The 70,814-nt window shown below is 41.5% G+C and overlaps 1 protein-coding gene across 1 annotated transcript; it reads left to right on the top strand.

The window, feature by feature from the left end:
- Nucleotides 1-3,978: 3,978 nt before the first annotated feature.
- gcdha (glutaryl-CoA dehydrogenase a) lies at nt 3,979-32,359 on the top strand. Its single transcript, XM_028822547.2, has 12 exons — nt 3,979-4,157; nt 4,618-4,731; nt 6,119-6,154; nt 7,666-7,806; nt 11,098-11,160; nt 14,768-14,938; nt 15,076-15,205; nt 16,969-17,185; nt 21,409-21,512; nt 23,760-23,885; nt 26,976-27,136; nt 31,770-32,359. The coding sequence occupies exons 2-12, from the start codon at nt 4,632-4,634 to the stop codon at nt 31,841-31,843; spliced, it is 1,323 nt and encodes a 440-aa protein (XP_028678380.1). The 5' UTR covers nt 3,979-4,157; nt 4,618-4,631; the 3' UTR covers nt 31,844-32,359.
- The last annotated feature ends 38,455 nt before the right edge of the window (nt 32,360-70,814 follow it).

Genomic DNA, 70,814 nt, shown 5'->3' on the forward strand with positions numbered 1-70,814 from the left:
GTCTGCTGGAGCCAATCCCAGCCAACACAGGGCGCAAGGCAGGAAACAAAGAACGGACAGGGCGCCAGCCCACCGCAGGGCACACACTAGGGGCAATTTAGGATCGCCAATGCACCCAACCTGCATGTCTTTGGATTGTGGGAGGAAATCCACGCAGACACGGGGAGAACATGCAAACTCCACACAGGGAGGATCCGGGAAGCGAACCCAGGTCTCCTAACTGTGAGGCAGCAGTGCTACCCACTGTGCCACCCTTATTCAAATTAAATATTCATTTAAGTTCTTTTCCCCAAATTAGATCTCCTCCCCGAAAACAATTGTACTACTTCATTTATTACATCATCTGTGAGGAATTCTTTTTCAATGCTGATTAAAGCCAGGTTGGTCAGATGCTCTTGTGACATGGAAGATCTAAAACAGGGGTGGGCAAAGTCATTCCTGGAGGCCCGCAGTGGCCACGGGTTTTTGTTCCAACCCAGTTGCTTAATTAGAAAACAATCCTTGCCAATAATTACATTTCATGGCTTATTAGTGCTTTAACTCTGCTATGTCAAGTCATTCTTATATCCTAGATTTTTTCTCCATTCTAAGGATATCATCCAAATACTTTGAAGTGTAAAACGGATGGGTAATTCTCAGTCCTTCACTTTTTTCTCTTCTCTTTCCTTCCAAGTATTTAATTAAACCAAATAGTGCACGATAAATACACACAGGTGTAAAGGGTAACAAGCAAAATGGATAACTGCTGGTTTCGTTTGTCATTTGCATCTTATTGCTAATAAGGTGCAATTAAAAATCGAGAATGCAGCTGTTTAAGACTTAAATAAGCAATAAGGGTTCAAAATCTTAATGAGATAACTAAAATGAAGTAGAAGTGCTTCTAGAGCAATAAGTGCTTCTTATTAAGCAATTGGGTTAGAACAAAAACCTGCAGCCACTGCGGCCCTTCAGGAATGACTTTTCCCACCCCTGATCTAAAAGATCAAGAACCGCGACTGAACTCCTGAACATGCAAGAATTATAACATCACCCACATTTAGAGTCTCTGGCTACACAGGCGACATATTCTTCTGACTTACCTTACTGGATTAGCTAGAAAAAGAACACGAGAGACAAAAAAAGTGAGGGAAACTCAGTCTCAGGAAAACACTTCACTGCACCACCAAGGTTGGGAAAACGACCCTCAACACATTCACCGCGTATATGGGACTGAGGGACGGGGAGGGAGCAGTGCGAGCAGTTCTAGGGCTTAGAAGTCATAGTGCTTCACTGGGAATGAGCTGTAATCATTTACATTTGTTCACATTAAATTAACATTATTTTCAAAACAGGGCTCTCCTAGAGAGCAACACTCTATGGATTGGATTGTGTTTTATTATCTATCTATCTGTTTATCTAATCCTGCCTACTATACTAAAATTAAATTCTATCTATCTATCTAGCCAACTATACTAAAATTAATATCTATCTATCTATCTATATTGCCAACTATACCAAAATTAATATCTATCTTTTTTAATAATAATAACAAGACAGACCTGAAGTGAATTGCAGTGTCCATTCCTTCAGTCACAGAGCCTCATAATCCATTGCAAAGCACACGTAGTCCTGATTCATTCGACCAGACAAGGTGTCACTTTTCTTTGCCCGCAGCTGCATGTGGTACTGGTAGTATTAGTGGTAATGATACTTGCATGGTCATGTGTACTGTTTATCTAATCCTGCCTACTATACTAAAATTAAATTCTATCTATCTATCTATCTAGCCAACTATACTAAAATTAATATCTATCTATCTATCTATCTATCTATCTATCTATCTATCTATCTATCTATCTATCTATCTATTGCCAACTATACCAAAAGTAATATCTATCTATATATACCAAAATTAACATCTATCTATCTATCCCAAAATTAATATCTATCTATCTATCTAGCCAACTATACCAAAATTAATATCTATCTATCTATCTATCTATCTATATTGCCAACTATACCAAAATTAATATCTATCTTTTTTAATAATAATAACAAGACAGACCTGAAGTGAATTGCAGTGTCCATTCCTTCAGTCACAGAGCCTCATAATTCATTGCAAAGCACACGTAGTCCTGATTCATTCGACCAGACAGGGTGTCATTTTTCTTTGCCCGCACCTGCATGTGGTACTGGTAGTATTAGTGGTAATGATACTTGCATGGTCATATGTACAGAGTGAATCTCTGAATTGATAATAAAACAAATGCATCCATTGCATGGCAGCAATACTGGGAATTAGATAGCTGGGCTCTCATGATTCAACTCTAATCAGATTATTGCGCAGTGTCTGTGTGAGTGGCTCAGCAGCAGAGCACCAAGCACAGAATACGAGCCTGTAATAATGTCCTGTACTGAAGCAAAGATAATTACTTAAGTTAACTTCCATTTTCATGTAAATTGTATTTTACTACATCCCACTGGAATCACCAAAGCATGCAATTACAGTGAAGCATATTGTTACAGAAATGGAATTTTGGCATGGAGGATAATGTGTAGGCAGATATTTAGCCGAGAACGAGCTGAGGCAAGTTACTCTGTATTACTGGCTGCTGTGGCTTCACTCTTGGAACTCTTTTAGACATGGAGACAGAGGGGGGCTTTGTTTCTGCTGTCTCGGGACAGACTATCCAGTCCCACTCATGTAGATATGGAGACACACCTGATAATGAGCGCAGCATGGGAGTTGAAGGTGGGTGAGGTGAACGCCACACAATGTGTGCGGCGTACCAGTAAAAAGCAGAAGATGACACAAACCCTCGGTGGTGCCTGCCCTATTAAACAAAATGACCACAAACTGTTATTAACATGTTCCCTGTGGGCACTGCAGTCTAACTACAGGAGTGCAGTTCATGTCTCTTATAGTACAGAATGATTTGAGTCATTTGTCCGGTGTAGTTATGCCCTGTTATACTGAGAACTCCCAACACCTCAGTACCTCATCTCATTTTTTTGGAAAGACTCAAAAGTATGCTGTACTGGACACCCCCCAGAAGGAAAACCAGATACAGTATACCAAGGAGTCAAGACAGCCCAGGAAGGTCAGAATACTGGGATAAGTCCTGCCACTTTGGATCATGAGACCTCAAGAAGCTGTAATACCTTTTAAAGCACCATTAGATTTGTGTTTTCAATACAGGTGCAAATTCATCAAAGTTCTTTCCAATCTATTTTGTGTTTATCTGGCATACACAGCATATTTATAATTCCTAAACATTATTGTACCTATGTAGTACACCTTTTACAGAAAAAGATAACACATTGTGGATTTATTTATAAGCATTCATTTACTAAAAACAGTAAACAGAGAATCTAAAAACAGCAAAAAATGTCATCGACTTTAATGAGTTAATATATAAAAGCTTTGCATAAGGCTTTGTGCATGAGACAGACAGACAGACAGACAGATAGATAGATAGATAGATAGATAGATAGATAGATAGATAGATAGATAGATAGATAGATAGATAGATAGATAGATAGATAGATAGATTTGGAAGGTCTAATAACCCCTCAGGGCCACCATAATACGATTTCCTCCACTACCAGGCACATTGGCCTTTAATGTTTTACTGCTCAAATCATATCTCAAGAAGATAAAAAAGTGTGCTGATAATAATATATGATAATAATATCAACTCCTTTTTTTGTCTTCAAGACAAAGAGCTTCATTCTCGTCTTGGGAAGAACACGCGCTCCTGGCTCTATTTTAATTTTTCAAAGGCGCGCGCAGCACCGCCTCTCTCGTACTTGATTAGCTCTCATCTAACTCCTCTCTGATCTGATTGGCTCTCTTAACATGATTGATGGGCTCGCGCTCTGCGGCGTGTCATGCGTGCTTTCCATGCCTCCCATGCTACCTCCAATGTGCTTCGGAGTAACGTCTTGACGTCGCACGCTGACATGCGCATTGGTAGTCTGCACTTTTGTTTACTTGGTAAGTACGTTAGACTTTTGATAGCGTTGCAGCGCTTAAACTTCTGTTATAGGGGTGAAGGGGCAGGGCGTGGGAACGACCAATAAAAAGAAGAAGAAGAAGGGGCAAGGCGGTCGTGTAGAAGTGCTGACACGCGCTGACAAATTGAGAAGTGAGACGGGCCGAGTGCACAGATTTACTGGTAAGTCAGAATTGGGACGGTATGCTGCCCTTGACAGGATCGTAAAAGACCAGGAGGACTTTGCAAAAGTCCGGTACAGATGACACTTTGTAGAGCTTAATTTCTATTATCTTTGTATGGAAGCATCACTCGTGTTGTGGATTTCTTCCTAATGAATATTTTTAGCACACGTAGGAAAGCTGTTGAACTGGTCAGGGTACCCCACTATGACACGATAAATTTTAGTAAGCACATGAGTGATGGTGACTGATGTTACATCATCTCAAAAATCGCGTCATGTTCCTGCAGAGATATCTTGCTGTTTTCTACTTGTCAGCCTTGCAAACAGAAGCCTCCCCTGTAGCCCTCAAACACTGTCTACTGTTTCAGATTGTAATGACCTTGATTTGTGGTACCTTTGGACTTTGTGGAAGTCATTATGAAATGAATTCATGCTTGCAATCTTTTTTTATGTGAACAGTATAATAAAGAGCCATGGCCTTAAGAAGTGTTGCTGCCCGGCTCCTGAGATGTCACCATCAAAAGGTGGCCTGTACGGCAGGGAGAAATCAAGGCACCTCTGCTGCTCAAAAAGGTAACAGATATGACAGACAAGTGTCCATGATCATATTTTGATATAGAAGTGGGAAAGTTATAAAAAAAAAAGTAATCGGTCTGAAACATTATAATCATTGCTTTATCATGATACGATGAAATTAAAATCACACTATACTGTTTCTTTTAAACTGAGTACTTGAACAGTAGATGTTGTGATTTCATATCTCTGAAGCAGCATAGGAAACGTTGAACGCTGCAAGGGTCAGTCTTGCCATATATTTAAGCTAAACCATATATCACATCCTCTTTTGTAGAAATGTAAAATACACCATGGTTGTTAGGTTTGTAGTAAGCAGAAGCAGACAAGCAAGTAAAGCTCAAAATAAAATGGTAATGTACTTGGTTACAAATAGCTCTGTCTTTGCTGCGAGTTCTGCAAAACTTTGCTAAGCTTGGTGAAATGCATTAAAGTTAATGGGGAAACAGGAACTGGACTATTTTTGAGTAGATTATAATGGTGCAGTGGTCTTTAAAATGTCCCTGGGGGTCAGGGAAGCATCTACCAATTGTACTAAAGCAAATATTATGGCCAGAAATGGGATCTGAGCTGTGAGGCAGCAGTGCTAACCACTGTGCCATAAACAACGAAAGACTCGGAAAGATTGACAACAAACAAAACATAACAAATGGCCACACAATAGTAATAATTAAAAAAAAATATATATATACATATCATTGCACTCAGAGTTCTAATCTTTAGGGCACTGATGCAGATATTTAGGAAAAAGTCTGCAAACAAGGACGTCAAACCCAGAAAATTTACTGAGAAAAGCGCTTTGGTGAATTTTGCCGATGACCCCTAGTTACGAATCAATCCTCAAGACATTGCTGTTGTTTATGAGAAATACTCCTCAGAAATAAACCAACAAAAAACTTAAAACTCTTCCTTTATATATTCATATTTAAACAGGGACGCTTATGTGGTTGAAACACTCATTTTGAGGATGTTTATAGCACTATATTAGAGTGTAAAAATATAAATTAAGTGCACATAAAATGATCTGCTTAGTGATCTGACAGATGTTCAGTTTTGCTGCCAGACCTTTAGGGAAGTCCTTTCAAATTCCTAAGTAACCCTCTGGTTGTATTTGTTTCCCAGATGTTGCCTTGTTCATGGTACCCTTTTCTGTGTGCACCATTGGACAGTTCTGTTTGAAACATTCAAATGTGTACTCTGATGATATTGCTGGTTTTAAAACCTGTTATGTAAGTCATGATATCCTCTAGCACCGCGAATAAAACATGCATATGAGACATTGACTTGACAAAAGTAAACTATTTGCTAATCATTACCTCTGACTTGATTTAATTTGATCTTTGCTTTATGTTTTAAAATGAACTTTCACCAACCTTTTATTTCCCAGAAAAAGATGCAAAGCTGGAACAGAAGACAAAGCCATGTGAGTGTAACTTGTGTTTATTGTCTTACTAGGGGGCAGAAAAGGCAAGGAGAGCATTTAATTTCATGCACACGGAAATAGTACAATGCCCATTTTCGTAGTTTACCCCTTCTCTTTTCAAATGCTTGCCTAGCAGTTCTAAATGCTGAGCCCCTCTGTGCTGAATCTGGCCTGTACATGTGAGTGGATTTATAAAATAATTTTTGTACAGAGCACAGTTAAACTTCTATCATGATTACATAAAGCAGCTGTCCTTTTGTCTCACTGCTTTGTTTCTCTTCTCCCCCAGACACCCTTAAACACTTTTCCATCTCTTTTCGCTGTTCCGTTATTTCACCGATTAATTTTTTCCGTTTGTTTGCACTAATGCCATTTTTACTGTCATTTTTTTGAGCCCTCCTCCATCTCTCATTCTCCCCGGCTCACCCATTGCTCCCGCAGCCGGCCGGAGACCCAAACAGCCACGAGCTCCTTTCGGCCGACCTCCGTCTTGGCTTCCATTAAGGACATCACTGCCAGACCGTCTGAGGTCGGCTCTCCTCCCTTCATCCTTCGCGCTCACGCAGTCGCTCTTTAGATCCCTCGGGAGGACACCTGCCTTGCTCACCCCACTCCAATAGAACATTCAGTGGGGCGAACTAGCCCCTAGAGCGCCACAACCTAACGCTCCTTGAGGGGCCCCACCTTGTGCTGTCACCTTCTTCTAGGTGGCCAAATCCTCCTGCTTAGACTACGTTTCACATCCTGTAACCTCCATTATCTTTCGCTTTTCCTCGATACATCGATTCATCTAACCATCCCTATATCTCTCCATTTCCATCTATCTCTATATCTCGATCGATCTATCTCCCTATCCATCTCTCCCCATTTATCTTCCTCTTTTCCTCTATACATCGATCCATCTAGATTTCTTGATCTATATCTATCCCCTTTCCTGGTGTCAACCCATATATATATAGCCCCCATCTCACCACTGCCACCATGGCCGCAGCACCTTAATCACACGTTGCAGGAAGCCAATGAAGCAATTGAGAACGATCGCACCCACACGTGCAGGTGCGACTTGCTCCAACTACCTCATTAACTCCCCGCGGTCGTGCAATCGCACCCACGGAGAGCGACACGGCTGTATGGATTTAGAACCTCGCCTTTTTCTTTTTTCTTTTTCTTTTTTTTTTAAAGCCGTGGGCCCGCTATACCACACTCATCACAAGATTTTTTTTTTTTTATAATAGAGAAATATGCTGTTAAGTTATAGTGACACTTGGCACATCTCAACTAGTCTCTTAGTCATTAGTTAACTTCTAAATGCATGGCACCTGCTAGGCATGAAAGTATTTTTTATTTAGTCATATCCAGAACTGTCCACTATAAAAACCAGTAAATGTTTAACTGTGGCCTTTACAAGTGAGTAAAGTGCAATAATGCATGAATAGATCTGAATCTATCCATGTAGTTAACCTTCACATCTTTTCTTAATTTGTTTTTTTTGTGTTTTGATCATCTCCTAGCTAAAGTGCAGTTTGACTGGCAGGATGCCTTATGCTTGGAAAGCCAGCTGACGGAGGAGGAAACAATGATCAGGGACACTTTCCGCACCTACTGTCAGGACAAACTAATGCCGCGCATACTCCTGGCAAACCGCAATGAAGGTATGGCTGCAATGAAAATCCAAAGTGGTGTTACCTGGTGGTATCTTTTTTTTGTATGGATAGTAGTCCTATTAATATATTTACACTTTTAACTACCGTATTTACTTGAGTATAAGCCGACCTGAATATAAGCCGAGGTACCTAATTTTACCTACAAAAACTGGAAAACTTATTGACTCGAGTATAAGCCTAGAGTGGGAAATGCAGCAGCTACTGGTAAGTTTCAATAATCAAAATAAATACCAATAAAATTACCATACATTAATTGAGGCATCAGTAGGTTAAATGTTTTTGAGTATTTATTTCAAAGAAAAACAGTAAACTAGCTCTGTAAGTGCAGAAGAGGGTCAACAAAAACAATATGGTATCTCTCTCGCTCGCGTGTGTCTCTCTCTTGTGCGGGTGTATGTGTGTGTCTCTCTCGCATGCGCGCGTGTCTGTCTCTCTCTCACTCGCTGCACAGGGAGAGACTGAACACGAGCGAAAATCATGAGCGCGCACAAACGAAAGGGAAACTGGCCTGTTTGTATACCGGGGGACAGTGGGACCTGACTCGAATATAAGCCGAGGGTGATGTTTTTCAGCACAACTCTGCTTATATTCGAATATATACGGTACTTCAAAACTTTCTGTACAAATTCATGTAGTGAAAAGTCAAGCAAAATGACACCTTTTATTGGCTAAAATTTTGCTTGACTTTTCACTACATTCATGATGGCTAACATGGTACAACACCCTAGTACTATGTACAAATTCATGAAATTGACTGCTCACTTGGATCTTTGAATTTTTGGTTACAGTTTGGTTCAAAAAGAATCATTACTTGAGTAGTTTTTATTTTGAGCAGAAAACATAAGTTTGTCCTCTCGTGGACTCACACTACAGTCTGTCGCAGTTCAGACATTTGCGCTGTGGTACCGGACCACCTGTGAATTCTCAATAACAAAGACCCTCAGAAGCAGCTCCTTCACAAGATGAGCTAATAGGAGATCTCATTACTCTGTGAAAATCTCCAAACTGGGAAGGATCCTGGAGCAACCCCACGAAAAAGGCACTTTGCTTTTTAGATTTTAAAGTAGTAAGTCAAGAAACCAAAAAATATATACAGGGCCTTCATAAAGTATTCTGAACCTTTCACTTTATACACATTTTGTTATGTTGCAGCTTCATGCTAAAATTGGTTATATTTGGTTTTCCCTCATCAAACAACACCCAATATACCAGGATAACAGGATATTTAAAAATATTTCCAAATTTATTAAAAGTTAAAAACTAAAATATCCCACTGACACAAGATTTCAGACCCTTTACTCAGTAAGAGTTGAAGAATCTTTGGCAGCCATATGGCCAGGAGTCTTCATACACGTGAAGCACCAGAGCGTATCTGGAGCGCTGATGATGTCCGTGTGACAGACGCCCAGGCACTTCCGCCTGCTCCTACTCAGGTTCAGGCTTTTCTTCTAGCATTGAATTTTAGTATTTTGCACTGGTTTATTGTCTATTTAAATCCTTTGTATATCCTGTAATTTGTCTGTTTTTAGTGTTCAATGTGGATATTATTTGTATCCAATGTTACACATACACTGCTGTTGTTTTTCTGAGACTCTGTGAAGTGCCTTGAGCATAGGAAAGTTGCTTTATAAATAAAATGTAGTATTATTATTATTATTACAAGGGGAGAGTCAAGCTAAAGTTAGAAAATGGGATTTATTAGAAAATGGAATGAACCTTAACAGAACTGGTAACGTCATTTCTCATTGTCGTCTCCATCCTTCTCAATGCACTTACACCACCTGCCTGGATTCCAGCAGAATAAAAGGCTTTGCCTTGTCCTCGCAACCCTCGTAGTTATTGTTATTGTTGTTAGTATTATTATTATTATTTTTATTACTAGGGGGCTCCTCCCCCTGCTTGCTTCACTCGCCCACCCCCGAGTTTGGTTTACCGGATATACAATTTTAAGAGATTGTTATTTTCATGGGAATTGTTACATATGCATTACTGTCACTTTTACTTTAAAACTTTTGTAAAAACAATATTTGGAATTAACTTTTCTTCAAGATCACATTGAATTTTGATTCCGTGTTTGGATTTCCATCGTGACCACACAAAGTATAACTGCCTGTGAGTGAATATCGTTTCTTTCTCTCTAATAAATAAAACGAATTTTTCGATTGTTTGTCCCTGCTCTTTCTTCTTCGCTTTGTCGTTGACGTGTCCTCTAGAACGTATACAATTATTGTCCTGATAAAATTTGTAAGAGCTGAGAGTGCAGGAAGTGTGTCTGACAAAAGCATCCACACGACTCACAGGATAGATGACCGCGGTCTTGTTTGAAAATAGTTGTAAGTAGGACGTGACTTGAAAGAATCTCATGTTGAAGTCTCCATCTCACGGGACTTCATACTGCGCCAACGTTTTTGGAATCTTTTAATTCTCGCCGGCAACACGAATTAGACGATCTACAAGTCTCCGACTTAGTTTAAATCCAAACAATATATCTGATCTCTTTTTGCTGTTCCGTTATTTCAGTGAGTAATAATTTCCATTTGTTTCTGCTAATGCGATCTTGCCTATCCTTTTTTTTGAGACTTTCGAATTTTCGTACCTCCATTATCTCTAACCTGCTCTGCATGTGTATCACGCCACCATTTTTGAATTCTTTGTGATGTTCAGCTTTGTCATTTACTCTTTGTCCTTTATTTCCGTTCCCGGGCCTGGTTAAATCTCTTTCTCGCGGGACATATATCGCTGCTCGCATTGTGAAGGGGGCTGAACGCACGCTAAGGAGATGCAGTTGGATCATCTGCTGGTTTGCTGCTGCTGGCAAGCTGCGTGTTCTGCTTGTCGCGCTACGCATCAATCATTTAAAAGCCTGTACAGCAGCTGTCCTTTCGTCTCACTGCCTTGTCTCGCGGGATATCAAAGTGACTTCCGAGAAGATAACGTCTCGTCTCCCTCCCAAGATTTTTTTTTTTAATAATAGAGAGATTACTCCTAAACAAAACTCTTATGATACGCTTTTCAGTAATTGTGACATGTTTTCATGTAACATTAATACAAAATTTAACATATTGCATATCTTTTATGGGAAAATGATCATTGCCTTATTTTCTATATTATTAATTAGTGCCTTTTCAACACTTACAAGTTATTAATCAGTCAAAGGGGGTCGAATGGCAATTTATTAAGTGTGTTCAAAATTTGCATTCCCAAGAAACAGCTGTTGTGTTGCTGAGCAGTAATGTGTGTTTGTGTGTTTTACTTTCTGTCTTTTTTTTTTTCCTTTAGTCTTTCACAGAGAAATTTTGACTGAAATGGGAGAACTCGGGGTCTTGGGACCAACTATTAAAGGTATATTTCTTTTAATTGAAAATTTATAAAGTGATTGCTGCTTATCTTGTATATCAGAATCATAAGAGAAGTTCTGGTTATGATCCACCGTGTGCTGTAATAAGATTTGAAACTGACATTTTAGCTAAACCCTTCTCATGATGGCCTGTGCTATTCACTTGCTTAATAAACTAAATGGGCATAAACACTGAAATGTTATATAAAATAACTTCACAGTCGTTTTCGTCAATGTTTAGTGGTTTGAATAAAGTATTCTGAAATATAAGATGTGAACATTTTGGAACTTGACCTTTCAAAATGACATGTTATAGTTCCTCCTGTCAAAATCTATTTGCTGTCGTTCAAAGGTTGCTTAGTAGAGCATTTAAACTAAAACACAGAGGACTGTCTAACCTTTTGCTTGCACTTCAGTTCTTCACACTCGTAGATTTAATTAGCCAAGTCTTAGTCAGCCTGTCTGCTTTAACTTATGCTTTGCCCCAAAATGCCAACCCCACACCCATATTCAGGCTCTCCACCCATGCTGGTATAGAACAGAAACACTGGAAAACAGTAGGACGTCCCAGTAAATATCATTATCTCCAGCATAGTCGTATTAGTCGAAACCTGGGTTGATATACTTATTGAGAAAAAAAGCTCCCTCACAGTCGAAAAGCAGTAATGTACTTCCCTTGTTTGTTGGAAAAATGCAAACTAATTTGGTCATTGTTCACACAAGCTGTCAACTTGAAGCTTTTTTTAGACTATTTGAATTATGTACTCTCTTTCTTGGTTGCTCATCTCTTATTATTGAGGTTTCACTGACCTGCACTCTGCCTAATTTGGCTACTCACAGTGCTTGACATGTTTGCTCATTCGTGTGCCTCCATTTTGAAAAATCTGGCTGATAATGTTGTGATGATCTGATCTCTCAGTCAGTAGATTCTAGTCACCCCAAGTGAATAAACAGTCAGTCATTATCCAACCCACTGAATCCAAACACAGGGTCACGGGGGTCTACTGGAGCCAATCCCAGCCAACACAGGGCACAAGGCAGGAACAAACCCTGGGTAGGGTGCCAGCCCACTGCAGGGCACACGCACACACTGGGGACAATTTAGAATCGCCAATACACCTAACCTGCATGTCTTTAGACTGTGGGAGGAAACCCATGCAGACACGGGGAGAACATGCAAACTCCACGCAGGGAGGACCCGGGAAGCAAACCCAGGTCTCCTTGCTGCAAGGCAGCCGTGCTACCACTGTGCCAACGTGCCACCCAGTGAATAAACAATGAGCTCAAAATTGATGTGGTTTTGGACTGGAAATGGAAATCTTTTCATTTCTGAAGGGAGTGAATGTATAGTTTGTGTGGGGTATGTGTGTTTAAACTGTATACAGTATTTCCAGTGCATCTGTACTCACTATGGTAAGCATGAAATTAACATTTATACTTTATATATTGTAATAACAAGACAGACAAGCATAAAGGGTTGGGGTTTTTAGCCCTGTATACTGCAACACAAATCAGGTCAATTGTTTCCAAAAAGACACAGAAGGATAGGTAGACGGACTGTTTATAGGATCGAACCGGAAATTAGAACGTGGCATGCTGGGTAAAATGTGGTAGTAGATGGGAGGCTGATGTCATCAATTGGGGACCAGAGGGAAGAAAGGAACCCGGAAGTGTTGCGGCTCTTTGAGTCGTCTGGGTGGTATTATGGCGGTAGTGCACTCGTGTGTATGTATATATATATATATATATATATATATATATATATATATATATATATATATGTATGTGTATATATATATAATGTGTGTGTGTATATGTATGTATATATATCCATCCATCCATCCATTTTCCAACCCGCTGAATCCGAACACAGGGTCACGGGGGTCTGCTGGAGCCAATCCCAGCCAACACAGGGCACAAGGCAGGAAACAATCCCGGGCAGGTTGCCAACCCACCGCAGGACACACACAAACACACCCACACACCAAGCACACACTAGGGCCAATTTAGAATTGCCAATCCACCTAACCTGCATGTCTTTGGACTGTGGGAGGAAACCGGAGCCCCCGGAGGAAACCCACGCAGACACGGGGAGAACATGCAGACTCCACGCAGGGAGGACCCGGGAATCGAACCCAGGTCCCCAGATCTCCCAACTGCGAGGCAGCAGCGCTACCCACTGCGCCACCGTGCCGCCCTATGTATATATATGTGTGTGTATATATGTATGTGTGTCCAACGTCTGTCTGCCTGTCCACTTTACATGAGAGAACTACTTAACGGATTTAACGTGCCAACCTCAGAGCGTATCTTACCTCCACTTAGCTAGCAAACGAGAGAATTTTTTTCTAGAATTTGCTTGAACATTCCGGTTGATTTTGCGACTTCTCTCATCGCACTAAGAGTCATAGTTCGCTTGCAGGAGTGATTTATTCGTGCTAATCCGAGACAGTCTGCAGGCCGAGGGGAGGGGGAAGTGTGACATCAGGAGTGCGGAGCCGGGCAGGACCTCCTCACTCACCCGCCAGCCTCCATTTGAGTCGGTCTACCTCTCACGACATGTCGGTGTGTACTTTGCCTCCGCTTAATGAACGAGAGAACTACTTAACGGATTTCGATCAGGTTTTTTTCTATAATTTGCTTGAACATTCTGGTTGATATTGCAACTTCTGTTGTCACGCTAAGTCTCATAGCTTGCTTGCAGTACTGATTTATTTGCTTGAATCCAAGACAGAGGCTGCAGGCCGAGGGGAGGGGGAAGCATGATGTCAGGAGTGCGGAGCTGGGCGGGGACTTCCTCCTCACTCACGCACCAGCCTCCGTTCAAGTCCATCTACCTCTTGTTGCCACGTGTTGGAGTGCACCTTGCCTTTGCTTAGCTAGCGATACCTGTTTGTTTATTGATTTTTAAAGTTTGTCCTGTTTCATTACTACACGGGCAGAGCCGCGGGTACAGCTAGTATAATATGTTTTGAGGGAGAGAAGAATTGTCTAGAGGTGAGGCACTGGAGGCCAAGGCCTTAATGGATAGCAGAATCCTGAGGGCATCTTGCTGATGTGGCTGGTAGGTGTAGTGAGCAGCAGCAGAACTAGTGGCCATTGTTCACCTAGTATCCATACTCCAACAATCTGGAAAGCGTGTTGAGATACATGGGATGATGGAACAGGTTGGAGGTGTTGTCCTTTCCCATACATTAAGGCAGTGGGTTTTGTGTGTCATTAAGCAGAAACTTTGGTAACCACCCCACTTGCAGCTGGAAGCCAGAGATGGAGCTAATGAGCTGACCACCATTTTCCCATTAGGCAGCAGCTTTTCATGAACTTGGCTGCTGCTGAAAAGGCTCAAACATTTGGTGCTTTGAGCTACCCAGAAGTCTTCTTGATAATTTCTCAGAATTCGATTGTTAACCATTATTGGACAGCCAGTGAGGTGTGATATCCATCCATCCATCCATTTTCCAACCCGCAGAATCCGAACACAGGGTCACGGGGGTCTGCTGGAGCCGAGGTGTGATATACTATGGTTAATGTAAAGTTGCCATGATGTGTAGAACATACGTTGGGCAGATGTTAGTCACAAGCTTGTGACTGTCTTTTTCTTCTTTGTTTCAGGATATGGATGTGCTGGAACGTCCTATGTAGCATATGGTCTGATTGCAAGAGAGGTGGAGAAGGTAGACAGCGCTTATCGGTCTGTGATGAGCGTCCAGTCTTCCCTTGTAATGCACCCTATATATGCTTATGGGTCAGAAGAGCAGAAACAGAAGTATTTGCCAAAGCTCGGTAAACCTGCCTTTCCTGATTTGATATATTGAGAGCTCACTGAGAGCTAAGTTTGTTTATCCTGTGCTTATTTCACATAGTGATATTTTTTAATGTGATATTATTCTGTCCTTTTCTTCTCTTGACTCGCATATCAGCTACCGGGGAGTTGCTGGGTTGTTTTGGATTGACAGAACCAAATCATGGCAGTGACCCGGGTGGCATGGAAACTCGGGCCCGATACAATCCCTCCAGTCGCACGTTTACTCTGAATGGTTCCAAAACCTGGTGAGAATATCAAGAGTCCATTTTTGTAGAAAATAAAAACTTGTAGCATAGCGCATGCTATCCATTGCTTGTTTAATCCCTTTAATTATAGTAAATTCATGAAAACTAAATGTGTCCTTTTATTGCGCAGAATGAGCTCCATTAAGAGAGAGATGATCAATGCCCCCCAATCCGCCAATTTTGTGAACTGACTGTCTTCTCAGCCAAAAGAAATTTCAGCCTCTTTAGGTTGATAAACGTTCTCAACATAAAATTTTCAGTTTGAAGAAGACCTTCGTCTAACAGTGATGGTCAGATCTCGCAGCTCTAGTTAGTTAGGAACATTAACACTGCCGTGTTTTTGTCTGCTTTCTAAAAGTAAAAAGCTTGAGAACCCATCTGTACTATTTATGTCTTTTCATTGTGGCATCTTGTTCTCAAAATTCAAGAATATGCTCTGTGTTACCCAAGCATAAAAGACTCAAAAGAGGAAATGAAGTAATTATTGTCTTAACCTCCTTAGCATTGCACCCAAACTTGTGAAAACCGTCTTGAAAGCATTAGTCTTGGGTGTCATTCGGGCAACTGTATTGACACGTCTCGTGTAAGCATCAGACCCGACGGTTACTAGGGCTGTAAAAGTGCTAACAGCATCTAGTCTCTGGCACTGGTATGAGCACGTCTTATGTAAGTGTCAGGCCCATCTTCTCCTAGCCTCATAATGGCGTCTTGTAAGAAACGTTTTCCAGCAGCCCAGGTGTTGCATGATCTTGACAGTGATACGGGCAGCGATGCTGAGGAGCCTCTCATCTGCAGTGATGATAAAGAGAATCTGACTTCAGGCAGCGAAACCGAAAGTGACGTTCACGTTTGTTGACCCTGCTTCAAATAAACCAGCGCTGCCTCGTTTGGATTTTGTGGGACAGCCAGGAACAAAAGTGAACGTTCATACCCAGGATCCACTTATGTACTTGAAGTTATTTGACAATGACCTGATCAACAGAATTGTTGTTGAGAACAAACTGTTATGCTGAACACCTAAGCAATTTTCCTGTTCAAAGATATATTTTGACAGTCAGTCATTCTCCAACCCGCTATATCCTAACACAGGGTCACGGGGGTCACAGGGCGCAAGGCAGGAACAAACCCCCGGGCAGGGCACACACACCAAGCACACACTAGGGACAATTTAGGATCGCCAGTGCACCTAACCGGCATGTCTTTGGACTGTGGGAGGAAACCCCATGCAGACAGGGGGAGAACATGCAAACTCCATGCAGGGTGGACCAGGGAAGCGAACCCCAGATCTCCTTACTGCGAGGCCCTATTTTGATAGTATATACAGTATTAATATCTTCATTATTGTTATTATTACTTTCATAGTATTATCATTATTATACTTTTTACACTTCTGACTTTGTACTTTTAGTATTTTGCATGTTTTACAGCAGAAAGATTGCATTTAATAAAAATGTAATTTCTCAAGCCAAAAAATGCAACGCTTTTTACATATTTTTGCTTTTTATTATTAAAGTGCTTTTGAGACTTTAGGGGGGCTGATCTGTGGTTATTTTCACCCAAAGGGCACACATTATTTCTGCAATTAATGCCAGCAGAAGAATACTGCATCCCCTTTAGGTTTTCTGAAGTCTACAGTTGGCTCTTTTGCCTTGCTGCATTTGAAGACTGTTGTTTAATTCACCGTGTATTATAAAGTTTAATTTCTACCCCACAGGCTCTTTTGTCTTAGTAACCGGTTCCTTTATTGCTGTTCCTAACTGTAGGATTACCAACTCGCCAATGGCAGATGTGTGTGTTGTTTGGGCAAAGTGTGAAGATGGAAAAGTGCGTGGATTTATTCTGGAGAGAGGCCTGAAGGGTCTTTCCACCCCCAAGATTGAGGGCAAGTTCTCCTTGAGGGCTTCCACAACAGGAATGATCATCATGGAGGATGTGGAGGTGCCAGAAGACTGCCTTCTGCCACATGCTTCGGGTTTAGCGGTAAGAAGCCACAATTTTGGTTGGCTTGTGTCTAGAGCTTATTGAGTCAGGTACATCACTGTCTCCACTCTTACTTTTAACCTTTCTGCTGTTTGGTGTGACATTGGCAGAGCTGGGACTTTTCTATTCAGATTTATAATGACACTTTGCCAGCTTCTACTTCTGTGTGCCAGTTCTTGCCTTACAGAAGGTTAATGGAGAAATATCATGCGACATAGCAAGCACCAAGTTGCAGTGAAGTTTATCTGGGTTTATTTAATGTCTTGAAGCTTTTACATTTGTTTTGTTGTCATTTTCGGATATTTGCTTGTTCAAATGCAGAATAAAAACTTTTATTTCTTTGTAATAATAGGTTGTACGTCACCAGCAGTAATGTAAGACTGGCATTCTGCAAGCCATTTAGTTTTTCCTGTGTAATGGATGACACCGTTATCTTGATATTACATAGTAGCAGAAAAGAATTATAGAATGCTAATGAAGCACATATGAACTGTAGTAAGAATTATAAACTCTCAGCCAGAAAATTGTGCAGGAGCAAATGAAATGTGAAATAATAAAGAACAATGCAGGACAGAGAGGGAGAGACAGAAATGTTTGGATTTCTAAAAGGGCAGTGGTGAAGAAATCAGTTTAAAATACTGATGACTACAGTGGAAAGCAAAAGATGTTGCTATGCTTTCAAACAATGACATAATCGAGAATAAATGCATATCTTAATACATAAAAATGGATAGAAGTAAAGACTAGTATGAATATCTTACTTTTTTAAATAACTATATACAGTATATATATATATATATATACTGTGTATATATATATGTATGTATGTGTGTATATATGTATATATATATAAATATAGCAAAGTTTTACTGTCAAATAATGCAAAGATTACGCGACACGTGTTTCACCCTAATTCTGGGCTCATCAGGCGTACACACTCACTGCACCCCCTCTAGGGCGAAACGTGGCACAACGTAAGAGGCTTCGCCTCTAACGCTGATGTCCGAGGTTCGATTCCCCGAGAGGGGGTGCAGTGAGTGTGTACGCCTGATGAGCCCAGAATTAGGGTGAAACACGTGTCGCGTAATCTTTGCATTATTTGACAGAATGGTTGAAAATAGTTTTACTATGATCTGCTTCTCTCAACTGAAAGAGGGCACCGTGGTGGATGTTTGCCAGCTTGCAGACCAACCACAAGCGTTACCTGGTAGGTAACCACCCATACAATCAGATTGTGATTCAGACTATGAATGCCATGAATATATATATATATATATATATATATATATATATATATATATATATATATATATATATATATATATATACATATATACATATATATAAAATCCTAAGCCTAAAAGTGCAATGATTTTATGCAACTAATTTATGTGATGTTTTTATGTGACTTTTTCTGTCACGCTTTAAATCGGGCTTATTTTAAAACCTATATATATATATATATATATATATATATATATATATATATATAAATAATATATGTTTGGTATCATTCTTTTCAGATTTTATCGAACTTCACTGTGATATTGTTAGATTTTCAGATTTTTATTCTGTTTTTAAATTCTAAACTAAAAAATATCAAGAACTCATGTCCCGCGAGACAAGACTTAACCAAGCATGCCAAGAGATTTAACCACGTCTGGGGCTGGAAATAAAAGACAAAGCTTATGACAGCTGCTGTACAGGCTTTTATACATTCGAAGTGACGCACAAGATGCAGATCACACGGCACGGTAGCAGCAGCAGCAGCAGCAAGAGGAGGTTAAAAAAAAAAAAAACTATTTCCCATTGTATCACCGTTTAAGATGGGGTTTTGGAGGAGCGACCGCATCTCCTTGCGGTGCGTTCAGCCCCCCTCTTCACAACAGGAGCAGCAGAGACGCGAAGTGGCTGGTGCGTAGTGCAGGCCAGGGGGGTTGGCGAGCGAAGCAAGCAGGGGGGAACCCCCTAGTGTGTGTGTGTGTGTGTGTGTGTGTGTATATATATATAATATAATATCTTTTAGATAGATATATATAGGTATATTTTATATATATATATATATATATATATATATATATATATATATATATATATATATATATATATATATATAATATCTTATAGATAGATATATATAGGTATATTATAGATAGATATATATAATATAGATAGATATATATAGGTATATTATAGATATATATAGATAGACAGATAGATATATCTCTATTTTTCTTTTATTACAGTGAACCCTCGTTTATCACGGTTAATCCATTCCAGACTCAACCGTGATAAACGAATTTTCGCTAAGTAGGATTCTTTATTTATAAATCAAATATTTTCACAGTTAGAGTATAGAAAACCTGTTTACGACCTTCTAAATACGTTTTTTAACATTATTAGAGCCCTCTAGACATGAAATAACACCCTTTAATAATAATAATAATTCATTACATTTATATAGCGCTTTTCTCAGTACTCAAAGCACTATCCACACAGGGAGGAACCAGGAAGCAAACCCACAATCTTCCACAGTCTCCTTACTGCAAAGCAGCAGCAATTTAGTCACCATTACACTTGAATTACCCAATATATTAGACAAAATAAGACATATTAGACGTTACAAATGTCATATTATTATTATTGTACTATACATTTAATTACACACACACACAGTTCTTACACACAACCACTAACCTATGAAGGCACGACCTCAGTAGGAGAGTCATCCGGTGGTGCAGTATCTTCAGCAGGTGCGTCGTTGTCTTCTTCCGCTGAAGTAGTACTAGGAGTAGGCAGTGGGTGTCCGGGTGCGCGGCTGAAGAACATCTTGATAGGCAATTGCTGGCGCTGTCTTTTCATATGCGTGAGGAGGCTTTTGTAAGGTATTGCCATCTTTGATCATATCCAAGAGTTTCACCTTCTCCTGGATGGTAAGCATCTTCCTCCAGCGCTTAGTTTCATTGTCGGAAGACTTAGAAAAATCAGCATGTTTAGGAGCCATCGTGGGGCTTAGATAAAAGTTCTCAGAAAGCGCATGCGTAGTGACGCAAGTGTGTATGAGAAAAAATCGCGATAGAGTGAAGCCGCAAAAGTCAAAGCGTGATATAGCGAGGGATCACTGTACTGAATTACATAAATAACAGCTGAAGACTTTAGGACCATTGGTGAGTCATTCCCAAATGTAGATGATGACTAGAATGACTAAAGAGTAGTGAAAAGAAGATAAATAAAACTGGGGAATGGCTGAGGGTATTAAACCTATTAAGCTCTCTGGCCTTCCTACAAACACATGTGCACACACAGGAGATCTGACCGTTCATGGAGTGGCTGGTCCACTCTCCCACTCCCCCCTTGCTCTGTTCACCGTATAGTTTTACCCTTCTCTCTCTCTCTCTCTCTCTTTCTCTCTCTCTCCCTCTCTCTTTCATACATCCCAGGTCAATGCTGCCAGTGCACTGAATGAAAGAGGCTTTAATCCTGGGTCTCCTAACACTTTCAGGTAACCTTTCACAAATACATCAAGGTGACCCAGCCACTATTCAGAGACCTGTTGGTGCCCTTGCCCCTCCGCACCAAGATTGTTGAGAATGGTCTAGCTTCAGACTATAGGAGCTTTGCGATTCAGGAGCTCTCAGATTGCATGTTTATGCCACATGACACACTGCAAAAAACTCGGAGAAGGGTCTGGCTGTGGCCTGCAGACCTACACTACACTCCCACTACATGATATGCTTACTAAAAGACATGCCTGCTCGATAGTCATTACTCCTGAATAACATCACTCTCACTCAGCCGTAACCTCAATAATAGCTTAAGGATATTTTATGAGAAGAATACATGAGGTACACCTTTAAATGGGCATGTTGAGAAAGATGCAAATGCCTGGGGTGCTTTGTAACGTTATTGAATGTGTGCAGTTTGATTGGCTCATCAATGGAGCAAAGCCATAGAGATCTGCAACTCCACACTACTAGGAAACTCGGCGAGCTCTCCATACTATAGAGTACGACTGAGGAATGGCAAATTGGGTGTTCTCCCCTTGTACTCTTTTGAGTCCCACCAACAGGGAAACCATTTTGGGTTCTGTCAGAACCAATCAAAAATGTGGAGGAGATAAAACTGTCTAAAATGTTGTCTGAACCAAGCTATTCTGTGTTGAATTTTTTTTTTCTGTGCTGTTTCCCTATAAATGTTAATTTTTTTTTAAATGTGTTCTACAGGGACCGTTTGGATGTTTGAACAATGCTCGATATGGTATCTCCTGGGGGGCTCTAGGGGCTGCAGAATTCTGTTTTCATACTGCACGCCAGTACACCTTGGACAGGTAAGGAAATTCAAAGCAGAAAATCATTAAGTATGAAAAGAAGGTTTTTACATTTCATATTGTCACCCGCGTAAATCTGTTGTGTTATCTGTTCATCTCTTTATATATAATATACACTAGGGGGCTTAGCTGCCTGCTCACTTCGCTCGCCAACCCATATATATATATATACATATTAATATATATATACATATTAATGTATATATATATTGTAGCAGATATTGCGTTTGTCCACCTCTCGAACCCTCAGGTACCACTCTTGACACGAGGTAAAAGTACAACTACTATTTTTTTTATTATTGTACAGTGCACCAAGCACTCTTTCCACCACACTACTCCTATAACAATTCTTCTCTCAAACCAATCCTCCACTCCCAGACACTTCGCCCTCCTACCTCCCAGCTCAGCTCGGTGTTCTGGGCTTTCCTTAGTCCTTTTATAGCTCCTGACCCGGAAGTGGTTCTAAGCACAACCCACAAGTCTATTTCCTTCCGGGTCAGGGCAAACAGTCCTCTTCTTCATCCCGGGAGCACGTCGCTTCCTCCAGTCACGTGACTGACACGCACTCCCGGGTTATAGGGCATGCAAGAGCCCACTAGCCCCCCTACAGCGACTCCTGGCGGCCCCCAAGGTATCCAGCAGGACTGTGTCACTACACTACAAAGTCCATGAGGCCCTGCTGGAACTCGGGGCACGAATATGCTGTCCGGAGGGCTCCTCCTAGCGGCCTGGGGGTGGCAACCGGAGTCCATAGCCGGTCGTCCATCACAGTATATATATTAATATAGTAGCTGTGTAAGCCATGTTGTAAAAAGCCTGGGCTCCTAGAAACCATGGATTCTGCCATTTTAATCAATCGCATCGGTTGTACATTAGCGGCTAAGCGAGGTTCTCTTTCCTCGGCGGTTTTGTTTTGCCGATGTGCTCTCCTCGCTTGTGTATTAGTGGCTAAGCAAGTTTGTCTTTTCTCTGTGGCTTCACTTTCTTTGAGCTTCATGCTGTACCCTCGCACTTCCGGGCCGGACACACACACACACTTCCACATGTATTTCTCCGAGTTTGGTCATACAGTCACACTTGAGGCACACTAAACACGTAAGCATGTTAAACACAGTCAGAAAACTCTGTGCCATCTCCTAATTGCAGCAAATCTCATAGTCGGTGCTGGCAGTAAGACTATTTCCTAACTGGCTTAATGAACACTCTGTTGTACAGATATAGCTAAGAAAGTTCTATATCATGTCGGCCTATATTGGGTAAAAGGCTCTGCAGTACCATATTCTAGGTAGTTACAAGGAACTGATACTCTTTTATTGAAATTAAGTGAACATATGAATTTAACATCAAAGATTAGCTTTCTAAGATTGGGTCTTAGACCTCTAATTGATCTAATTAGCTGTGTTTTTGTTTTTTCTTCTCTTATTCTGCATTCATTAAACTGTGTGATTGATTGATTTGATTTTTTTTTTACATTTTTGACACTTAGACATATTTGTTTTTGCTATAGCTTTAAATGCTTAACTCTACTTTGTTTTGCATTTTTTCTATGTTACATTTTTCCCCTCATTTATATCCTAATAATAGTTAACAAGCAGAGTAGACACCCAGGCATATGCCACTGAATGTTAAAAGGCTACAACTACTTCATCATCAGACCCCCAATAAATGATGAATTAAATAACCAGAAGAGCAGAATGAAAATCACGATAATGATGAAAATCTTTAAAAGTGTCTCCCCATGTCACATACATAAATACTTGGTACATTCTAAGATAGGTTTTACAGAACGTCAGTATTAACCCCAAAACATAGAAACTAGGAACTAACAGCTTGGGTAATGAGGCCAGGAATTGTTTGAAAGACAAACCTGTAGCCACATTGGGTCCCTGGGACTGAGTTTGAGAAGCACTGATGTTAATCGGCCTTACTGGGGTGTCTTGTCTGTTCACTCTCTTCTACTTTAAAATAACGAGCGTTGGAGTTGTCTGTGGCCGTTCGGACTGACATCACAAAGTCATCTATCTGACTGGCAGCTTTGTTACGTAGCTTGCTGCTATCACTGCGTATTTGTATATTGCCCGCCTTTTTTATATACACATCCTGTTGTGTGCAGTCTGTAATGAGATAATTGACTTCCATGTACTGTATATTCTGCAGATGCAGCCCGTCTGTATCCCCTAAAGTTAACTAAAGACTGTTTTTCTTGATGACTCTGTCATACTCTCTATTGTGATGCTTCTCTACTAGAATCCAGTTTGGAGTTCCTCTGGCCAGGAACCAACTCATTCAGAAGAAGATGGCGGACATGTTAACTGAAATCACCATCGGTCTTCAGGCGTGTCTCCAGTTGGGACGGCTGATGGACCAGAAGAAGTAGGTCACATGTTCTTCTTTTTTTTTTTTTTTAGCTAATGAATCTGCAGGAATAAAATCTGATACAGTATGGCCTGAAGTGACACCAGGTATCTGTGATTGGTCCCCGACTTAATTCTTACCCCAGTGACTTGTATTAAGCAGTGGGCACAAGATCCTGAACATTGTATGTTGCTTTTTTAAATTGTGAGCCATCACACGTAGAAATGATTACAATCATTCATCTTGACTTTTAATTCTGCTTTAACTTTTCACACACACGCAGCTGTAGGAAGGTATCACCCTCCTCATCGCCACAAAAGTCTCTGATACAAAAGGAGCCATCGACCTGTTGCTTGTCTGTTGCAGAGTTTTCGGCTGTTCAGCCAAGCCCAGGGACGGCAAAGCAGCAGGGTGTGGTGGCTGCTCTTATTTTTAATAATCTTATTCAAATATTGTGTGCAACAATTCATTAGATAAACGATACAGCTATCTTTGATTTCCTTTATTCCCTTTCTATAAACAGACTAATGTGGCAGGTTCTTGGATATAGAAATAGATTTTGTCCGTCGCCATCCACTATATCCTGTCTCTGAATGCTAACCTTCAATAAGGAATTTCTGAGAGCTGATTTTGTAACATGAGTTAAAATGCTTTTATATGAGGGACGTTCAAAAAGTTTCCACACTTTTTTTTAAACTCTATTAAGAATTTCAAAAACATTTTCTACATGGTCACCTTCCTTTGTGGTGCTATATTTTCCCCGCATCGTACCAACGTTTTAATGCCATCAGCAAAAAATGTTTTTGATTGAGCGCATAGCCACTTGATGCACCGCTGCTTTCACATCATCATCATCATCACATGAAATTCTTCTTCCCTTCAGGAACTCTCTCTGCACCTGTCACATTAGTACGGCCATTTTCAAACATTTCAATCCACTCCTAGACGACTCAACGAGAGAGAACTTGATCCCCATACTGAACACACAAATGCGGAGATTAATTTTTGCTCCTGGCACACCTGCTCACAAAAAGGCGTATGACAAAAGGCTGTTACCCTTTGGTACAATTTATATGTTTGGCAGCCATCTTGACCACAGGGTGATGACTCTTATAGTCAACTGCAAGGGCAGCTAGCTTGCCAGACAGAACTAGTCACATGACACTTTCCGACATGACCAATCACAACTCCTCCCACCCTCCTCCACCATTGCCAATGAAAATATAAAAGGGCCGTGTCACAAGAATTGACAACGAGTCCAAAAAGGTTTGGGGCAGCCACTTGTGCAAAATCGGAATAAATGGTGTACAGACCAGAGTCCAAAACAGAGCTGATTGGATAGAGGGAAAATGGCTGCTTAATAAGCTAGTACAGGAAGTGACGTCATCCAAAGGGCCAGAACCGGAAGGGTCCTCATCCATAGGCTCAGACCCGGAATTTTCCTGTGAACTGTCTGCAGGAAAGTGAGAAAAAGAGTTGGCACAGTCCGCCACCCCCTGGTCTGGCACAGGATTACTCTCGTGCAGGCCTGTTAGCTACCTCCCATGCGCACGAGTGTGACAGGGCGGAAACTTTTTGAACATCCCTCGTATGTGTGTATCACAGCAAAATTAAATCCATATTGTGGTCATTGGGGGCCATCATGAGTTGACCTCGATACCAGAACAAAATCCAAGGAGACCAAAGTACCCAAAGGGTTTGAGAGACTCCAAATAACCCTGTTTAACCCCTAACGCTTACTGAACCCCTGTGCCAATCACAATAACTGAATCATACACTCCCTGCTCACCTCCCGTACCTTTCAGGCACACACTGTGCCTTCTGTCTGTTTTGAGTACAAATCCATGAGATGTATTCCTTATTCTTTACATTGACCTTGTCTTCAGTATTGTGTGCAATGTCGACCTCCATGTGACAAAGATGTTTCAACAATGCTACAGCGAGTCCAGAGACGTGCAGCTTGGCTGATTTCAGACTCAACAGCAGGATGTGCTGACAGTAGCAACAGGGCCGACTCCACGGCTGCTAATTCTAAGCTAAGAGAAAGCATTGAAGAAGCTGTGACTTTTTTTAGTTTAAGCAAGCAGAGGTTTAGAGAAGACGTAATGAAGGGGACTAGTAGTCACATTTGCAAGTTTGAGTTGACGGCGTTCACCGTGCTCTGAGATCAAAGCCAACAACCCACCATGAAAATTTCAGAAGAAAAGTCATGTCAAGTCAAGTTGGGGAGCATGCACCGGTACAGGGTGTTGCCGCACACATCGAAACAACTCGGGATCCCGGTTGTCAACCACCCAGGCAGACACATGATCCAGTCCCAAAGAGAATCTTACGAGCCGGATCACCCTTGGGGGTTGGGGAAACGCGCCACATGGCCGTAGTGCTGTAACTGACGCTCCCTCACAATGCAGGTCATGCGCTTCATTTGGGACTCCATGAGCAACACAAAATCAAACCAACAGTACCCAAGGATTTTCCGGAGAGACACAGTACCAAAGGTGTTAACTTTCTCGAGATAACTGAATAATTTTATCGCGATCTCGAGAAAACGAAACTTAACCGTTGCTCCTGGCATCAGGCTCGCTTAGATTGCGACGCCTATACAGCTGAAGCCTTGCTAACCGTCTTCTTAAATGACGGACACTAACATTATTATTTTCTAAACTAAGGCATAAACACATTTCAGCCTGAGTCAGCCCTTGACTGAACAAAAGTGTGACGCGCTGATCAATACACTTCTGCTCGTCCATTTCAAACAGGACGTGGCTTCAATAAGCTAAACATTAAACGTTAGGTACAATTATTTCATCATTTTTGAGAAAACAAGATCTTTTGTTTTATTGAGATCTCGATAAAATGAGTCCATTATCTGGAGAAAACAAAGTCTGTCTTCTCGAGATCTCGATAAAATTAGTTTGTTATCTCGAGGAAACAATTAAATAAAAATAACGATATTGCACATCTTCTCTCGGCTTCCGTACAAATGTGAACTTTTATTTCATCTTAATACACTGAACGGGTATAAAGACAAGTGGATGAATGTGACTTTTTTCAGGTGGCCTGTTTTCAAACCGCAGCTGCTAACTAACTGGATTTGTCTGTGAACAGGTCGGCCCCAGAGATGGTGTCCATGTTGAAGCGCAACTCCTGTGGGAAAGCTTTGGATATTGCACGACAGTGCCGGGACATGCTGGGGGGCAACGGCATTGCAGATGAATACCATGTCATACGCCACGTGATGAATCTAGAAGCTGTCAATACTTACGAAGGTGAGACGCCTGACCGGCGACCTGCACTTTTACGAGAAGTGAGAAGGGCAGTTTGGAAAGCTTTACGGGTTTCGGGATCTTGAGACCTGGCTAGATGTGTGATGAAGACTGTGGGCGCAGTGCTGTTTATGTTGTGTGTTGGCCAGATGCTGCATTCAACGTTCTGCTTACAGCACATCACATGAATACAAACGTAAAGACGCAAGTCTGGAATACATGAGGTGTGGACATTGTGTCATATTGGAGGTTGGAGTGTTTTATTCTTTCTTAGCACTGCAGTAAACCAAATAAGCACTCACCATTATATGGATCTGCCATTGTACTTTTCCAAGTTTAAATTATCTAATAGAGCAGGGGTGCCCAACTCCAGTCCTGGTGGGCCGCAGTGGCTACAGGTTTTCATTCTAACCCTTTTCCTAATCAGTTTTCACAGCTAATTAACTCCTTTTCCCTAATTTTAACAGCCCTGTTTTTAAGGATTCAGTTCTCGGAATTGATTTGTTTCTTCTTTAAATGGCAGCCAAACAAGAATGAGATGTGAAATGAGCCGACAGATGAGCAGCTAAACTGGGGCTTCAAACTCCAACCCATTTCACGCCAACCAGTTTCTTAATGAGAAGTCGTTACTGAATATCGGGACTTGTTGCTGCTCTTGTTCTGCCACAGCAGACTGTTGATTTTCTGGGTTTTTTTTCTAAGACCACCGTCAAGATGTTTTAGTGACCTGAGCAGACCATCCTGACTGAGACCTTCGCCTTTCTTTATTTTCAGGTGAGCTGCTCATGTGGCGGCTTGTTTTTGTGTCTCATTATTGTTTGGCTGCTCATTAAGGAAATAAACAACTAAGGTGGTCTGAGTCACGTCAATTAAAAAGAAGGCAAAACAAGTGAATCAGCAGCAAAGATGGCACTCGCTAATTAAGAAGATGGTTAGAATGAAAACCTACGGCCCACCAGGACCGGAGTTGGGGACCCCTGATGTAAATGAACTTGCACTCCCCCAGCAGTCCCATTTTTAACTTTCTGCTTTGAGTTGTAGTTTGTGTCGTTGTACTTCATATTATTATATTTTCCTTGAGTGTGACTTGCCCAGGGGCTGCCTTAGGGAGGGGGTCCTCAATCACGTCCTGGAGGGCCGCAGTGGCTGCAGGTTTTTGCTCCAACCCAACTGCTTAATAAGAAGCCCTTATTGCTCAAGTGACACTTCTGCTTCACTTTAGTGGTCTCGCTCGTTAACATTTTGAACCCTTATTTCTTATTTTAGTCTTAAACAGCTGGATTCTCGGTTTTTAATGGCTCCTAATTAACAATAACATGCAAATGACCAAAGAGAGCAGCAGTTCTCCTTTTACACCCCTGTGCGTATTTATCATGCACTATTGGGTTTAATTAAATACTTGGAAGGAAAGTGAAGAGAAAAAGGTGAAGGACTGAGAGTTACTCCTCCATTTTAGTCTTCAAATCATTTGGATGACATCCTTAGAAAGGCGGAGGAAATCGAGGAGAATGAGAACGAGCTGACATGGCAGACTTAAAGCACCAACAAGCCACGAAATGAAATTATTGGCAAGAATTGCTTTCTAATTAAGCAACCAGGTGAGAACAAAAACCTGCAGCCACTGCGGCCCTCCAGGACTGGGACTGAGGACTCCTGGCCCTAGGTGTTCTTCACAATTGTAAGATTTTTCTTTTTGTTTTGTTTTTGTTCTTTTATGGACAAACATTTGAAACATCTCAATTTTCTTTAAAGAGTAGATGAGGCATTCAGATGACTGATTCTGCGAATTGATCAAACAAGATAAGCAGCAGCGTTCGTTTGCTCGCTTTGTGCGCTTCAACTGATAATCTGCTTTATTATTGTTGCAATGAGTCAGCGTGTGGCTTTTGTGGCAGAAAAACTTGAAACGATAAAACTGCAGGAAGAAAATGGATTTTTTTCAGATAATGAGAACGTGCAACAGTCGTGCCGTGCGCAGTTAAAGGAAAGCTGAAATCGGGAACTGTCCATCTCGACTCTATAAGGCGTCTTAAAACTGTCAGCACTGCGATTGTGAAGGAAACACATGGCGTGCTGAGAATGTTCTTGACTAGCCTCATTTAAAAAACTTACAGAGGTGATTAGTCTTAATGTGGATCACCACCTGTAGAAAATAAATGAAGCTGGTTAAAAGTCGAACTTGTCAGATTCTATTCAAACCCTTAGAGCCAGCGTTCGTTCACCCATTGGCTTGGCCTAAAAACATTAAAGGTGCCATTAATCTCAATCTCTCTCTCTCTCTCTGTGTGTATGTGTCTATATATTATATCCTCTTTAATAAAACCCCTGTGTGCGTCCAGTGTCCGTGTGTGTATGTGTCTTTGGTGAAGTGCACATGCGTGGGGGCACGGTGCGATGCTTCAAAGGCCGCCTGACGCGTCACACAAGACAAGAGAGGGCGGGACCTATAAAATATCGTGTGGCAGATCCAATCGGATTTCGGTAAATGAGGTAAGACCTAAAAAAGAAAACACAGAACATCCAATCGGGTTCTGAGATGCGGAGACCAGCTTCCCCATTGTTGTGCGAGTGTTCACTCTGAGGATGTCAGATTTGCGATTACGAAGCTTGGCCCGGTAAAGTGTAAAGTAAAAGTAGATTTATTTTTCGCGCACATCAGTTGCTGGGGAGAATCTGCTGATTGCCCACTGTTGTGACAGAAAATTAAACGCATATTACGGACAGCAAAGCCAGTATTACTGTCGGAGAAAATTACAGGCATTTTACGGAAAAAATTTATTGAGGTAAAAGGTCCCTTGCCATTTAACTCCTGTTCCTACTAATGTTTATGGACTACTGTTCTAGCGCCTGTTATTGTAACGGGCTTAATGTCTAGTGTATATATATATATATATATATATATATATATATATATATATATATATATAGCATTTGTAGTCTGACACACGATCCGATTGTATGGGTGGTTACCTACCAGGTAACGCATGTGGTTGGTCAGCAAACGTCCGCCATGCCCTCTCAGTTGCGAGAAGCAGTTCATAGAAGGTTATATAGTTTTTACTGTCAAATAACCACCCATACAATCAGATCGTGTTTCAGACTACGAATGCTATGAATGTAATTACTCCGATCTCCAGGCTGTCAAATAAATGAACCACACGCCATGGCATACTGTATATGTGTATATGTATATATGTGTGTGTGTGTATATATATTTATGTATATATATTTATATTTCCAACATCTGTCCACTTTTTACTTCACGGATTTAGATCATGGTTTGTTTTTTTTTTATATCATTTGCTTGAACATTCCCATTGACTTTGTGACTTCTCTCACCGCCCTCAGTATCAGAGTTCACTTGTGTTACCGATTTATTTGCGCAACTCCAAGAGAGACGCTGCGGAGAGGGGAGCGGGGCCCTCCTCACTCACACGCCAGCCTCGGGGTGTAACCTTAACTCAGCTTAGTTAACAAACTAGAGAACGACTTCACAGATTTAGATCGGGCATTTTTTTTTTCTCTATAATTTGCTTGAACATTCTGGTTGATCTTGCGAGGTCTCTCAGCACACTAAGTATCATAGTTCACTTGTGGTAGCAATTTATTAGCGCAAATCCGAGATAGAGGCTGCAGGATAAGGGGAAGGGGAAGCGTGACGTCATTTTATTATATAGTACTTACTAGCTGTGTAAGCCTGTGCTGTAAAATGTCCAGGGTCCTAGAAACTATTGAAATCGTCAGGAAAAAAACTGAAATGTAGAGACGTCAGATAATTGAAAGGAACGACTCTGGGGGCACTCTCCTAGGAGGATTCATTTTGCTGACGTGCTCACCTCGCTTGCGTATTAGCGGCGGGAGGAAAAGTTAAAGGGATACCGTTGTGCCGATGTTAGAGGCTAAGCGACTTTGTCTTTCTTCTGAGGTTTCGTTTTGCTGACATGCTGGCCTCGTTTGTGTTATTAGCGGCTAAGTGAGTTTCTGTATCTTCAGAGGTGGAGCCCTCACCCCAACTCTGCCTCTCACCATCCTGGGCCAGACAGACAGACAGACATACACACACTTTCATGTTTAGACGTTTTTATATAAGATAGGGTGTTGTGCCATGTTAGCCATTATGAATGTACTGTAGTGAGAAGTCAAACAGAATGATTACATCTTGCCTGAAAAGGAGTTGCCTTGAAAGCTTGCAAATTGTAATCTTTTTAAAAGGTGTCATTTTACTTGACTTTTCACTATATATATTTCTATTTAGATTGTTATATATATATATATATATATATATATATATATATATATACACACACATTGATACGTTCATTGATATTTAGATATATATAAATAATAAGTGACAAGTAAGGTCTATTGTGAGCGCATATGTGAGTAGCCCCTCTGGTAAACTGACAGACCCCCCCCCAGATTTGGTTCTTGTCTGGTGCTGCTGGGATAGGCTTGTGTGTGATCCTGGATCGAGTTAAGCAGATTTTATTAGCAGTCCCCCTTTTATAGTTCATGTTTCTAGATATTGGTCATTGGAGTGTAACGATAGCAGTTGACCACTAGATGGCAGCCCCGTCTTTGTATGCTGCGATGGCTCCAAAGTTGAATGTTGTTTTCTGTTCTTTTTCTTTTTCAGGGACTCATGACATTCATGCGTTGATCCTCGGCAGAGCGATTACTGGACTGCAGTCTTTCACCGTTGGAAAGTAACACTTTTTCAAAGATGGGGAAATTCATAAAGACACTTAACAGGGGAATGGATTCCAGCTTCACTTTTACCAATGAAATGTTGAATTAATCGCTGCACACGCATCCTAATTGCCTTCGGACAACATAAATGGTACATTCGTAAAACACGAGTGAGGCGCTGTACATGAAATTGAGTTTTTAATAAACTGTTATAGCACCCCTCCAGATTTCTGGAACAGATGAAATATTCCATGTAATTTTTCCTTTTTCTAATGGTTAATTGCAGATCTTTTCATTTTTCTTTCCCAATTATGTTTTAGTAGCTTTAAAGAGTAAGCAGCAAACTGAATATCTACTGCTGTGGACCGGCGCCCCGTGTAGGGGTGGTTCCCACCTTGCGCCCCTACTTCAGGCCCCTCTCATGTGACGTTGAGGTGGATTGTGTGTTTTTGAGAGTGTAGTGCTTCGCGGACACTTTTGGGTTTTTTAAAATGAGTACGTTTTACATTTTCAACAGAGTGAACATTTATAAATTTATGTTTTTGTGTCTGTTTGCTTCAAGATGAAACTTTTTTGAGTGGTCGAGGTCTGTGAAGGTTTGCATACAACTTCAAAGTTTGGTATTTTTCAAATCCAAGCTATTTCTCCACAGTCGCTGTATGTCTTCATTTGCCACATCAAATTGTGTTTTAAAGTGACGCCGGTCATTCAGTCAGTCATTTCGTAACCTGAAACGGGCACAAGGCAGGGAGCAAACCCTGGACACGGGGCGCCAGTCCTTTAAAAGTACCTTGTGTGTTCTTGCAGCTTCCGATGCGGCTGAAGGGAACGTGGATCTATAGGTGAATGAAGAAGTTTTAAAATGTACCAAGTACGTCTGCTTTAAAGTAACAAAGGATTTGATTTAAGAAATGAGGCCTTCTGCGTTTATTCTGGTATCCTTATGATTATGAAAGGAAACTAGAAATCATTTATCAAATCATTTATCACCAGATTCTTGAACCTATTTCTCTGGAGGTAAGAATACATTTCCTGATCAGTAGTTTGCTCCCGGCCGCCATCGTAGTTGGGCTGCAGTGCGCGTCCTCACATCACACGATCATTTCTTCTAAAGAGCTCTCACTCTTCACCTGTTTTTACGTGGCCTACTGACGGAGATTCATGCCAAGTGGCGGAGTGCTGAGCAGATGCCCTTAAACGCTTCACTCTACTTTGTACAAATAACAATAGGTCTGAACTGAACTGCAGACCCAGCACTGAGGGCATTTCAGACGCATTTCCCGGCTGCTCGAGTCCATCAGCCCTGCTGCATAGCCAAGTCATGGAAAGAGTGGCATATGGGTTGCCCCTGAACCCAGGTGAGCAGAGCGAGGTGGAGCCGGGTGGCACGCATGAGCGGGCAAAAGGACAGACAGAGTAACTGGGAGCGAGTGTCACCACTGAAGATTTAGCAGAAGGTCCTTTTTAGGGGCCACCTTGCTGGCAGTCGGGTTGTGGCCAGTAGGGAGCACCACTGAGCCCAAAACCTCGCACTCAGTCCTGGGTTCAAATCAAGAGTGCTTTATTACAAACAGTTCCTTTTACAGTAAGACAACCACAATGGTGTCTGTCCATCAGTCGGTTTGCCCTTCACTCCTCCAGTAAGTGTTGTCCTCTTCCATCCATCCGTCCATTATCCAACCCGCTAAATCCTAACTGCCAATCCCAGCCAACACAGGGCACAAGGCAGAAAACAAACCCCGGGCAGGGCACCAGCACACACACACAGGACAATTTAGGATTTCCAATGCACCTAACCTGCATGTATTTGGACCGTAGACAGGAGGAAACCGGAGTACCCGGAGGAAACTCCACGCAGGGATGACTCGGGAAGCGAACCTGGGTCTCCTAACTGCGAGGCAGCAGCGCTACCCGCTGCGCCACCGTGCTGCTCGAGACAAGGTATCTTCATTTAAATTTGACCCAGAGTTACTTACTGTACTTTCCCATGAGATTCCAACTGGGAAGCACGTCTGGGCCAAGATGAAGCTCCACAGAACATTAAAGTTTTTTTTTTTTTTTTTGGCAGCGCCACCTGGTGGCCTCCAAAGAAACCAACAGGCCATGTTTGTGAGCGACATGTCTCATTCCATCCCCATTGGTGTCTATACTGAGGGCACCCCAGAAGAACACTGCCACCTAATGTTGTGAGGGTCTTGCTGTTCTTTTTATGGGGTCCCATAAAGTTTGTGCAAGATGGCTACCCGAACGGCTTACCGATCTGCACAAGCCAACATCGGCAGGTGAACTTGAGCAGCTTTCACTCCCTCTGCCCAAAGACATCTCACTACTATGGTGCATTGTTTTGACAATGGTGCCATTACACAGCGGAGCGTCTGTGTTCATTTGACCTTGGCTTTACCATGACTAATGGCAGAGTACTGCACTGTGTGTCTTCCAACTTCCCATAAGCCATCACAAACACAAAACCACATTATCATACCAAAATGGTTCAGCGACTGGTAATAAATTGGGCATATTCTTTAGGTCCAAACTCCTGTTTGTTAGCCACTTTTGATGCCAATGCAGATTTTTCAATTTCTTCTCTAGCATACATTTGCTTGCGAGATGTCATTATAGGTGCAAAAAGAGTTAATGCGGGCCGATCATCCCTGACCCACTTTACTGTCTGCCTGGCAGTAAATAGTTGTGCCGTGGCATCCATCAAGACAGCTTTTAATTTGAGCAGATTTGGGGTGTTACATTAAAATGACTGAAGCAGCAGGAAGCTCTGACACCGCTGGGAAGTCATCATCTTTGAAAAGAAATTCCCCAGTGCAGCCTAAAAGTATCTGAAGAACAAGAAGGGGGAATGAAATCAGCCGGCATCTACTCAGGGACGTGATTCAGTGGCTTAGTCTGTCCAGAAACAGATTGTCGCCCAGGAGGATGCCAGTTTAGCCCTAACTCTCATTCATTAGTGTAACCTAGATTCAATTTGTCACCTTGTCTGCCTGTAGTTAAGGTATTTTAAAAATAACAATCCACCAATAATTAAGCTATTACAATGCTGCTTCCAGATAACTTGCTGGTTCACTTCCCTCTTTGGATTTGCTGTGCTCCACTATAATGAAAATCTGCTATATAATGAAATACTAAGGTTTGTGTGCCCAGTCCCTCAGAGCAATCTGATTGGACAGTTTGACTTTGGCTATGCAATCAAAGGAGGAAGTGCAGTGCAGCGCCATCTAGTGAGCCGGAGCGTGTAGCAAAGACTCGGGAGGTGCACCTTAACAAAAGTAAGAAAAAGTCAAATCCTGTTGGGATGTCTTTTTATTTGTAAGAAACTGAAAAAGGCGGAGTTGTAACCTGAGCTTATGTTCGTACCACGTGTCTTCTGGTTGGTTGGCATCTTCTGGGCCGAGGTGTGCAAGAAGGAGATCCAATGGTTATGCTGCTCTGTTATTTGTAAATCACTCTGTGTAAGAGACAAATCTCTTGAATGTGTTAGAATCTACTCTATAATAAAACGCTAAGGGTCTGTGTGTGTGCTGGGTTCCTTCAAACAATCTGAGTGGTCAGTTTGGAGTTGGTGATGCAATTGAAAGAAGAAGCGCAAGTGCAAGGCACATGAGGAGGAGGAGGAGTAAAGGCATAGGAGGAATGCCGAGAGTCCCCTTCAAGAAAGACAAATATAAAAGTGCACAGGAGGCAAGCAAGGCACCTTGAAAAGCAGGACTTATGGAAAGGTGATCAAGTGAAGGAGCGTCGGTTAAGTGGGATTCAGACACACAAGGATACCAAGGAAAGGCACTGAAGGTACACATATATATTGTTAAATATACTCCATTGCCCGTCTTTGACTGGTGACATGCCTAATATGTAGATATGTAATGTGGGTGCAAACATTTCCTGCAGTTCAGTCCAGCACTTGCATATTATCTATGAAGACATTGCAGAGTGGTGGCTCTGAGGCTAGGGATCTGCACTGGCAATCGGAAGGTTGCCGGTTCGAATCCCGTAAATGCCAATAGGGACTCGGCTCTGTTGGGCCCTTGAGCAAGGCCCTTAACCTGCAATTGCTGAGCACTTTGAGTAGTGAGAAAAGCGCTATATAAATGCAAAGAATTATTATTATTATTGCAAGTTCTCTCCAGGTCTCAGTGGGTCTTTCAGTCATAAATTATGTGTATTTTGTTATGGCTGGCGATTCTAAAATGGCCTGCGGTGCTTTTGTCAAGGGTTCCTGCCTTGCATCCAGTGCTGCAAGGAATGGTTGAAGCCTCATTGAACCTAAATTAAAATCAAGCAAGTTTAAGAATGTTGTTATATTAATTTTAGCTTATGATGGTGTTCACTATGAAAAGGCACTACATGAAATCATAACTTGGCTAGTTCAGCCCTGAGATTACACTGAGTGACAGTGTCACTTTATCTTCCTGCACCCCAGGTGTAAAAAATATAAAGTATGTACACAAATGCACCATAGCTTACTTTCTGCCAGTACCTTAAAAGTTTGCTCTCTATTGAAAAGATTAAGTTATTCCAAATTATTGCTTTATTACAACATGTAGTAGTTGCAGTAATGCAGACTAAAACAATGTCTGGTCTCCCTGGATGCACTTTTAGACTGGCGCCATCTCTACCTTCCTCCTTTGAAATGCCTTGGCAGGTGAGAGCCCAGTGTTTTGAAGCTCCTTATTGACTTTAGCTCTGTGTTTAGCACCATTGCTTCCTCTAAGCGTGTCTGGGCCTCTGCCACTGGAACCTGAGCTCAAATTAATGACCATCTCCTGAGAGGCTGTTTGGAGACAAAGGGACAATGATGATGATGATGGTGGTGGTGATGGTGTTTTTTCAGTTTTAGGCCCTTGTCATTAAATTTTTCCAAAATGATTTGGAATGAACCTTACTGAAAATAAACCAAATAATGAGAAAAGTTGTATAGTGGTGCATGTCCAAATAAAAATGAGAGCACAAACACACACTTGCAGTCACTTAACTGTATTTAGAGCAAAAGCAAGCAGCTCTCAGGAGGAGGAAAGATTTTTTTCCAACAAACATAATAAACCATCCTAGATTCCACCATTAAATTCTGATACAGCCTGAGGGAGCAACTAAGCAATGCAGATGTGTGCACACACACATAGCATATGATTTAAATTTTACTTTTGTTTCTCATTTATATTTGTAACTGAACAATCAGGATTAATTAACAATTCCAGTAAATTGGCAACATATGGTAAATAAAACGTTTACTACAAGAAAATACTAAAACTTTAGTGGTGATCAAACATACAGGTGTATCAAGAAGTCAGTTCAGCACTAAATCAGCAAAGTTTATATATATATATATATATATATATATATATAAAATATATAATATTTGTGATGGCAAATTTCCTGTATGCACAAACTACATTTTAAAATAGTTTCTTGTGAAATGACTGTATTTGTTAACCAAAAGTCCTTTTATGACAGAAGACCTAACAGTACAGAACTGGTCTTTTTTTTTGGTTTGTTATGAGACAAACATTCAAAACTTGTACTTGCCTGGCCCTTATTATTAAAGAACATGTGTGCCTCAATAATAACTTAATAACACACTAGCACTAATAGGCTTATAATAAGGATTTAGGCCATTGGCTTAGACTGTTCTCAATATTAGAAAGGACGAGTTATTGACATGTACTGTAGCTTACTAAAGTTCGGGTTGTACACAGAAGCTCTTATAGACAGAGGCAATCTTCTGACTGGCTTGTTGAAGCTCACTGCTGAGCTGACTGATCCTCTTTAGAACTTGGGACAGTTCCTGCACATTTTCATGAATCAAAATATTGTTCTCCTCATAAATGCCATACATCTGTTCCTCTATTTTTTGACAGCACTGCAGTACCTAAAAATATAAATTATATATCAAATTTTCAAATACTTAATGCAAACTGTATTGTTACATTCCCCACAACATTATTTTGTATAGGTAAATCCTTTAGGTTTGATCAAAATGCTTATTTCTCAGTAAATGTTGTTTGCAAATGTATCCATTTTGTAAATTTTTTTAATCTAATTCTTTTGTTTATGTAAAATATATATATTTTTTTAATGAAACTGGAAAAAATAGCCTACAGATTGAATTGCCTTGGAAAAATTAGAGAGAGAGAGAGAGAGGGGTTTGGGCCTAGGAATTATTTTATTAAGCCAAAGACTTTTCCTTTCAGTTAAAAATGTAATGCTGAAATAATAAGTTTTTTAATGAACGTACAACTGATTTAATAGGAATTTAGTTAGTGGCAGCTTTATTAGTATTTTTTTTTTACGTTAAGCAATATGGTTTTATAGAATCATTTCTAGTGACCATTGTGTAGCTGAATTCTATTCAGAAAGATGTTTATACTCGCCGATTAGTCAGTATTTCAACTCCTGTTCTAATACTCTCTAACAGTCCTCATACTGTTGATCTATGATTGATATGCAGATGTTGTCCACCTTTGGAATGCATTATCTATAGATGATTGGTGTGTGTTTGCTATTTTGCACTATAAAAGGAGAAACATGAACATAACAGATTCAGATGAGAGACTAGTTGAGCAGATGATGACAATATGCATTGAAAGTTTTACAAAGTAAACTTAACACACACATGATAGAATCCTGCATTTATTTTGCAATAGAGATCTTTAGGAAGTAAGAGTGTACTCCAGGAGCATCGGCTACAAGACAATAATATAAGGTGCCATTTTGGCATAGAGTATCCTTACCAATACACCTACGCACACTTGTATAGAGCCAATTAAGGGTATATACTGTATACAGAAAACAAAAAAGAATTCTGCGTTGCAATGACTGCTAACATTTTTGTGTGTGACACCAGCATAACAAGAGGTACTCCCTGCTGTAATTAAAGTACCTGTTTTTGGTTGTCTATGCAGCATTGCTTAACACTTAAAAGAAAAACAAAACTGGAGGATTTCTTCCTGTTACCTCCAAATAACCACGTACTAAAAACTGAGGTAGTTAAAAATGGAATATCTAACCAGAAAGGTGAAGAAATAATGTAAAAGCTAAATAATGACTTAATATCTGTATTTTACAAAATCTAGCAATAGTAGTTGAATAAAGTAAATTGTATATATTTTTAAATCATCTCATAATCATTGCTAATGGCACAAGTGCTGACAAATGTGAATGAATCAAAGCAGTTTACTACACCAGAGATGAAATACTTCCTTTCTGAGCAACCAACCTCAATAATATTTTAGTTTTCCTAAAAGCACTTGCTGGTGTTCCAGTGTCATATTATATTCAAGGCAAATAGTGACACTGCTCAGTCAAGTAAATTGTTTTTATACAAACTGCACAATTTATACTGAATTAGATAGTAATCTGTTAAATTGTGTGTATCAGCTGCAAACACAAAATCTAAAAATATAAATCCTGTAAATAAAGCACCAAAAGAAAATTATCACTTTGTTTATCTAGTTAAATTTTGCTCCACTAGTTTTAGCATTTATCATTAATAATTCTGTATCTTTACTGGAATTATTTCTCTTCAGGTTTATTAATGTCATTTTTATTTTGACAATTATTAAGATTATGACATCAACAATAATTTGATAAATATTTTGTGAATTATTTTAATTAAATTAATTCATCCAACTGTTCAGCGAAGTTATTTTCTCCAATGTAAAAGTCATGTAGTGCTGGAATTTAGCAGTATCAGGCGCAAATGGTTCATTCCCCAAATGAGGCATTAGTATATTTTGGAAAGCTACAAATGCAGTTTTTGAAAAATATTTTTTTCTGTATGTGCTTACAGTAAAAAAAAAAAAAAAAAAAAAAAAAAAAAAAAAAGACGACAATTTTTTTTTTCTATGAATAGATTTGGTTTCATGAAACATTTTAAATATTTATTTTTACATTTCCAGATGACACTCAGTATTTTATATGCTATACATGAATTATTGATGTATTAATGCCAGTGTTCATTTACCTTCATATTTAAAGCTTCTTGGAACTTGCTCCAAAACGAATCGTCCACTTTTCGGTTTTCATTAATCTGATCAATCAGCTCCTGTGTTTTTTTCTCCATATTTTCAATCCTCAAATTGACAGTAGAGAAATAAACTGAGTGCTCATTAGGGACCGTGGGTGCATCATGGCTACCACTTTCTAAGGCTGGTGAATCACTTCAAAAATAAATAAAAATATAGATAAGTATAGCCTACATTTTCAGGTTTGCTTAAATCTGATAAATTCATATAGTTTAAAATATTTTTGCATCCAGGATACCATGATCTGTGAATGGCTCCTTAAAACAAATATTTAGGTTTTTTTTCATAACAGTATTAGTTGTTTATAGCAAATATATATATATATATATATATATATATATATATATATATATATATATATATATATAATATTTGTTCTATTTAATAAATTACCAGTGAATTGGCTTAGTACCTCTTAAAATTTACAACAACCATCATCTGGAAAAGCAAACAAGTTTTGTAGCCCACATTTCTTATACATATCTAAAAATGGTGTTAAGCAAGTTAATTATACTGTACCGCATTAAGGGCCCTTGAATTATATTTGTTAAAATCTACAGTATTTAGAATGGCATTTTGTCATCACCATAAATATGTATATTGAAATGCATAGTGTCATTGTTAATCTTACTTTTATAATAGGTATTACACATTTTATTACTCTATTATCTGTTTAAAATGGCTTTCAGGGTAATAAAAAAATAAAATAAAAAATTAAATTTCCAGTTAGGACCTAATAAAATACAGATCAAATATAGCTGCTGTATTTAGTGCAAACTTATATTTCCACAATAACAGCTGGGAAATGCATTATTACTTTTTTTGAATAAAATTATTTTTTGCAGGCTTAAAATGTACTTAAATCTGAAGTCAAGTGCCTGATCCACTGTAGTTTAGCTGACCTTATCTGCTGTTCATGACTTTCATTGTTCTTTTCAGAGGAGGAGACATCCACTTCAGCTGATTGATATCCTTTCTCATATTTATTGCTGTTGAATTCCTGAACACCACAATAATAAGAATAAATGATAGTGGATTACAGTTAATGAAACTACTAGTACATAAAGTTTAGCTAATGACTCTCATTGGGGGGAAAAACGTGAATTCATACATTTAAGCAGCAGAAAACAGTGAACAAAACTTAAATGTTCTACAGTATTTCCCTAATCACATATTGTTTAAATAAATAGGCAAACTTAAGGTAAACATAAACACTTAACCAATAAGAATATTTAAATAACAGATAATTCTTTTAGTAATTAGATTAAATGAGAAGACATGAAGGGTGGTGCAGTGGGACAGTGCTTCGGCCTCATAGATCTACAGTAGCATCCTGTGCTGGAGTCTCAAGTCATCTCATTGGTTGTGTGCTGTTTGCATGTGTTGGCTTTTCCTCCAGGTACACAGCATTTCTCTTCAGATCCCCAAAGATGTGCTAATTGGCTTGGCTGACAATTATTCATTGTCCCTGTGTAAGTGTGGGACTGTGTGCATGAGCGAGCTCTACAATGGACAGGTGCCCTTTCTCAAGGGCAGTTAACTGTTCTGTGGCCCTTTCTGCCAGGATCAGCTCTAGCCTCTTGAAGGCCTTAACTAGATAAAGCATGTCTGATTATGTTGAGAGAGCATGAAGATAAACGTATATTAACCATAAGAGGTTTTTTTATTTTACAAATGGCTTTTTATGTATATTGTACAATAGACCGTAAAAATGTACACTTCTGTAGGTTTAATTAACATTAATCAGAACTCTTTTACCACTCATAATAAAAAATAACTTGCAAATTATTGCTTTTACCAAGTTTATGGTTTTGAATGTTTTGAGGGTGTTTATCATTTACACTCTACAGAATCACTATCTACAGTATGTGTTTATTAAAAAAAACAGTGGCTGATACAGAAAATTAGAAAAAGACTTGCCTCATGCTCTGGTTGACCCAAATTTGCATCAAATATATGTGAGGAGAATTCATTTTTCCCAGGCAAGAACTTATCCATATTTACTCGATTTCTGTTGAAGTCAAGACTAATTATCTGAAGATTTATTATTGTCACAATCAATGTTTACTTGACCTGCAAAAAAAAAAAAAAAATCTTTCAAAACTGGCCTTTTTAAACTAAAAATAATAATAAGATAATGATAGCAATAAAAGCAGATTATGCATATGTGCACTTCATAAAACTGCCATTGTGACTAGAATTTGACTTGAAATGAGGGGATAACTCAAACAATGCTTTAAAGAAACATGAGGTCTGGATTATTTAATTATCAAGCTAAACTTTAATTGAGAACAAGCTGCAACCAGTTCTGTTTGTTGAAACTTTTATTTTTCTTACTAATACCACCTGTGTCAAACATGTCCAGCGGTGAACTGGTGTTCTGGCCAGCAAGTTTCGCTTCCTCTGCCTAAAGAAATCTCACTAGGGTGTGTTGCTAAACAATGGTGCAATCCTGCAGCAGACGCTTCATGCTCATTTGACCTTGGCTTCAACTAGAGTAACAGTAGAGTACTGCGCTGTGTGTGCTTGAACTACCCATAATCCATTGTGAACATGTTGTATTGCATCGGCTATAATAATAATTATTTGCATTTATATTGCGCTTTTCTCACTACTCAAAGCGCTCAGCAATTGCAGGTTAAGGGCCTTGCTTAAGCCCAACAGAGCAGAGTCCCTTTTTGGCATTTATTTATTTGGCTATCTGTGAAGTTTAATATTTAAATTGGTTTTTCTTTTTCAGTCATTGTCCAACTCACTATATCCTAACAAAGTGTCACGGGAGTCTGCTGGAGCCAATCCCAGCCAACACAGGGTACAAGGCAGGAATAAATCCCGGGCAGGGTGCCAGTCCACCACAGGGCGCACACACACAAGGGACAATTTAGGATCACCAATGCACCTAACCTGCATGTCTTTGGACTGTAGGAGGAAACCGGAGCACCCGGAAGAAACCCATGCGGACACGGGGAGAACATGCAAACTCCACGCAGGGAGGACCTGGGAAGCAAACCCAGGTCTCCTTACTGCTTTTTCTTTTTGATTTACTCTAAAAGATATATACGTGTGTGTGTGTATATTATATATATATATATATATATATATATATATATATATATATATATAATGCCTGGCCGGGACACCCCTTTAACTCTGAATCTGGGGAAGCAGCCATGGGCTGCACGCTACATCCCCCCATAACACTTGGTGGCAGCCCCCTTGGGTTGCATCGGGGCCTGTATTATGGAACACCGGAGCTCATCCTGGTTAGGCTCCGTGGCCACCGCCATGGGGAGCTGCAAGGCTTCCTGAGCCTGTGTGGGCAGCAACACAGCCACACCCGGAAGTGCAGCCTAATTTAGGTTAATTACCACCTGAAGCACTTCCAGGTGGGCTATAAAGGGAGCCTGCGGCCACTACTCAGGGAGCCGAAGTCGGGAACAGGAAGACGGAGCTTGCATGAGAGGAGTGGAGGCGGCCGAAGAGAGAAGGAACTGAGGAATAGTGTGTGCGTGGGTGGAACCAAATTGTAAATATTATTGTAAATAAACCTGTGTGTTTTGGACATTGGTGTCGTGTCTGTCTGTGGCAGGGTTAGCTGTTACAATATATATATATATATATAATAATGTATTGTATATGTGTGTATATGCATCTTATATATGAAAAAGTCTATGCGTGGAAATGTGTGTGCGTCTGTCTATCCGGCCCAGAAGTGACAGGCTACAGCATGAAGCTCAAAGAAAGCGACTCTGTTGCCAAAGTGAAACCGGCAAAAAAAAAAGAAACTCACTTAGATGCTAATACACAAAAGAGGTGAGCATATCAGCAAAACAAAACCACGAGGAGAGAGAAACTCGCTCAGCCGCTGATAGACAATGGAGGCGAGCACATCGGTAAAACGAAATGGCCAAGGAAAGATAACCTTGCTTAGCTGCTAAAGCACAACTGATGTGATTGATCGATTGAAGTGCCAGAATCCAATTTTTTTTAGGAGCCCGGGCTTACATAGCTAGTATATACTGTATGTATGTGTGTGCGTGTGTGTAAATATAAAAACACAGTGGATTCAGAAAGTATTCAAACCCCTTCCCTTTCTGCACACTTTATAGTGTAAATTTCACCTTTGCTCATCAATCAATTGGCTCATAATCCATCCATCCATTTTCCAACCCACTGAATCCGAACACAGGGTCACGGGGGTCTGCTGGAGCCAATCCCAGCCAACACTGGGCACAAGGCAGGAACCAATCCCGGGCAGGGTGCCAACCCACCACAGGACACACACACAAACACACACACCAAGCACACACTAGGGCCAATTTAGGATTGCCAATGCACCTAACCTGCATGTCTTTGGACTGTGTGAGGAAACCCACGCAGACACGGGGAGAACTGCAAACTCCACGCAGGAAGGACCCGGGAAGCGAACCCAGGTCCCCCAACTGCAAGGCAGCAGCGCTACCCACTGCGCCACCCCTTGGCTCATAATGACAAAGTGAAAATGTTAAAAGAAAGGTTGGCAAATTTATTAAAAAAATCAAACCTCTCAGTTATGTAATTATTCTGAACCTCTGCAGTGGTTGTCCAAATTCTGGTCTGGTGCAGCGTTTAATGATCTTTAAGATTTGTTTGTACCTGCAGGTCCCACAATTCACATTACATGTCAAGACAAAGCCCAAGCCATGAGGGCCTTGAAGAAGTCGTGCTCCGGAGTGCGTGCCACCTCAGGCTGGGATGATGGGTCTCCTTCCTACATAACAAGGATACAAGGCATACAGCCAATACAATGCAGAAGTGGCCTCGGGACAAGTCTCCGAGTGTCCCTGGGTCATCAAGCCAAACCCCAAGATGTGTTTAGAGACCTGAAGACGGAGGGTTACAGACACTTTCTATTGAAATCTAACAGAGCTTCAGAGGATCTGCCGCGGAGAATGGGAGAAACTGCCCAAATCCAGGTATGCCAAGCTTGCAGATAAATCCCCAAGAAGACTTGAATTTGGAATTGCGGCCAAATGGGCTTCTACAAAATACTAAATTAATGGTGTGAATACTTCTATGAATTAGAGATTTCCGTTATTGAGTTTTTAATACATTTTTCACAAAACGTTTTCACTTTTTCCAAGTGTAGATTGATGGGCAAAAAATGTCCAATTTTTCCATTTTAAATTAAATCTACAACACAATGAAGTGTGCTAAAAGTGAAGGAGTGTAAACACCGAGTCCACTACTGAAGAGCACACAATTACTGTGAAATTTCCCAATCTTTATCCATTTTCTGCAGCGATTTTAATATTTAGACTACAGCGATTAGCACCACTAACTGACAAAGGAAGAACTGTATCATATGAGTAAAGGATACTTAACAAATGTTCGAAATAAACGCGCTCTTGTTCGTGAAACGCTATACTGTTCTAAAATGCAACTCTCATTATGTGTAGGTCTGCCAATTATAAATACATACATACAGACAATCAGATCATGAACTACAAACATATAACGTCGCAGTTTGGGGTTTTTGTACTTCTTTATTTTGTCGCTCACCTGCCGTCCTGTAAGACCTGACGCGGCTGCCTGCTCCTCTCGACGTTCTGCGCGCCAACCCGACTGACGCGCGCACCCGGGCGTTCTCCACTCCCGCGCAAACTGTTGACGCCAAGCCGCTTGCCCGCCAAAAAGGCGCCCCGCTCGGGCTGAGGGGTCTCGGACGTCGGCGAGAAAAGGTAAAGCACCGCATTCTGTACGCTGTTGTTGCCCCTCTTTCTGTAGCGTCGGTAATGCGAGGCTTGTGTTTTAACCGCCCGGTTACCTATACGGACTTCTGTTTGCCGAATTCGTTTACTTTTCTTTTCATTTCAGGCCTCTATGGCTACAGAGGCCAAGCCGAACGAAATACAGGGTGACGCAGGGAGTGGAACCATTCAATTGACATTCAATGCGCGAATAAACACATTACAAAATACATTTAATGATGAAGTGTACGGTACAGGATATGCAATCAATGATGGTAATCAATATTCATTCAGTATTCATTTTATATTTTGAAAAAAACATCATGAAGGTGTTGTTCATTTCTCCTTTCACATACCGACAGCCTGTTGTGGAATTTAGGCATTGCTCGACGTCACACGTCATGAGGAAGGCCAGCGATTTCCTCTTCAGTCCTCCAATTGGTACACTCGGCTTTTAAGATGACCCCACAGGAATAAAAAAAAAATCACAAACGGTGTGATCTGGAGATCCCAGAGGCCATGGAATGTCACCATTGCGTGAAATGACGGGCCTTCCAAACAATCTTCGAACCGCTGCCATCGATTGTTGTCGGACAGTAGGCGGAGTGGCTCCACCTGGGGACTTCTTTTTTAAAGATGAATCCCGTTTCTTCGAAATTACGCACCCGTGTTGTAATCGCATGAGCAGTCGGGATGCGATCGTGACGTCCTAACTGGTAATGACGCCGAAATTCCCTTTGAGCAACAGTTGCACGGTCACCATTCTTATTAAAGGCTTTCACAACGATCGCTCGCTCGTTGCGCACCAATCCACTAATCCATGAGCATTCCTACTTTTAATTCTCTTTCTCTGTACGTTTAGTATTCGTTTGCTCAGAAGTTGATGCGCTTGCTGCATCCTTAGCAGCTCTTTTTTTCTCCACCCTTACGGCCCACTTCTTCTCTTCTTTCGTCGCTATCTTGTCGCGTTAAAACTGATTAAGTCAATGTCTGTGTTGCAATTACGTTGTCCGTTTTCCTTAATTTAAGTCTTCAATCAGTTTCAAGAATGATTATGGGGAAGTGACGCGAAGGTGGTAGGGAATGAGGACGGCGCCGGTACGCATGCGCCGCATGGCCGCCCTGTTGGCCACTGCCGAGAGTTGATTCTACAATAAAATAAAAATTAAAAAGAGGAATAACCTTGGAGGTCAATCATCACCCCGAAAGCGAATTGTAGACGTCACGTAGTATATATGTACCAAATGTCAGGTCAATAGTTCAAACGGTTTGCGAGCTACAGGTGATTTAAATTCCTGGACAGACAAAATGGACAGCTAAAGGGCATCTAAACGAGGTCGCATTGGTCCCAAACAACTGCCGGCCCTCCAGGGTCGCCAACACCTCATTCCAAAATTTCATGTTTCCCTGCGCCACCCAGTATTTTCTTCAACATGAATCTAAGATTACAGATGGAATTTGTTTAAAGGTAAATTTAATAAAATGTCAGAAAACATTTGATTACACACAGATACATGTCAAGCATTATTACTAAGCATCACCTTACTGTATTTTCTTAGATTTTGTTGAATCAAGTTTTAAATTATTCTATGTTAAAAATGTTACTCGCATCACCACTGTCTGGCACCACAATTGGTATTGAAAGCCCCACTATCTTAAGATAACTTGTTTACATTCTCTATAATACTATTCTTAAAAGAATGTTTTCCTAGGCAGCATTGTGCCCAATGCAGAAAGAACCCCTCATGCAGTACAGAACGAGTTAGGCACACTTGGGGCCGTTTTAGAATTGCAAAGCATGAGATGTGGGAGAAAATCTGGAGGATCCGATAAACTGTTAAATACTTTTGCATGTGTCATTTAATTAGACATCTCACCCGTGTCATTTTGTCAGGCTTTAATCTATAAATAACGATGATATCATCCATTTATATCTCAGTTGTCCTTTCTATTGCAGTTTCAATCCCTTTGTGCTTCATCTTCAGTTCTCATGGATGCATTAACTGAGCAAAACACCTGATCTCCATTCCTTCAGGGAAGTCTGTTTTTTTCACTGTTTTTTTTTAACTTCTAAAGTAAAAATTAAACTTTTCTACTGCTGTCAAGCTCATTTTCACCTTTCCTGCTTTGTGAAAAAAGGTGCTAGAAAATGTTGAAAGCAAAACCTCACAGCCAGCATCCTTCTTCTTCAACTGACTTGCAAATATATTCATGTGTGTGTGTGTGTGTGTGTGTGTGTGGCTGTGGCTGAAAGCTCACTGAAGATTCTAGAATGATTTGTTCACAGCTGTCACATCTTTAGGCATCTTTTCCTGAAGGGTAACGGTTCATCAGTATGTCTCTTTTAATAAATAAGTGTAACTGTACATGCATGTTCCACTATTTGGGGCATTTTTGCAGTACTGCTATTACTTTGGAGGTAATGATCTTTGACCCAGCACTTATAATCCTGCCAGCTAGTCTGAACAAATTGGGGATTATACCAGACAGATGTCGGATGGTAATAAAAAGTGCCACATAGTTTTCAATAAATTTCATTTCAAAAACATATAACGGGAAAGAATATATGTAGCTGCATCCTTCATTTTCTGGGGCACAATGTCTGCAAACAAAAGTGAATACAAAACTGAATAAAAAACATTTTTAAGCTTTTAATGTAATTACCAATGTCCTCACTCATTCCAAAAAGATAGTCCAAAAGAACCTTAAAGCTAAATGAGTGTTCACCGAGAATTAAGTCAGTAAATAGAGAATCACATTTTTGTGAAGGGCTGTGTTTTCACATTCACTTGAATCTTCACAAGCTTCTTTTAAGCAACATTGAGAAAAAGTAAAAATTTTACAAACTTATGAGTAGAACTTAAAATTTTTAACCCATGTTAAAATATATTCAGACATATAGTCCTTTTTAACTTGAATGTTTGAACCTTAAATTTTGACCTAATTTGATATCTACAATGTAGATCATAGGGGCCTGTTCAGCACTGCCTTTAATGTGCTGTAACTGATGGAGGAAGGACAAATCTAACAGTTGAGAAGACTGAAATGATCATTCTTTTCAAGTATTATCATATATAGAGGATTTATATTTTTCTGGTGGAAAGAGCTTTGACAAATTCTTTCTGAAAATTTTCAGGTAAGGAAGCAGATGTTTCAAGGTACAGTAAGGTAAGTATACTCTGTAATCATTACGTATTTTGTACTGTACATGTGGCAGTAATGACTCTGTAAACTATAGCCCTATAAAATCAGTGCCATAGTTTTAGGATATTGTACAGAAAGCAGCAGCTATTGGCTAACCAAACAAGCTTGATGGATTAATGGCGCCTTCTCATTTGTGAAATTCTTTAATTCGTGAGAGACTCTTAGTCTCTTTTATGCCTAAGAGATCCCACAAGGATCTGTTTCTTATTGTTGGTGTTTAGATATAGAGTATATGCAAGTGCCCCAGGAGTGATAACACTGTTGAAGAGTAGAAACCCGTCTCATGCCACTGAAGTGGGAAAATGCAGAAGGAAACGGGCAACAGGGTGGCACTGCTGATGCTATGACCTACATGAATCCAGTGTCCTGGTTTAAAATAAGTGGCAGTGTGAATTGTGCATATTCTCCCTGTGTCTGAGCACTCAGGTTTTTCTCACCTTACTTTGACATTCTTTCCACTCCCCACGGATGTACATTTTAGTTTAAGAAGCAATTCTAAATTTGGTCCATATTAGTGTTTCTCACCCAGGGTTATTTCTGGCCTGGTGTTCAATGCTGCTGGAATGGACTCCAGTCCCCCCTGTGACCCTGAATTGTATTAAGCAAGTCTGTGAATGTTATGTGACTAATCAGTCTTAGACCATACAGTCCATCCTAGCTTCCTGGGAGGCTGACTGTGACTTTTATGTTGTGTGTGTTTCTGATTGAGTTTTTCGCAACAAAGCCCTTTCACTTTTATCTTTTTTTGGAATGCCTAACCTGTGAGACATGTGGAAAGACATTATTATCTTGATTTTATTAGTCAGCTGCTGTGAACACACTGTGCCTCAGCTGGCAAAGAATCGCTGGCTGATATTGATAGTGATGTCAAAAAGTACTGGCAGCAAGCATTCTTGTGAGATGGCATTATTAGTACTGTGTGAATGCTGGAAATATACCTGTGAGATCATTTTATCATCCATGTCATCTGACCTCCTTCCTGTCTCATTATTATAGAATAACGCTCACGCTTCAGATAGACTCAATTCAAATGGTATTTATATTTAATAACGCCATGTTCCAAGGAGGCCGTTTTGAGTGTGTGTGTGTTATCTGAAACATTTATCCAACATCAATATTACATTTCTGGGTTTTATTTTGATAATCTTGAACTGCTTTGTCTGTCTTTTCTCCATTTCCATCTATATAATAATGTGCTTCCAATAACCAAGCTGATGATTTCTTTCCATTTAGATTAGCCAGAATACATTATACAGAAGTTTTAATTTATTTCCATTCAGATTAATGTTTGTGCAAATGTTAAATTAGTAGCGCCAGGTGGATTACACTTAACTGCTCATATTTGTAGAGTTAGTTTAATCGTTTTGTTACAAACACTTTTAAATGTATGAAAATGAAATCAAAAGGATTTTTTCTGTGAAGTCTATTAATAACATGTTGTTCTTTCTTGCTGTACACATTATATTATGTAAACTTTGTTACTCAATAGTCCAGGTGGCCTATCAAATTCTAGATGGTGGTCTGGACCAATAAAATCATGAGATACAACAGGGAGTATATGCAGTTTTGGCTGAAATAATACATTTTCTACTGTAAAAATCGTATTATATAATATTATCTACTGTTTAATTCTGCTCAGTTATATTGAGGATTACTTGTGTTCTATTCTGTATATTCTATTGTATTTACCCTTTTTATTTTGACACCCACTGCACGCCCAACTTACCTGAAAAGGGGGGTCTCTCTTTAAACTGTCTTTCCCAAGGTTTCTTCCATTTTTTTTCCCTAAAAGGTTTTAGAGAGTCAAGGGGGGTACGCTGTCAAGAGGCAGGGGCCATTGCGGCACTACTTGTGTGATTTTGGGCTGTACAAAAATAAATTGTATTGTATTGTATTGTATAACTGAAGCAGCATAATAACTCTGTGAGTAGAAAACCATACACACAGACTGTTAGAGATTGTGGCTTTGATGCCCAATAGGCAAACTGCATCATCCACAATTCCCTAAAGTGAATACTTTAGGTTCTGATGGGTTCACTGGGATGAGGACTGTGTCCATTAGGCTTGCAAGAGAATGCAGAAACCTTACTGGCTGAAATGACCTATGCCATCATTTTTTTTTAAATAAGTAGTTTAACTGTTCTTTAATTTCCCCAAAATGAGGGTGTAGTCAGTCAGTTTCCAACCCACCATATCCTAACACAGGGCCACGGGGGTCTGCTGGAGCCAATCCCAGCCAACACAAGACGCAAGGCAGGAACAAATTCCAGGCAGGGCACCAGCCCACCGCAGGGCACACACACACCCACACACCAAGCACAATTTTAGGATCACCAATGCACCTAACCTGCATGTCTTTAGACCGTGGGAGGAAACTGGAGCACCTGGAGGAAACCCATGCAGACACAGGGAGAACATGCAAACTCCATGCAAGGAAGACCTGGGAAGCAAACCCAGGTCTCCTAACTGCGAGGCAGCAGCGCTACCACTGCGCCACTGTGCTGCGCAGTTGAAGCACAGTCATCTGGATAAAGCTGGGGTGAATTCACTCATCTAAAACAATTGAATGACTAAACAAGCCTGAAGGTGAAAACTGGGTCAAAACGTCACACAGAAAGGCTTGAAAAGAAAATGCCAGAAAAAAAAATACTTTTCTGAAGCGAACAATAGATCTTTCACAATGATAGACAACATAACCTGGTCTTGGATCAGATGGTCTCCAAAGCCATGTCACCACAACTTCCATGATGCTAAACATGCAAGTAGTCATACTCCCTTTACAAGATGTCTTGTAATGGTGGTACATTATCAGCACACGATATCTAAATAGCATAAAGAAAGGAAAATCTCACTTAACAGGTCTTTTTTCCAGACACTTTCCTAATTAGTAACCATTTCAGTACTTGCTTAATTTTTGTTTTGACTTTTTTTTTTACTTAACTGACAGCCAAACAATTACGAGTTACAAAGCAAACCAAGAGATGACTGTCTAACTCAGGGGTGTCAAACAGTCCTGGGGGGCCACCATTTTAAATCCAAGCAATCTCGTACTTAGCTCTTAAAAAGCTGTTAGTTTCTCATTCTGCCACACCCATCACTTTCAAAACTGATGTTCTTTTTTTCTGAGCTTACCATCCAAATATTTTTTGGACCAGAGCAAAAAAAAAATGTATTTCTCAGACCTTCATTTTTGTCATTTCAGATATTTTATTGATATACTGTAGATGCTTCAAGAAAGATGCAAGTGCTCATGAGATCTAACTTAGCCCGGTCATTTTATGGCTCACTTTGCATCTCATTATTGTTTGGCTGCTTGTTAAGGAAGAAAAGAAACAATTAGAATGCAAGACAATTAAAATGAAGGCAACATCGTATGTGCCAATAGCATAAGTAATTGGTTACTAATAGGGAAAATGTCTCAAATGAAAACCAGCAGCCCCTCCATCCCTCCATGATCTGAGTTGGACACCCCTGTCCTATGGTCTCAGAACAGTAAAGCAAATTAAAAATGAGACCTTTTGAAGTTTTACTGAATGGATTGTTAGTAGCAGCTGATAGTTCAAACAGACGTGGTCCTCCACCGTGATATTTTGTGTTTCTTATGGGTAGGTTATGGTGGCAAAATTCCGACTTTGGTGATAGTTCACTGATAAGTTATCTACAGTATGTCAACGTACACCTTTTTAAGGGAGCGGCCAGGGAGAACAAACAGGAGGTAAGATCATGCTCATCCAGCCAGTGGGGGGACAGTCAAGAACCCTGGCTGGTAAAAAGGATGTGGCCAGTGTAGAATGTGCCTTAGGGTGGTGTGGTCCTTAAATGAAAAAGTTGCCGTTTCTGTGAAGTTTGCCTGTTCTTGTGGACAGTGTTTCATGTATTCCGCCTTTTGCCTTTCATCTTGAAAGACATATGTTATATGAATTGTTCAAGATCAATTGTATTAGTTGGTGACTATAAATTGGCCCTGCCTGATTGTAAGTGTGGGTGAGTGTGCGTAGGTGAACCCTGTGATGGACTGGTGCCAGCACTTGTTCCTGTTTTGTGCTCTGTATTGCCAGAATAAGCTCAGACTCCCCATAACTCTCTCTTTTGGATAACTGATTTTGAGAATGTTCAGTTACATTATGACCTGTGGCAGTGATTAAAAGCTGCCTCAGGTCAGAGCGGGCATGAGACTAGATTCAGGAGGAAAGCTGGGGGCAGAGAGACAGGATAGTGCTTTGGTATGACCTGGTGAGAAACAGCAGCAAATCTCTTTGAAACAAAGACCAAGAGCAATGCTATGTGTTTATTTATTTTCCTTTCTTGTTTTGTGTCTTTGCATTGTTGATTGCAACCTTGTATGATCTTTATCTATTTAATAAATACACCTAATTCAAATCAAAATAGTACATTTTTTTAGATTCATTTTGACTCGGATTATCTGAATGTTTTGCATTAGGAGCAAGTGGGGCACTGCCCCTATGTCCAAGCAGAGGGTGCTGTTTTGCAAAAAAATAAATTAGTAGACGCCTCTCAATAGTGTATTGTTTAAAAGATTTATCATTCAACTTGGTAATCAAAATCCAATGTTCTAAAATATGCTCAATGAAATATCTAGACAAGTATTTCTTTCTGGAGTATGCCAAAATTTCTTTGTGCCTGGCACTGCTAGCCTGTTTCCAGGTTGTTTCGTCAGGCCCTTGGTGTTCGCATGTGCGGCCTCAGTGTTTTAGTTCGACCCTAGGGCTTGAAGGCTGAAGATGATAAATACAAAACATTCTGTAAATAATGCCAAGCATGACACAAATTGCCAACATAAAGGACAGGTTAATGTGTGTTTTCTCCCCACATTTTTTTGTTCTTTTCATGAATTTATGGGTATAATTTGGAGGAAGAATACAATATGGAAAGACATTCATAAAAGCAATAGGAAACAAAGTTTCTAAATAATACAGGTTAACAGACCTCCTTAGGGCTACTCATTGAGTCAGTGACAGTGACTGAACTTCTTATTTGATATAGTGTCCTTCAGAGTCAACATGTTGCTTTACACATAAAACATCATTGTTCTCAGCTTAAATAATTCACACAGTAAAATGATGCTAGAGTCTAAACCTCTAACCTTGGAATTTACATTCTATTACCTAAGATGATAATAATAGATGTGTGGCAATGTTTTACAGGTTGAACAGCACAGGGCAGGTGACAGTTTCTGTATGTTCTCTACATATGACAATACTGATGCTACATACCTTTAATTGTATAGATAAGTTAAACTGTAAATATGCTGCTGTGGTTTTGGGTGTCTTTTCTTGGAATTGTAGTACTGTTACTACTCTGCAAGGACATGCTAGACTTGCTAGTAAGAATCTGATTGTAGTGTGTACAGGTGATAAGAAACATACGCTAACTTACTATTTAACTGGAGCGCTGGGATAAAATCCCCACATAAACACAGGGAGAACCTGCACACTTCACACAGACAGTAACCGGCTCTTTGGGTCTCTGAGAGAGCCGCAGTAATCGCTGAGCCACCCACTCAGATTCAGTTAGAGACAACCATGTAATACTGGCGGTGTCCTGCACTTTCAGGCTTTGTTGCTTTTTATCTTCATTGCCAAATGACTTTGTTTGTATGACCTGTTAAGTAAGTGTCTAGTGGCTGACATTCGGACATATTCTTTTATAATAATAAAATGGAAGCAGTTGAACTGTGGATTTTTATGCAGTGTTGTGTAAGATGTCATTTTAGAGTCTTCATCCAGGCAGGGATTCATATTGTGGAATTAATGGGGCTTAATACTTCTGAGAGCTCTAGATATGGATTTAAAAGCAAACATGTCAAAAATGTGATAGGTTTGTGTTATTTTTAGTATAATCCATCTTACGCTTTTTTGCTAAATAGAATATCTGCGTAATTGCAAAAATGCATTATGGATATTGCAATTTAATATTTGAATTGAAAAAGTAGAGAGGTCTGTGTTTTTACAGACCAGCTAAAGGGAAATGAGGATAAAACTAACTGAGTTGTATTACATGTTTGGGTCATTACCTCAGAGACAAATTCACCTTTGAGTTTTGCTATATTTTTCAAGTTCCAGTGGACCCCCGTGACCCTGTGTTAGGATATAGTGGGTTGGAAAATGACTTACTGACTGACTGAATATTTTATTTTTAAAATCTTCGATCCAAATGGGCTGTATATGTAATGAGATTTCATTTAACATTATTATTATTACTACTATCAAATTCAACAACAATTATATAAATGGTAAGATAAAGTGCATTTTGCTAACATAGGCCTTTACTTGTAATCTCAGAATTATATACTCTTACAAAAATATTATATAGTTACATAATACATTCAAATCGCATTTCACACAACAATCCATATATTTTATACTGTGTGTGTATATATTATATAGTAGTGCTGTATTGAGTCTTGCACTTTACATCTCTCTTTGTCAGTAGCTCGCTATTGCCACATTACAGTAGTTGGAATTGTTTTCTGAGTTTGCAGGTTTGCCATTTCTATAAGGTCCCCTGCAGCTGGTGATCTATCTATCTATCTATCAGAAAGGTTGACAGATATGAAAGGTATTATTTAAGAAATAGAGAGAGAGAGAGAGAGAGAGAGAGAGAGAGAGAGAGACAGATATGAAGTGTCTATATGATAGATAGATAAAGAGATAGACATGGATGGACTGGCACCTTAGCTAAGATAGAAAGTATTGTTTTACCGGGCCAGGAGGCCACCATTATGGTTAGACAGCCTGCAACCTGCCTCAACTGGGAGCTAGGAATAGTGGATGGACACAGAGGGGCCGCCTATTGCGAGTGACTGTCTCCCCAGTATGCTAGGTGGCAGTGCTCCTCTGATATCCCTCTGGTTTGGACTCCCAGATGGCTACATGGGAACTGTAGAGTGGTCACCTGTTTTGTGGCTGTTCTGCTTGGCCTGGAAGGCCTCCCTGAGTGAGATGTTCTACCACTGGAGTACCCCAGAGTCCAGCATAAACAAAATGTGAGTATATTAATTTTGCAGAATTTTTTTTTTTTTTGTAAATAAAAGGTCTCTTGAACCTGGGAGTTCTGTCAGTGTGGTTTGTCTGAGGTTTGGGGGTCTGAAGTGGCCCCTACTGGTTATGATAGATAGAGTAGTTCCTTTCCTGTAAACATTATTTGTTTTACTTTATAGCTAACTCTGAAATGACAGAAACCAGATGAGCCATGAGCTTGTGCTGCAGAATTCAGAAAATGCAAAGCATTGCATACAGAAAACAAGTAAGTGCAATGTAAATGACCTCTAAACAAGGATGAACTTGAAGGGGACTACCATGACTTTTGTTTTTTCAATGACCTTTGTTGATTCCTCATTGTCCTCATCTGGAGATTACACAACCCGATCCTCGTCTAGATTTTGCTATTTTAAGCAGCACCTTTGAGGCAATTTGAATCCACCGATCTTATGTACACACAGTCTCTGGCTGATGTTGTGGCTCCCTCGAATGAATTAAGTGAAATGTATGAAGTCTTTGACATTACCTTGCAGCTGACCTCCTTCAAAACTCCTTCACTGAAGCTTCTTTCTTAATTTAAATTGCTTTTTTAAAAATATGGTGACAAGGGCTCCCAGGGGTCCTGCAGGTAAAATGCTGCTTTTTTTTAATCACTGTGTGAGAGGCATTACAAAACCACAGATGAGACAAAGGGGCAAGACCACCTCTCTGTATTTAATTGAAATCCTGCACCACTTCCTGTCAGCACACTGAAAAAAAATGCCCTGAAGAGTTACTGTGAATATTTAACCAGGTGAGATGATGTCTGAGTGCTTCTTCTCTACATGGGTGTTAATTTAATTCTGCGGCTGTGTCATAAAATGCCAATACTCAGAAAAATGTGAACTATGCATTTCTAAGACCGAAGGGTTTGAATTGGAAATTAGAGGAACATTGCACTCCCATTGCTTATTTGATGTGTAAAGCTGAGATACTAACTGTCTGTCTTTCCTCCAACAGTGCACAAAGAAAATGTATTTACAGTATATGACTTTTGTAGAACGAGGACATTCCAAATTTAGAACACTCCATTTTTGCGTCCACCTCTCTTGTACCGGGTAGTACCCCGTTTTGCCTCCAGAACAACCCGACTTTTTCTTTTTCAAGGATTTTAACAAGGTGCTGGAAACACTCCATACTGATTTTACCCCATGCTGACTCTATAGGATCACGGTGTTCTTGCAGATTTCTTGACCATACAATTGTATCATCAAGCATGTGCTCCTCAAAAGACACTCTGCTGGATTGAGATTTGGGGACTGTGCCATGTTTGTTGCCTCAGTGTGAGATGATGTGCATTATGAAATGACACATTTATCAATTTAAAACAAGGTAGGCCGTGGCCATCAAGGGATGATCATGGTCAGCAGCAATACTTCGGTAGGTGGTGGTGTGCAAGTGATGGGCAGCAGTGGTGTAGCTGGGGAGGGGGGCAAGGGGGAACATCTGTCCCCAGGCTAAGCATCCAGGGGGTGCCAAATTTCCCTTCCCCATTGCATTTTGGCAAACAGGAGGGGGTGCGAAATCTTCAGTTGTCCCCGGGTGCTGAAAACCTACGCCTCTGATGGGCAGGTGCTATTAACAGGTGCAAAGAAAACCTTCATTCCACTGACCATTCACCAATCAAAAAACAGGACTCACCAGAGCCCGCCCTCTTGACTGAGATGGGTGAAAGTGACAGTTTTCATTTTCCAGCCTATTTCATGTTGCAGGTGTTGCCAACTGGAATAAATACATAAAGAATTAAGCAGGAAAAACATATTTCATCGCACATTTCATTATCTATGCTCACATATAAGTCTTTGAACTGATTGTCACATTTCATAATACATTTATTGGCGCATTTATTTCGTTTTGTCAGAAATATTCTTGCATACACAATACGTGAGTTTTCATTTTGACATCTTCATGTTGTGTTTGTGTGCTTTTGTTTGCCTGGTTGTTGCATTGATCAGTCATTCTTATTTTCAACAAAAAATCATCTACTTCTTGCTCTTAAATTTTCTTGTCGCATTTCTCTTTGTTTGTTTTTCTCTCTCAAACCCCCCCCCCCCCATATCAGCTTCAATTTATGTTTGTCAGTTTCAGCTTACTTTGTTCTCCTATGTGTTTAAACAAATCGTTGTGCAAATTCAGTATTTAGTAATCCGTAAAATGTTCATTCGCATGTTACCCGAGGACTTGTCAGAGCGCCCTGCCCCTACACTCACTGAAGACCACTATACAAAAAAATAAAATGAAAGAAGTAGTACGAATGTTGTGATGGGTCCTCGAAGAAAATACTGCTTTAATCATCCCATATTTCCATTCGCTTTCTAAGCTTCCTCCAGTTAAGAGCCGTAGGATACTGCGCCTGTCTCCACGTTAAAAACCCACTCCCACTTCAGTTTTCATGTTATGTTTTTGCAGTGTCCAAATACTGAACCGTCCTGGCGACTTTTTACACCAAGGCCACGGGGCATCCAATGGGATGTGTTGTGAATTCGTCATAGCGATCGAAGAGGCTGTACCAACACATACACGCGCGCGCGCACAAGAGCCGCAGCCCAATAGACTGACTTCAGACATCCACAGGGAGGCCACATCACAACGCCTCGTTCAGCTGAGAGCCGATTGTAAAGGCACGGAGATCAGCACCGCGGACAGCGAGAGCTCACTCGACAGGCGTTTCGGACACTTGCGGTCTGTCACTCTGGAAAAGCGAAGGAGATTCGGACAGCGCTCGCGTTGAAAAATACTTGCGCCTTCTGGAAAATAATATTTAGATTTGAATGGATGCCGCTTAACATCAAAACTAATGCTAAACCCTAAACGAACTTTTGATAACAAATCAACTTCAATATAAATTGTGACTATTATATCCTAACGCATGCCGAACAGCGCGTCTAAGTAAAGCGCAACAAATGGAGACACTCGGGAACTGAACACGAAAGGTAATGACTTACAAAATCAATATTTGATTGTTTTTATTTTTTTAAATAGATAGACAGGGCACTACGTAATAAATAGGTGGAAATGAGCTATATGAATAAAATATACCATTATTATTAGATAGATAGATAGACAGGGCACTATATAATAGATGGAATAGGAAAGGCGCTATATGAATGAAGTGTACTGTTAATATTAGATAGGAAAGGCGCTATATAGTGATATGTAGATAGAAAACACACCACATAGTAGCTAGACAGATAGATGGAACTTTATTTGTCCACCAGGTAATGTGTTCATATTAACATCACCTACACTCTAAAAATAATGGTTCTGAAATGGCACTTTACTGGGTTGAGTGGTTCCTCATAAAACTATTGCTTGACTAAGAACCGTTTAAGTCTGCGAAGATGTCTTTGTATAATAAATTGGTTCTTTGGGTTTTGAAAAGATTCCTAATATGTGAATAAAACAGAAATCTTTATTATAGGCGATATAGCAGGATACTAGAAAATAAAGAAATCTTGAACTGAGTTACTGTATGTAGAAAGAGTCGGGAACCCACAGTATTTCACATACATGTTTATTGTCTATTTATGGAGCCTATTACAGGTTTAAATAAAACAAAACTTCTTTCTGGAAGCTTCACGTGAATTATTCTTTTTGGAGCGAACAAATGTTCCCCTATGCCATCGCTCAGAAGAACCACGTTATTTTTAAGAGTGAAAATCACCCGTTACCCGTTTTTACATATTATTTCAACACATAAATTACGTTGTTGTCTTCCGTAATTGCTAAATTGTCGTGACGCGATCTTCTTCATTAGCAGAGTATGGGATTGTTTATTAAGACAGACAGATATTGTTGGTTTCCATTTATGTTAGTCACGTTCTAATTTGTTTTCTGTATTTTAACAAATCTGTATCTGTTTACGTAGTTTTCCTACATTTAGTAATTAATATAATCTGTATTTACATTTTCACCTGCGAATTTGTTCACAGCGCTTTGTGCCGATAAGAGCGCGATACACAAATTGTATTTTTAAATCATTTGATTTTTTTTCCATACTGTCAATTTCGAAATATCAACTTTTGTGTCTTAAAATTTAGCGCTTTGATGTTCCACGTTTACTTCAAATACATCAACAGAAAAATACTTGACCGACATGAAGGGAAAGAAGGCTGCGGCTGCCTTTACCTCTGCTCAGCTCCACCTAGCATTCAGAATATGAATTACTTTAAACAGATCAAACTGAACTCTTTTATCATCTCTAATTTTGTATTTTCAAGAAGTGCCGGATCATGGATTCCCAGAATATCACCAGTTTCAACCTGACGGACGAGGCTGGCCACGCGTATCAGTACTCCTTCTCCAACAATGAGGCGCTGTACAAGGACTACAAGCCGGCGGCACGAGACCTCATCCCGCTGCCCAAAGCGGTGCTCTACCTCCTCATGGCTGCGCTCGTCGTGGTCGCGGTTGCCTATGCCATTGTGGGGCACCTCATCAAGGACCTGGCGCACGACTTCGCGGGTGAGCGGCTCCTTTTCTTTGGATTATCTGGGGGTCCTGTGTGCCTTTCTTTCTTCGAGGACGTCTCGCGTTCTCATTATGTGACAAACCCGCTGCTGAACTTTTGCTCTTGACGGCAATTTCCGTTCCATTGATTCAGCGAGATACCAATTACTAATTCACATTGATTTTACGGCTATTTTAGGGATGTTCATTTGTAATTTGAGGGCCGTGGCTGGTAGAATAACCTGAAAGTGGTGCTGTATTTCATGTTGACCTGAACGGAGGTTTTCTTTTTTTATCTGGAGACCTGTTAAACTTTGGTTTTGCTGCTTAGAATTTATGGTCGGTGATGGTTTTACAAGCTTTCACTCGACTTTGAATTTTTTAACATATTTTATTTGCATCTGGATGGTTCCTGCCTTGCACCCTATGCTTGGAGGGCTAGGCTCCAGCTTCCCTGCATAGGCAAGTTAGGAAAATGGATGGATGGAACCTCATTATTCCTGCCTTGCATCCATTGACTGCTGGGATAAGCTCCAGCTTCCCTGCAAACCTGCCCTGGACATGTGAGTTAGGAAAATGGATGGAATGAATTGATGGATCTATAACTTGTACAGATGGCAGATTTTCATTCCAGCTAATGTCTTAATTAGAACCACATGGCTGCAGTTGAATGAACCTGCCTTTTAAATGGAGGGCCACCTAAGCCTCCACGTACTGATGATAAACATCCTAAATCTCCTCAATACGTTCCTAGCAGATTATGTTTATGAGACTGATGTGTCCTACTCAAAACGGTGATAAAGCTGTCGGTTCCTCAGAAATGGATAATAGTGTGTATATTAAGTAACCTCGCATGAAGGCATCCTCCACTTGCATACTAATAAGAATATAAAGCTATGGCCGCTAATGTGCTAACAGTGGCTTCTGCATGTATTCACCCTAAAGTAAAACAATTTGAATACATGAAGTTCAGGATGAAAGAGTATGCAGTCAATATTAATCTCGCTGGCTTCCCACCCCCCCACCCCCCCCCCCCCCAAGTATATTCTAGACAGGAACAGCTTTACCAGCAGGATGAGAGCAGGAAAAGACCACCTAAATAAGTGACATATGCTTAATTCACAAGAACAGACTTTTAATTAAGAAAGTGGTCAGTGACTCCTGCCTTCCAAGACCTGAACGTGAGACTTTGGATTCAACAATGTGGCTCAGTAAGGCTTCTATTATTCACAGTTGCTGTACAGTACAGTACTTGCAAGAGCCAGTTACACTCTGGAAAAATATCCATCCATCCATTTCCTTAGCCCACTTATCCAGGGCAAGGACGTGGAGCAGCTCAATGTCCTCCACAAGTGAAGTCAGTTATTGTGCAGTCTCGCCTCTATGCAATAAAAGATGCTGTACATTTCTGTTGCCTTTAACATACAGTACTTCAGATAAACACAGATACAGGAGGATAGGCTAATTACATACGCTACTCTTGCATGAATAAGTCAAACATACTGTATATGGCAACCATAAATTATTGGTAATATTTAAAAGGCATGTTCTAGTGCATCTAGCAGCCACTTTAGGAATTTTAATGGCTTGCTGTGGCCTATTTGTCACTTACTGCGCCTTTGTGTGGGTCGTCTTGTGTAGCAGTCAGCGATTAATAGATGCAATATACTATACTGTGCTAGGCTCAATTGTCTAATGTTATTGGCTTTTTAGGTCTTATGAAATGAAACTTTTACTAAAGTTGTGTCACACAGCAGTAAGACTAAAGCATACACTACATGTAGTGTTGTAACAGGGGAGTCTTACTAAGACTAGCAAAGCTTTTATTATGTAGCAGTAAATGACTGGCAGATGCAGTACATGGAGCCGCTAATGTGACATGTTAAATAACAGTCAGAGACTTAATGACACACAATGGTGTCCTGTTGTAACAGCAGAGTGGTGGCCCTTAGGCTAAGGATCTGCACCAGGTATCTGGAAGGTTGCCGGTTCAAATCCTTGTTACTGCCAAAAGGGATCCTGAGCGAGGGCCTTTAACCTGCAATTGCTCCATATGCACTGTACAATGGCTGATCCTGCCCTCTGACCCCCCCCCCCCCCCCCCCCCAAGGTATGTGGAAAAACAAATTCTTAATACAAGAAATTATATAAGGTGAATAAATAACTAGTGCTCCAGGCTTTAATAAGGCCACACAGTAAGTGGCCAAGTCATACACCTTATGTAGTGTTATATCAGGCACTGTGTCTGACCTTGAGCAAGACTCACAAAACCATTGTTAAAATTTTGTCAGGGGTGTACTATGAGCCCCTAATCTAATGTGTGCACCTCCATCCTTCCATCCATTTTCTAAATAGAGCAGGGCCACAGAGGAGCCGGAGCCCATCCCAGCAGTGACAGGGTGCAAGGCAGGAACAATCTACGGACATGACGGCCACCCATTGCAGGGGCAGACACACCCAAAAACACATCAGGGCCGACTAAGCATCACGGGTTCACCTAATGTGCAGCTCTGTGGACTGTGGGAGGAAAGCCATAAGAACATGGGGAGAAAATGGAAACTTGACGCAGGAAGTACCCAGAACTTGAACCCCAGTCTCCTCGTTGCAAGGCAGCAGGGCTACTACCACACCAGAGAGCTGCCCACCTAAAGAGCAGGAACTGACCAATTCACGCACTATAGGTAGCGGCTTTTCAGAAGTATCAGTGACCCTTCAAATCTTCAAGGCCAAACTGAGCTGCATTGGGTGCTAACCGCTTTGTGTATTTGATGCTGCAGTGCGTGATGTTAATGGTGAAGAATATAAAATTAGGGTTGAATGATTGAGTGATGGGCGACATGGTGGCTCAGTTGTAGTGCTGCTGCCTCGCAGTAAGGGCACCATTGTATCCCAGGTCCTTCCTGCATGGAGTCTGCATGTTCTCCCCGTGTATTGGTGGGCTTCCTCATAAAGTCCAAAGACGTGCAGGTTAGGTGCATTGGCGGTACTCCATCGGCATTACTGTTTGTATGTGGGTGCCCTGTCCAGGGAATCATTCCTGCCTTGTTGCCGATGGTAGCTGAGGTAGGCTCCAGCACCCCCCACGACCCTGTTCAGGACTAAGCGGGTTAGAAAATGACTGAGTGAGTGATAGATTAAATTGTGCTAACTCGAACAACAGATAATGATGGCAAAGCAGAAAACAAACTGAGGCAGCACTTTGGGGGGGGGGCTACCAAGGTGTATTTATAGGCAGTTGTAACAAGAGCTTAACAAAGGCTTTGTAATATCTGAAGTGCAGATGACACTTTATAATAGTGGTGTGTGTGTGTGTGTGTGTATTACACACTTAGACTCCACTGATCTAGGGAGCAGTTATACAATACTGCACCACCACAAAGGCTATGTCTGGGTGAACACACACCTACACGCATGCACACGCACCAACGACAATTAGTATTGCTAATCCATCGAATCTGCATGTGTTTGGATTGTGAGAGGAAACCACATGCCAACTCCACATAGGGAGCCCCCCGATCTCTTTGCAGCAGGACAGCAGCAATACCACCGCACCATCTAACGAGCAGTAACCGATTAATACACGCACTGTCGGCAGTCACTATCAAAAGTGTCACTGGCACTTCAAATCTTTATGGCCAGACAGAGTCGTTGTGAACCTTCAGTTATGCTACTGGACAGTAGCGGACTAGTGGATGGCACCATGGTAGCCCCTGGTTTTGCATTCTGCTATCTTGATCTGTTGCTTGTCTTAGCAAAATTCCATCAATCGATTAATCTTAATTTTACTTCTCACTGTGAGTGGGGTGCGCCTCGAAGGGTCACAGAGCAGCTGGAGCGTATACCAGTAAGCACTGGGCACAAGGCAGGAACGATCCCAGGATGGAGTGCCAGCCTATCGTAGGGCAAACCGACACACATCAGTACCAATTTAACAAAGTCAGTCCACCTAGTCCAGTGACTACGACATGACTTTACTCCATCATGCCCAAAAATACCAGAACAACGTGAAACAAAACAAAACCTGCTCCTAAAACCAGTGCCCCCCTGACAGATTCCAGTCTAGTTTAATGCTGGAAAAGTGCAAAGTGCTACAGGAATCCAAAAGACAAGTGAATTATAAATTAAAGATGGGAAACCGGGTCTTAGAGCAGACCTCTGTAGCTGACAGGGAACTGTAAGGAGAAGGAAAGTGCGAGACCCCCAGACAACTCAACAATGTGGGTTCAGCGGGGCCGTTGGCATTTTTACGGCAGTGCCCACATGCCATCATCAGCCTGCTCCTTACCAGATTTTCTTTAGCATGATGAACGTTGTTGAGGTCGGCCTTAGCTGTGCACCATATGGGGTGTCCTTTTTAAGAAAGGGTCTTTTTTTATGTCATTTTATTTCTTTCTATATTTAGGGAATGGCAAATTTCAAAACTTTTTTTTTTTTTTGATATCAAATATCAAACTAATGTGTCAAATGCCCAAGACACGTAACAAGTGAAAAGATTCAACAACACATGTCAAATGAAAAGTGGACACGGCAGACGTCCAGCCTATAAGGGAAACGCTCCACGTGTATCATCCATCCATTATCCAACCCGCCATATCCTAACACAGGGTCACAGGGGTCTGCCAATCCCAGCCAACACAGGGTGCAAGGCAGGAAACAAACCTCGGGCAGGGTGCCAGCCCACCCCAGGGCAAACCCAGCACACACCAGGGACAATTTAGGAACGCCAATGCATCAAACTTGCATGCCTTTGGACTGTGGGAGGAAACCCACGCAGACACGGGGAGAACATGCAAACTCCACGCAGGGAGGACCTGGGAAGCAAACCTCAGGTCTCCTAACTGCGAGGCAGCAGCGCTACCCACCATCCCTACTGTGTGCTTGGTGTGGGTGTGCCCTGCAGTGGGATGGCGCCCTGCCCGGGGTTTGTTTCCTGCCTTGTGCCCTGTACTGGCTGGGATTGGCTCCAGCAGACCCCCCGTGACCCTGTAGTTAGTTACAGCGGGTTGGATAATGGATGAAGGTGGCAGCTGATTATGGGAAATGGCCAGCACTTTCTGAAGATTTGCCATTTTGATATTTGGTTTGGCATTGGCCAACCTTGCACAGCAAATGGCACCAACCACGCCATCTTCTTACCCTTTGCCTCGTCTTTTTTTCTTTTCCGCTAGACTGCATCCTCGGGCCCAACCAGGATGAGGTGGAGATGGAGAAGGAGAACAGCCTGAGCTGCATCACCCCAACTAAGACGTTCACCCTGTCCTCCTCCACGCACTCCAATGCCTTCTACGTGTGGGACCAGGATGAGGTGCACATCTTCCTGCCTTCCGAGGAGAGCTCACTCCACGCCAGTGACCACGAGCACAGCCATTCCCTCCCAAGGGAGACCTAAGTGGCCAGTCGGGTTCAGGGAAGTGCGTCCGTTTGCCCAGATGTGAAGGCTCCTGATCATCTGGCTGCTCGCCTCCGCGACTGCAAGTCCTGTCATTGCATTAAGACTCCCAAAACCTCCGCCTGACCACAAAAATTCTCATAAATGGAGTGGGAGGGACGGGGTGGCAGACAGATGGACGACCCCCATCGGGTTTTAGCACTTTAGAATGACTGCATTGGAACTGGCAGGGCCGGGCCACAGAGTTTGCCATTGGGATCAAGACGGTCAATAGCTCAGACCCCGAACGACTGGAGAGGGACAGGTCCGCACCCCCCAAAGACTGATACTATAGTGGGATCAGATTCGCAAAGGGAATACCATTTGGAAATAAGCTTAAAAATAAAACCTCAACTCAATCCCACAGATCCTTGCTGCACCGTCTGTTCCGTGCCAATTACACCCTTAACCTCGGACCCTCAGTCCAGTGCTTTTATTTACAGCCAGTCTTTATGGTGAGATGCCATGGGGGGGGGGTGGGGGTGGTTGTTAGTGGAAACAATGCAGTCAAGATTGGAAAAAGCTGGAGAGGACACCACAGGCTTCACAGCTGGGTGCAGGGAATGGGAGAAGCAGGGCACCACAAGGGTGCCATGTCCAGGGCAGCTTTGATTTGTGTCAGGAGTGGTGGCGCCGCGGTTTTAATGATAAACAAGTCGCATCACGAGGGACGCGGTGGGCCGTAAGCTTCTTACTGCTACTAATACCCCCTTCTCCCTAATTCAGAGCAGAATGCTCTCCAAATCGGATCAACACACAAGCCTCGCCATGCTGCCCACCTGCCTGCAGAGCCTTCTTGTAAACTGCAGGACGCAGAATAAAGAAAGAAATGCAGGTCTTATATAGCGCCTTACTCAGAGCAGAGACCATCATGGAGGAGGGCAGACCTGGTGCAGTGCCATCGCATAGTCCGCACCATTGGAGGTCGATCTACAGGTATGCCCATATATAGCACCTTTATCACATAACGGTACCCTGCATACAGCCAGCTCTGTTTGACAGAATTAATGAATTCCGTTTCTATAGCGCATTACACAGACCGTGGCGAACCACTTCAACTACCCCTAATGTGCAGCGTCCACCGGGATGAGGGGATACAGCGCCCGCCTTTCACATGAAGACAGCAGGAACACTAGTAAAATATACATACGGTACAAGAGCGCCTTTCATACCAAGCACCATGCCAGGGCTCTCCGAGGGTAAACTGTGTGCATAGCCTTTCCTTAAGGGTACAGAGGGTAAGCATTGGGCATAAAACAGGGCATGGTACTGAAAGTCATGCCAGTCCATCATAAAACAACCACATGGGAGCCAATCCAGGTAGCACTGGGCATAACCAGTCCTGGACAGGGTGCCAGTCCTCCACAGCGACGAGCAACATCTGGCCCAAACACACACCCAGTCTGCAGCCAATCCCAGCAGCACTGGGCAGAACACAAGAACCAACCCTGAATGGGATGCCACTCCATCACACCCACGTCAGTGCCAATCCTAGAAGCAATAGTAACAAAGCAGGTGCCAACCCTGGGCATGATGCCAGTCTGTGTTCATACCCAGTCACACCCACACCAGAGCCATCAGAAACCAACCCTTGAAAGAATGCCAGTCCAGCACAGGTCCATCTCATGCTCATATTCCGGCAGCACCACATGAACAGAGACAGGGGGCTAAGCCCACCTTAAGGCCCACCCGCATACATCCAGCATGGCCAATCTGGAATTGCCAGCCACCCCAACACGCCAGCATTTTTGAATGAGCGAGTGAAAGCCCACCGAGAAGATGACTAAGGCCTTCTGTAAAGTGCATTCTGCCAGTTTTATTTTATATGGAGTCGTCTTTGTGGCAAGTGCCACATCAGCGGGCTTCACCAAGTTAATGGCCCACCCGGTGTTTTACTGCCCTCTCCACTAGGGGGCCTCATTGTCTGCCATAAACTGGTGTGAAACTTGAAAAGGAGAAAAATAAAATTAAATGAAGCCCACCAAGGGCACCCTGCATTGGTACCTTCAACCTGGCGTGAGGAACTCTGGGTGAGGTATGAAGGAGGAACAAGGTGGCAAAGCCAAAGCAGACCAAGTGGGGGTCTGGCACAGGGCCGCTGCTCAGAGTGAGGACCACTGCAGTTCCTCCATATCAGGGAGGCAGTTTGGTTAGGGTGACCATCAACACCTCTTAGAGTCGGGCAACCAGGGCAGAAACACTTACCAGGGTCCTGGTGAGGTGGCCTAACCTGTCCAGCTCTGCACATTGGCCCTCACAGACTGAAAATGAGGAAGATGACGATGATGATGATGAGAAGATTCCTAAATTAAATCAAATCAAATGTGGGCTTCTTCTCCCCGGTGCGGTGACCGAACTTAACGATGGCCATTAAAATAACAAGGACGACCCGGTGAGGCGCTGAGCTTACAGTCAACTGGAGACCATCGATCTTCACTTCCGAGGCGCTGCATCTCCAGCAGGGCAGATCAAATTCCCCCCCTTCCTGAACAGGTGACATTGATGGAGTCCCGACAGGCGCGGATGACCTCTGCTCAGCCGCTCAGCTTTATATAGCGCAGGGTAACAACAGAGGTGTTAAAGAAAGCCCCCATATGTAGAGCAGGGCACACAAGGCCAACGTGGTGGCATCAGTCTCATCTCAACAGACAGGGGTGACACAGAGTTGAATGTGAGAGGCTTTACCTCCAAATAAGGACCAGCACAGCTCAAGACAAGGCAGTTACAGACAGATGGCGCTAGAGAGTTAAAAGTGCATTTAACAACAAGCTTGAGGGCAGCAGAAGGATCAGCACAGCACAGAATGAGCAGTCATTAAAACACACGCTAGAGGGCGCCAGAGAGTTAATGTGCTCATGGAGAAAAGATTAAAGGCCAACACAAAGAGAGGGGAACTGCAAGTAGGGGGCGCTACAGAGGTGAACGTCCATTTGATAACGGGTAGGATATGCAGCCAGAGACCATCAAACAAACGCACTCACATTCAGGAACGTGGAGGTGCCACCGTCAAGCTGAATTAGCAAGTCCAGGATAAGCAAATGAATTTACATTACAGCTAGGGGGGCGCCGCAGAGTTCAATGTGCATTTACTGAATGGCCAGCAGTTCAACATAAAGAACATCAGAGCAATGAATGAGCATTTGTGAAGGTTCAAGTTTTGGTTATGGGGGCCCCCCATGACGTTCAGAGATGATAGGGAGCATCAAAGAACTGAGTCCAATTTCATAAAAGCAGCTAGGGGGCGCCACAGGTCTACGTTAGCACATGAGGGCCTAGATAGGGCACATCACAGAACTGGGTGAACTGATGTTATGGATGGGTGTCAAAAGGTTTGAACTTCGTGGGCCTAAATGATAAAGAGTAGTGAACTGCAGACAGAGGGGGGCGCTACATTTGACAATATAGAGGATGATCATCAGAACACTACTTTGATGCCTGTGAAAGCTCAAATAGTAACCGGCTTGGAGACCAAGTGAGGGAGCATTCATTAAAGTGGCAGCTAGAGGGCGCTACAGAGTTGAAGGTGCATTTATTAACAGGGAACTGAATGAGCATTCATTAAGATGAGCAGCTAGAGGGCGCCATTCAGTTTAATGTGCGTGTGGGGAAAAAAGCCAAAGCAAAGAGAGATGAACTGCAGCTAGGGGGCGCTACAGAGTTGTAACAGGCTTGAAGTCAACAGAGCTGCATGAGCATTCACGAAAGCAAGAGGGCACCAGAGAGTGGGAGGAGCATATGGAGGAAATCCCCAGAGAGGTGAACTGCAGATAGGGGGCTACAGAGGAGAACGTCCATTTGATACAAAAAACAGACACACGTTCATAAAGTTTTCTTGGTACTTAAAGGCGCCGTTAAGCTGAATTAGTAAGTCCAAGATAAAGCATCAACACAGAAATGAAGCTTCATGTGCCAGCCAGGGGGCGCCACACAGTGCAATGTGCCTTTGCTGAGGACGAATCACACAAAGGCAGGAATGACAATTCATCGAGGTTGAAGGTACAGCTAGGGGGTTCAATGTGCATTTGCTTGGTGGCTTATCTTGAAATGAAGACCACCACAGAGAGAAAAATGAGTGACCGCTAGGTGGCGCTAGAGAGCTGAAGGTGTTATTTAATAACAGGACAGCGTGGACCACAAAACTGAAAGACAATTCATTAACGTGAGCAGCTAGGGGGCGCTAAACAATTGAATGTGCATGAGGGGTGAACTGCAGATAGGGGGGGGGGCGCTACAGAAGTGCTCATCCATTTGAAAATCACAAAATGGCTCTGATGAGTTCAATTAGGCCTCGGTGGACCGGCTTGCTGGACATTCATTAGAGTTAAAGGGGCGGCGAACAGCAGACAGGGGGCGCCACAGAGCTGAACGGGCATTTGCTGGGAGGCCTGAAGGGCAGCTCAGTGGACATCCCTGAAATCAGTCAAGACTTCAGTTTCAGGTAGGGGGCGCCACCGTGTCGAAGGTCCAGGTGCAGAAAGACTCACGGGTGGCGCAGACCTGAAGGGACAATCAACAAGAGCAGCGACCTGCAGACGGGGGCACCACAGAGCTCAAAGGGCATTTGCAGAGACTATGGGGTGCCACGCATACACACACCCAGAGGGTGCCCCGAGTTCCACGTATGGAGTGCCACAGTGCTGCCCGGGTGCTTACAGAAGGGTCAAACTGCAGCTGGGTCGGGTTGGGGGGCACCACTTTGCACTCCGCTGGCTTTTGTCAAAACGGCCCACACAGCAGATGGGGACATTGACCTGACTGGTGGGCTCCTTCATCTTCAAACGTTCCGTGTATTTCACTTATAAAGGACGGACAGAGCAGGAAGACAAACAGCCATTGGCACGGGCTTATTAACTAGCAGATCCGCACTTCATTTACACAAATGTAGCGCCTTACATCAGCGACTGGCGGAGGAGACTCCACCTAAATGAAAGTGTTAAGCCGTGACCATCGCGTGCCCACCTTGGTGCCAGGGAGACAGACGGGTGCAGGGCTCAAAGCGTTACTGCACATGCGCAGTGGCCACCACCGTGAGGCGCTCACACAGGCTTCTAATGGCCAGGGTGGCTCTCGAGTGCCCGGGTCAGCCAATGATGCCCTCCGTGCCCAGATGCT

This window comes from Erpetoichthys calabaricus, chromosome 17 (genome assembly GCF_900747795.2).
Source record: "Erpetoichthys calabaricus chromosome 17, fErpCal1.3, whole genome shotgun sequence".
In the NCBI taxonomy this organism is placed as follows: Eukaryota; Metazoa; Chordata; class Cladistia; order Polypteriformes; family Polypteridae; genus Erpetoichthys; species Erpetoichthys calabaricus.

What these genes read in the sequence shown, in the direction of transcription:
- gcdha (XM_028822547.2), top strand. Translation starts at nt 4,632, where the DNA reads ATGGCCTTAAGAAGTGTTGCTGCCCGGCTCCTGAGATGTCACCATCAA. An exon ending in CTGAATGGTTCCAAAACCTG is followed by an intron (nt 15,206 to 16,968) that starts GTGAGAATATCA and finishes TCCTAACTGTAG; the next exon opens with GATTACCAACTCGCCAATGG. An exon ending in AGCTGTCAATACTTACGAAG is followed by an intron (nt 27,137 to 31,769) that starts GTGAGACGCCTG and finishes TTTCTTTTTCAG; the next exon opens with GGACTCATGACATTCATGCG.